At 42.4% G+C, this 71,992-nt stretch overlaps 1 protein-coding gene and 1 long non-coding RNA gene across 3 annotated transcripts; both read right to left on the bottom strand.

The window, feature by feature from the left end:
- Positions 1–101: 101 nt before the first annotated feature.
- On the bottom strand, positions 102–8,671 carry lrrc24 (leucine rich repeat containing 24). Its single transcript, XM_024003584.2, has 5 exons — positions 8,208–8,671; positions 5,268–5,441; positions 4,822–5,100; positions 4,458–4,626; positions 102–4,253 (listed from the first exon to the last, which is right to left on the bottom strand). Exons 2-5 carry the CDS (start codon positions 5,418–5,420, stop codon positions 3,115–3,117), a joined length of 1,740 nt encoding a protein of 579 aa, XP_023859352.1. The 5' UTR covers positions 5,421–5,441; positions 8,208–8,671; the 3' UTR covers positions 102–3,114.
- Positions 8,672–11,300: 2,629 nt separating this feature from the next.
- Positions 11,301–29,607, bottom strand: LOC139028935 (uncharacterized). 2 transcript variants are annotated; one of them, XR_011481161.1, is made up of 4 exons: positions 29,314–29,607; positions 22,814–22,931; positions 22,675–22,711; positions 11,301–12,074 (listed from the first exon to the last, which is right to left on the bottom strand). It is a non-coding gene; the product is annotated as an uncharacterized lncRNA (long non-coding RNA). The 2 variants fall into 2 exon arrangements; XR_011481160.1 differs by lacking the exon at positions 11,301–12,074 and having other exon boundaries at positions 21,469–22,711.
- Positions 29,608–71,992: the final 42,385 nt, after the last annotated feature.

The raw sequence follows: 71,992 nt of genomic DNA, 5'->3' as shown, positions 1-71,992 counted from the left end.
TAATCATGAATAATATATGGATAATTTACAAGATTACCTAATTTAACTATCTCTCTGTGTGTTGTTTAGAAATATAGTTTCATCTGAAACTGCAACAGAGAGAGAGACAACAGTAACCGTATTTATTTGGACATGGAATAGAACATTCAGTTGAAGTCGGAAGTTAACATACACCTTAGCCAAATACATTTAAACTCAGTTTTTCACATTTCCTGACATTTAAATTCCCTGTCTTAGGTCAGTTAGGATCACCACTTTATTTTAAGAATGTGACATTTCTGAATAATAGTAGAGCGAATGATTTATTTCAGCTTTTATTTCTTTCATCACATTCCCAGTGGGTCAGAAGTTTACATACACTCAATTAGTAGCATTGCCTTTAAATTGTTTAACTTGGGTCAAATGTTTCGGGTAGCCTTCCACAAGCTTCCCACAATAAGTTGGGTGAATCTCGGCCCATTCCTCCTGACAGAGCTGGTGTAACTGAGTCAGGTTTATAGGCCTCCTTGCTCGCACATGCTTTTTCAGTTCTGCCAACACATTTTCTATAGGATTGAGGTCAGGGCTTTGTGATGGCCACTCCAATACCTTGACTTTGTTGTCCTTAMGCCATTTTGCCACAACTTTGGAAGTATSCTTGRGGTCATTGTGCATTTGGAAGACCCATTTGCGACCAAGCTTTAACTTCCTGACTGATGTCTTGAGATGTTGCTTCAATATATCCACATAATTTTCCTGCCTCATGATGCCATCTATTTTGTGAAGTGCACCAGTCCCTCCTGCAGCAAAGCAACCCCACAACATGATGCTGCCACCCCCGTGCTTCACGGTTGGAATGGTGTTCTTTGGCTTGCAAGCCTCCCCCTTTTCCTCCAAACATAACAATGGTCATTATGCCCAAAAGGTCCTAATTTTGTTTCATCAGACCAGAGGACATTTCTCCAAAAAGTACGATGTTTGTCCCCATGTGCAGTTGCAAACCGTAGTCTGGCTTTTTATGGCGGTTTTGGAGCAGTGGCTTCTTCCTTGCTGAGCAGCCTTTCAGGTTATGTTGATATAGGACTCGTTTTACTGTGGATATAGATACTTTTGTACCTGTTTCCTCCAGCATCTTCACAAGGTCCTTTGCTGTTGTTCTGGGATTGATTTGCACTTTTCGCACCAAAGTACGTTCATCTCTAGGAGACAAAATGCGTCTCTTTCCTGAGTGGTATGACGGCTGCGTGGTCCCATGGTGTTTATACTTGCGTACTCTTGTTTGTACAGATTAACGTGGTACCTTCAGGTGTTTGGAAATTGCTCCCAAGGATGAACCAGACTTTTTTTCTGAGGTCTTGGCTGATTTATCTTGATTTTCCCATGATGTCAAGCAAAGAGGCAATGAGTTTCGAAGGTAGGCCTTGCAATATATCCACAGGTACACCTCTATTTGACTCGAATGATGTYAATTAGCCTATCAGAAGCTTCTAAAGCCATGACATCCTTTTCTGGAATTTTCCAAGCTGTTTAAAGGCACAGTCAACTTAGTGTATGTAAACTTCTGACCCACTGGAATTGTGATACAGTGAATTATAAGTGAAATAATCTGTAAACAATTGTTGAAAAAACGACTTGTGTCATGCACAAAGTAGATGTCCTCACTGACTTGCCAAAACTATAGTTTGTTAACAAGAAATTTGTGGAGTGGTTGAAAAACAAGTTTTAATGACTCCAACCTAAATGTATGTAATCTTCCGACTTCAACTGTATGTCAATACAAACCACAAATAAATCATTTTCAAATAAAAGTATTCAAAATATCTGATATTAAACTAAAAGCTTGAAATGCAGTTTTACAGTGACAATCTGGGTAGGACAATACAGTGTTTTAATTCTAGACTGTATTGCTTTTATCACTGCTCCGCCTCAAACACACCAATGTCCAGCATGCAATGGGATACCAGACTCTTTCCCTGTAACCTACAGCTGTTGGGGGAAGCTTGCGCTGGGGTCCACTGCACTTCCTCTTTCAAACAAATACTTTTCAACATCTGAATGGCAAAAACACAGTTTGAATGAAAGCTAATATTGTTGTGGATTTGGTAGTTCCTGGTGGAATTTCAGAAAATAGTTCCAACTGAGTGCCATACAGCAATGCACTGCAAATATGTATGCAGCATATGTCACACACCAAAACCTACTGTAATCTTGTGCTGGACCACAGACATTTTACCAGATTCCATTGAAACCAATACATATGCTGAGGTATACTGCAAACACAGTAAGCTAAATGCTATTGAAACACTTGATCATGAGAAAAACACACACATTGAATCACATTAGGTTTACCTTGTTTGGTCAACTAAAAAACATGTTGAGGTACAAGCGACAAAAATACTTTCATAAAGCTAAGCCCTACAGTACTTTCATATATTTCAAAAATTATTATTTTAAAGTTAAAGGAGATGACTGATTTATGGTACTGCCTGAAAATGTAATACATCTCCTTATCTTCAGTTCATTCATGTGTGCATATAGTCACCAACGTAAGGAAATTAACAGAACTTGAAGGAGAGAGAGCCTGTTTTACTGACTGTATACCGTTGTTTGATTGATGAAATCTTTGGAAGTAACTTGCTGTAGGATGGAGGGATCCGGGTTGGTCAGCAGTATTCTGCCACAAAGTACTCCTTTCTTATATACTTATGATGCACCTTCCTCTTACATTTCTAAACCTCTCAGAGTCCAACTAGGTGAGCCTGTTTAGGCCCCTATTACAGTTTACTTTATATAAACAGCAGAAGTGTCACAATAAGGGTCTCTCCACCACACATTACTCAGTCCACTGTAATGGTTCTCCATACTTACTATAGTAGCTACAGTATATGTTCAAGCTGGACAAAGGACAAATTTTCTCATATCACAGTAAGGTACAGTACAGTGAGGGTTTTGGTTGAGGGAGGCATGTCTCCTGCCATGTCTTTATATCATACTGCTGCGCAAACTTGTCACTTTGGAGCCAGAGCAATCAGGATTTATGATTCATCTGAACCCTCATTGCAGTCTGGAGGTTTTGTCACCAAGTGACATTAAGCACTCTGGACTAGCTCATTGTGAACGTCGTCCTAGGGGCCTTCAGCAGTGGATCTCATATGCAATTTGTGAGTCGAGGAACAAGCCTGTGTGATTCAGAAACAAGCCCTCCGACTCGGCTGTCACCGGCTCTGCCTCCCCGCCCTCCCCTGCCATCCTTCTCATTGTCCGTATATCCGGCTCTATCTGGGGCTTTGTGGGAGACAGCGCTTCCTGCTGTTGGTACCCCAGGGTGGTGGTAGTGGCTGTGGTGGAAGGTGGGAGGACGGGTTTAGCCCGGTTCAGAACATACATCTCGTGCCCGCGCTCATCCCGATACTCCTCCAGCTGGGCAAAGGTTGTTGGTCCGTCCGAGTAATCATTGACATACAGGATGCTTTCCTCCTTGTCATCTGTGTCCTTCTGCCGATGGCGTTGTCGGCTGTAGATCATGGCCACCAGGAGAAGAGCTGTGAGGGCCAGCAGGGAGATCCCTATGGCGATGGCAGTCTGAGTAGCAGCTCCCAGTGCGCTGAAGGCCATGCTGCCAAGGGCGTACAAGGGCTCTCGACTCACGTCTGACGACGTCGGCCGATTGGAGCGCAGACGAGGCCAGGATGGAGCGTAGGAGGCAGGGGACCAACTGGACGAGGACGAAGAGTTGATTGCGAGCTGAAAGGTCACACGGGCCACCCCTCCAGCGTTCCAAGCTTCGCACTCATACAGCCCGGCGTGAGCCACTGTCACGTTGCTAAGGAACAGCATCCCACTGCCTGTGTCTGGATCGAAGCGCTCCCCATCCTCCTTCTGGAGTCTCACCCGTCCTGCAGCTGGATGTATTGCATCCTCAGCCCCCACAGTCCCTACACCGCCCAGGTCCTGCACCAGCCCTCGGGGGGAGAGCTGCACCTTACCCTGGGAAGCCTTCCTCCAGGTGACCTGCGGCCGGGGGTAACCAGATGCATGGCAGGAGACGCGCAGGCTCTCCCCCAGGCGCACGGCCAGGCGGCGGGGTTCCAGCTGCACCAGAGGGGGGATGCACACCAGGCTGTTAAGAGGCACCTGCACCAGACTGAGGTGGGAGAGGCGGGGTGGCTCAGAACAGACAAGGCGTCGCTCGGCCGAGCTCAGCAGGCGCTGGCCCTCCTCATCGATCCAGCTGCGTAGCCAGTGCAGGGCACAGTCGCAACGCCACGGATTGTCTACAGTAGGAAATTATAATTTGAGGGGGGAGGTGTGGCAAAGTCAACAAAGGGTAATGGAAAGGATGCAACACAACATTGAGACAATTAAGACAAAACATTTGAAAGAGGTAATTCTATTTGAAGAACAAGGTCAATATATTTACTGTAGGCTTCTTTTTTGGTCCCACAGCCCTAGCCCAAATCCTGTCCTTTGGCCCTCACCTGTGACACGCAGCACCTGCAGGCTGACGAGGGGCCGCAGGGTGGCAGGGCCGATGGTGTGCAGGTTATTCCGGCTGAGGTCAAGCAGGGCCAGAGAGGACAGACCAACTAGAGCTTGGTCTCCCAGCATCTCAATGCTATTCTGCTGCAGGTGAAGCTCTTGAAGACGCTATGGAAGCAGGGATTGTAATCATTATTAGTAATGAATATAATGTAGAGGAAGTGGTTTAAGTTGAAGCGTTGATTGTTGTGGTGGAACTCTAGATAATTATCAGGACAAACAGTCTGTTTACAAGGGAGGAGGGGAACACTAGCATTGGTTTGACAAAACATTAACTGAGTTATTGATAATATGGGGACTGACCTGTAGGCCTCTGAAGGTATAGTCCTGTAGGCGAGTGATGTCATTTCCTGCCAGGTAGAGGATGCGGAGGTGATCCAGGCCCCTGAACATGTCTGCTGTGACCAGGTGGATGCGGTTCCCGTTGAGGGCCAGCTCCAGAAGCTGACCCTGGCTCTGGAAGGCCCCGGGCTCCAGTGCTGAGATACTGTTGTTCTGCAGATACAGGTAGTGCAGACGGCGCAGCTGGGAGAGGTCTGACCGACGGATCTGCCCGATAGCATTGTCCTGAAGGAAGATGGTCTAAATGGAATAGATGAGCATAAGTAACAATGGGCATAACTCCTTATGTAAACTCTAAGAAGAGTAGGTACGTCTGAGTGAGTGTATGGATGATTTAAGCATGGCTATATTGTGTGGTGGGTGGTATCTGGGAAACAGACATATAGACATATTGAGTCAGTGCTAACCTGTGTAGAAGCTGGGACATGTGGGGGGATGTCCCGGAGGCCTGTAGAGCCACACTCCACAGTCAGGCTGTAGCAGCGACATCCCACTGGACAGCAAATGGATGGGAGAGCGTGGAGAGATAATATCAGGATAGCCAGAAGAGAGAAGGCCATCGCATCAATAGGACAGAGATCCTAGAAAGAGAGACAGACAGATTGAGGAAAGAGAAATGGAGGTTTAAGCAGTGTTTCCCAACTCCAGTCCTCCAGTATCCCTAACAGTACACATTTTTGTTAAAGCCCCAGACAAACACACCTGATTCAACTCATAAAGGGCTTGATGATAAGTTGACAAGTTGAATCAGGTGTGTTTGTCCAGGGCTTCAATAAAAATTGGTACTGTTGGGGGACTGGAGTTGGGACATTGGTTTAGAGAGGGCAGGGTAAAACTGGTTAAAGTAACAAAGAAATATATMATTTTGTTGACAATATCCCAATCTGGTCATTTGTATATGTTATTGTGAACTCAAAGGGGCCATACTTGCGAACATAAGCAACCATTTAAATGTAAACAGTTTCTCCGACTCAAAATATGTATCAGCCAATTAAAATCGTTGATTTACTTGCACGTGGCAGAATGCGAAATTGTAGCCGGTCCAGTCAGATAAAATGGCACGTTAGCCCTATGCTATGTGGTTACACTTACATTTAGCCTTACAACATTTTATAGGCTATGCATTATGATAATCATCCACTTTGTCACATGCGTTCTGAATTGAGCATCAAGGACCGGCAGTAAAAAAAAAGAATCCTCAACAAAAAAGCTTGATGCAAGGGGGGCCTCAAACCCATGGTTAAAGTGCACTATTGATTTAGAGTCAACCGAAATGTGTGCCACCTAAAAGCGATGTTGATAATAGTAGCCTACATGACTGCTATTTGACAAATACATAAGGCTCTTCGTTTTTTTTAACGATATATGATAAACTTACATAAAAGTATTTATATTTTTTACATAAAAGCACATGTTCTTTTGCACCCCAGTATCTCTACCTGCACATCATCATCTGCACACCTATCACTCCAGTATTAATGCTAAATTGTAATTATTTCGCCTCTAGGGCCTATTTATTGCCTACCTCCCTACTCTTCTACATTTGAACACACTGTACATAGATCTTTCTATTTTTCTTTTCTATTGTGTTATTGACTGCATGTTTGTTTATGTGTAACTCTGTGTTGTTGTTTTTGTCGCACTGCTTTGCTTTATCTTGGCCAGGTCGCAGTTGTAAATGAGAACTTGTTCTCAACTGGCCTACCTGGTTAAATAAAGGTTAAATAAAAAATTAAATAAATAAATAAACATGGATGTGTGTGAAACAGATAAACGAAAATGTTGGATTTTGTCGTATATAAAAATGTTGTCTAATGCTGGTAGTAGTTAGTAGCCTCGTCAAGGATGCATCAATGCAATATTTGCATACAACATTTTGTTACAGACCAATGGAACAAGAGTAATCCTTGAATTTGTTAGCTTAAAATGTCCCTCTAGTGCCCCGGGTTGACCTATTTTAAGAAATGCCATTGGTTGGTGGATATAAAGTCTAAGATCTTTGATAGGCTGATGGAGAATTTGTTCCAGGATATAATCACTGCCACCCGGTGAGGTTAGCAAAGGGCTAACTTGTGCCATGTTATCTGATGGGACCAGCTACAATTTAGTGTTCCGTCACGTGCAAGTAAATCAACGATTTCAATTAGCTGATACACATTTTGAGCGGAAAAACTGGGCCCCAAAATGTTCTGCCCTAGCGCATAAACAAAATGCAAGTGTCAGTACTCATGTTACATGCTGACAGAATACAGTGTCACGTAGAATCAGATCAGAAAAAAGGGCAGCTTATTACATGGCTGTTGCTTTCTATGATATTAATCCAGGTTGCTTCTGGGCTGACTTCACCAGACTGTCAAAAATAATAGTTGGTCTTTTTCAAATGACTACTCTATCAATTAATGTATTTTCTATGCATCTTACATGTAAGGCATGCTATACTTGTATGTGGCTTCGGATGATGACTGTAAAAAAAAAATGTCACAGAAACAAATTGGATGGAAATGGACTTTGTGTCACTTCAGTAGGCTAATGAAGGGTCACTTAATTTTCACAAACTGATTAGGCACGCTAAAACAATATTGAGGAGTCTTTATTAGGAAGATTCCATTGCCTGCCCTCCAAACATAAGCTGCTGCTGCAGGCAGCTGTGGAAGTACAGGCTTGTGTTGACAGATAAGCACAACATTTCCTTGGAGAAGATGAGGTCAATTCCAGACAGTGAGCATCTTCCTCTAATAAGCCTGACATCTAGCAAGGGCCTGGAGGCATTCAGCTGCGATGTAGCTCCAGGGGAATAGGCTATGCAGCATCCATGGTGGTATTGATATGTTTTGTAAAAGAAGCCTATCATGGCCATGCCTCTAAGATCTGATGCTCCTGACTTCATAGCACTGATTGCATATGAGAGGCCTTTTGGGGTTTGTAGCCTATTGTAACTGCAATAAGTCAGAGGATGAGAATATGCCAAAAATGAATCATAGCAAATATTCAGCAGATGATAATGATTTATATCTAGGCCTAGACAGATGGCTACACAACCACCGCTTACAACTAATTTCTGAAAATATGAACACTAATAATGTTATTACTAGGCCTACTACTAATAAGTAATACCATATAATGAATAATAGTCATGCGTTGTTATATCATAATTACTCACACGATTCCTCTTATGTATATTGTGTAGGCTGATAATGTAGCCTACAACAATACACTACCACAATAAAGCAATATCTGATACAACCTACACTGTGATAAAAACGACTAAACATTAGAATACACACTGCCCAGTCCACAATATATCACCGTTTTTTAAAGAAAAAGAGGCACCATCGGTGGGCACATACCAGATAAGGATGTAGAGATGCGCTATACAATTACAATCGCCCAGATTTCGAATAGATCCGCACGGAAGAGCGCGTTATTATTTTGATGGGAATCACATATATACCGTATATATTGGTACGTTAAAATCATATTCTAACGGGATCTGCTCGGTAAAAGACACATCCGACGTTTTGAACACATTGTCCAAGGCTACTGTCGAGCCATTATTATGGCAGAGGGCCCCGCAAATAAATAGGCTAAAGAATAATAACCGATACGTGAAGGCTACAGTATACGGCCACACTCCAAAATAGAAGCTTCAAGCCGATAGACTTGTATTCCAAAAAAATGAAAAAATATTTTGATGAATCAGGATTTCTCCTTTTTCTTTAACATCCTATGTTATCTTGTCAACCTTCTTGCGCTCGTACGGTGTCATCCAATTCACTACGTTCCTCGTCTCTAGCCCCTCCCTTTCTCTCTCAAATGGATCACATAACAGCGTTACAGTTGAATTGTTACACTTGCTTTGTTTCCTTCTTGCCTTTTGTTTTCTGTGATCTATTCCAGACTTTCCTATCAAATAAATAGCTTGGATACCACTTTCTATGCCTTGTTTCTAAATCACACACAAACGCGCGCAGGCATACAGCGTTTCTCAAACTCAGTACTCAGGACCCCAAGGGGTGCATGTTTTTTTTTCTTCCCCTAACACTACACAGCTGATTCAAATTATCAAAGACTGATGATTAGTTGATTATTTGAATCAGCTGTGTAGTGCTARGGCAAAAACCAAAACGTGCACCCCTTGGGGTCCCGAGGACCGAGTTTGGGAAACCCTGCACCATCCTTTCCCTTAGTCCTATGTTTCTTTCATTATGGTAACAGTGTCTTCATCACTAAAAGCTTAATCCACATTATTGCAATATAATAACAATATTACTATCTAATCCATTTTAAYGAGGAGGGGAAGGAGGAGAAGGAGGATTGTAACCATTAGGATTTAGGATAGTAGGTGGTAATCCATGACTGGATCCTTATATTCCTTCATGAGAGACAAATACAATGAGTGAGTAATGTGATCAGTGATATTAAAATGCATGAGGTGTTTCTCAATATAGACCCATTTTGGGCCACAATGGGCTTATGTGACAAACACTGTGAGTTGGGATAAACACAACACAAATATCCCTGGATCCAAAGGCAAATTAGGTGGTGTCTTAGAGTTTCATGATATTGAGACAAAAAGCAATTTTTAGGCATACGAAAAATGTCCACTACTGTATAGGGGACTGGGGTCGCCTGCTGATAAGACTGAGGAAGCTACCCAGATCAATAAAGGTGGTTGTGTTCTAGACAGGAGCGGGGCATCATGCAATGGAACACTGTGTTACTAGGACCTCTGCTGGCAGCTTCTTGCTTGTTCAGGGATGAACACTATTATATGATTTATAGTATATAATGTTCAATGTTTAATCCTAAAATTCTGACAAATTATTTGAGAAATCACATTAAAGATACACATCTCGTCCATGAGTGTGCAAAGCTGTCCTCAAGGCAAATGGTGGCTACTTTGAAGAATCTCAAATATAAAATATATTTAGATTTTTTAACACTTTTTTGGTTACTACATGATTCCATATGTGTTATTTCATAGTTTTGAAGTCTTCATTATTATTCTACAATGTAGAAAATAATAGAAATAAAGAAAAACGCTTGAATGAGTAGGTGTGTACAAACTTTTGACTGGTACTGTATATCGGAAGCGTCTATTACAAGTGGCGTATGTAATATAATCAATACACTGTAATATAATTAATATTAATTAATAAATTATTTGGTTGAAATGATGGGGAAATAATTTTGATTCAACCAGTTTTTGCCCAGTGGGATAGGCCTGCTGCCGTATAGCAGCCTGAGATGGAGGAGGTAGAGGAATGCGTTGTTGACAGGGAGATGGACAAAGTGAAAAGTGAGAGAAAAATAAAACCTAAATACAAATTTCTGAAGTGTTTGAGAAGATTCACAAATCAAGTCTTTCCAGTCTTCTTTGACTGATTCCGATCTATGTCACCCGTGTGTAACTAGTGCATTTTTTGTTATTTCAAACTGAGGATTGAGATAGGCAAAGAGAAAACAGATGCACTTACATTCTGAATTGCCACTTCAAGAAATGCATCAGTTGAATGGGATGGAGCAAGAATGGATACCTTCAAACTACCAATCAAAGTCTGAATATCTAAAAGATATGCCATAAGTAGCTTTGCACGAGCGAACTGGAAAAGCTCAGAGGATCATGAGCCTATCACCTGTTTCTGTAGAGTGAGGCAGGCAGCTTGATGTACAAATACACCACCTGGACAGGACGCTAGTCTATCACAGGGCCTTACCTCCAATCTATCTCCTTAATGTTGAGTGTCAMGCATCAGGTCCCATTTTTACAGTCTTTAGTATGATTTGGTCGATTATCAAACCCAGTTTCCAACCTTCCAATCGCAGGGTGGGCACTCTAATCCCAAGGCCACTGAGTTGGTATGACATACTTTGAGTTAATCGCAGACATTTTTTTCTATTTCACCCACTCCGCTTTGATGTTGGTGTCCTGTGATTTTAAGACACTTGACATTGAAACTCAGGCGTTTTTGGTGTTACCCAAGATAGGTATAAAACAAAATACTATGAATCACGTCATGTACACTGTAACTGTAATCAATGATTTCAAAAATAGGTATCAAGGGTTCTGACCTTCTGTGCAGGTATCTGCATAGTCGGGACAGCAGTCATTTTGAGTCTGACAAGACTCGTCACAGAAGCACCCTTTGAAGCAGTTCACGTTAGTGCCTTTACAGCACAGGGCCGACTGCGCAGAACAATTTCCTTTAGGGAGATTGGAAAAACACATTTTATTGGAACAGGAAGGTTAAATGTAAAGCCTTGATGAAATGTAGAAAAAGGAGGAAGGGAAATGCTGTTAAGGTACACAATAGTAGATTTTGGTAGACAGAAGCTGCTCTTGGTAAAAGGGGTAAATCGGTCATCAAAAAGAAAGGAGGACCAAGACACTTCATATAATTAATTAAAATGTATTTATTTGTATGGCATGTTCAATGGAAACAAAGTTTAAAAACTCTGACGTGTTTCGGTTGCATGGCCTTCGTCAGGGAGTACAAAGAAATTATAATACAATGTCCTCATTAGAACAGCTTTTTCCAATCATCCCTGATTTGAAGAGGGAGTGGTTACAGCATTAATTTGACAACACCTAGTAAGCAATACTATACACATTAAAAAGTTACATACAGTAAATATGTCATAAAAAATGCAACTCCAAGCTCGAGGCATCAGAACCCCTAGAAAGGTAGTTCCAACCTTGAATATAACTGGGCAAAGTGCCAAGAATCAGAGAGCCATCTATAACATAGTACCCTAAAGCACAGCAAACATGTACAACAAGTCTAAACATAGCTGAGGGGAATAGAGCAAAAATGGCCACTAGATGACAGCAAATGGACCTATCACGACACTACAGGAAAGGTGAGAAATTCATATCTTCATTTAAACCAGGGTACTTAGTGCCCTGTAGTTTGTAAATCCATATCTTCATTTAAACCAGGGTACTTAGTGCCCTGTAGTTTGTAAATCCCCAAACTTTCCCTTTGGTTTAGCTGTTTAAAAGACGGTCCCCTTTTCTAATTGTGGCCGGAACATGATCAATACCCATAGCTTGTAGGGAGGCAGGGTTGCCATGGTGTTAGGACTTGTAGTGCCTTGCCATGGGGTAGTCTTCATTGCCTACCTATATGGCGTACTTGTGTTCTACTAAGCGGTCTTGAAGGCGTCTCTTTGTCCGTCCAATGTAGAACACCTTGCACTGTGGACATTCCAATCTGTAGATGATATGAGTGGTTTTGCAGTTAATGAAATTCTTGATGTGATACTCCATTTTAGAAGCAGTGATAACAAAAAACATTTTCTGTGCAATATTTCTGCAATGGTTGCATTTAAAAGAACCCTTGGGTTTGTGGTCTAGCCAAGTTCTTTGAGAGTAACCAGGAAGATAGCTGTGAACTAATTTGTCATTTAGGGTAGGACATCTCTTAAAGCGTATGACTGGTGGCTCTGGGAAGACTTGGCGTAGTAGCGTATCACTTTTGATTATTCCCCAATTCTTTTTAATGATTATTTTAATGTTCTCTGCTTCAGTGCTATATTTTGTAACAAAGTACACTCTCTCTGATGCACCACGTGGCATTCCCCTTTGCAACAAGTTCTCTCTGTCAAGTCATCCAGCTCTTATACCTGCATCTTTCAGGACCTGARCGCTSTAGCCCCGATTCAAGAAGCAATTTTCCAATTCAGCAGATTTGACACTGTAGTCTGTTTCCTGATCGCAAATTCTGCGGACTCTTTGGAATTGGCCATATGGAATGTTCTCTTTAAGCCTTTTGGGGTGAAAACTGTCTTCCTTCAGAATGGTATTCCCATCTGTAGGCTTCCTAAAGATTAATGTGTGCAAACTACCTTTGTCATTTTTACTGATGTCAATGTCCAAAAAATGTATGTTATCATTTCTGTACTCCATAGTTAGTTTGATGTTAGGGTTAATGCTGTTAAGGTATTGGTGGAAGGAAATACGTTCATCTTCTGAGCCAGATCAGAACAGGCAAACATCATCAATATAGCGTCCTCACCATATAATCCAGTCAAAGATCTGGTTTTTAGAAGGATCCAAAATGAAGTCATTTTCCCATTTACCTAAGTACAAACCAGCGTAGGAAGGGCTTGTAGCAAGCTTCCATGGCACATCCTTTGACTTGTTTAAATATACAGTCCTGACAAAGATGTTAATATTAAGAGTCCATTCAGTCAGTGAGACAATGAATTCTGTAGGAGGCATCTCAGTCTCAGGCCAGGTACTCAAGAAATGGTGCATAGCTGCCAATCCTTCTTCATGTTCAATGGTGGTGTATAGAGACTCCACATCCATGGTGACCAAAAAAGAAGCTGTACCTATATTGTTGAATTCCTTAATTTTGTTCAACACATCTGTGGTATCTTGAAGATAGATTGGGAGTGACGTCAGAAAAGGCTAAATAAAGTAATCAATGTACTTAGAGATGGGTTCTGTCAGACTTTCATTACCACTAATGACTGGTCTGCCTGGGGGATTTTCAAGATTTTTGTGGACTTTTGGAAGAAGGTAAAAAGAAGCAATACGCGGACTGTCATTGAAAATAAATGTTAACYCATTGTCTGAAATGTAGCCATTCTCCTTAGCTTCTGTGAGGATCCCTTTTAATTCAGTTTTTAGGTCCTCTGTAGGGTTGAAGGTAAGAGACTGGTAGAATTCATCATTGTCTAATTGACGGTAGGCTTCTGTCACATATTTGTCTTTACTCCACACTACTGTAGCGCCACCTTTGTCTGCTTTTGTAACCACAATCCGTTCATTTTTGGACAACGATTCAACTGCATCCCTCTCTGTCTTAGAAAGTTACGTTGTGTTTGGTTAGAGTCAATTTTACCCTTAAACAGATTCTCCATATCAAAATTCACCTTGACAAGTGTATTTAGTGTGGCATTCTGGACAATGGGACAAAAGGTAGACTTGGGCATAGAAGGTGTTTTTGAGGGCACAGAAACTGCCTGACATGAAACACTGGTTTCTGTAGTTGGAGAGATGTTTTGCTTGTACCAAGCCTTCAGATGTAGATTCCTATAGAAACTCAATAGGTCAATCTTTGTGTTGAGTATGTGGGGGCAAAGSACAGTCCTTTAGACAAGACCCTTACACAATCATCAGAAAGGGGTTCTCCATAAATGTTGATCACAGCCTTGTTCTGGTCCTGCTCCATGTGGTTGGAGAGTCTTGATTTCTACCTCTCCCTTCCGCGTTGGCCTCTTCCGCGTCCTCTCCCTCTCCTATTGGGGAACCTGCATGGCTCCTCTTCCTGATCTAAAAATTATTGGGAGGAGCCTGCCTCCTACTGTCTGGGGTGACCCTCATTGTCACTGCTCGTAAAGTTGAAAGAAACAGATCTAGGCTTCCTCCTCTGCGGATGTGATTCTGAATTCTTGTGGGTTGATTTTCTCCAGGCAAAGACCTTACCATCTCTATAGTCTTCTTCATCTCTTCAAAATTTCCTTAGCTTGTCTTGCTCCAATGTCAGAGTGAATGTGTCTATTTTCTCTTTCAAAATCTCATCAAATTGTGCTTTGTTAGAATTGTCACTGTGTTCTGTGATTTTCCTTTTCACTTCTTAAATTTCGGTTTGGACTACATGTCTGTCCTTTTTAGCTTCCTCTATTTGAAGTAGCATTAGGTCAAAGGACCACTTGTTGAGAATAGCCTCCCATGTACTGTATCTCTAAATTCAGTTTTACCTTGTGCTCCATTAGCTGGAAACTTCCTAATATGGAGTCCTCTGGGGTTTAGGCCTTTCCTCCAATAGTCAGACAAGGTGATAGAATTGAGGTCAAGTTTGGTGTCTTTCTCCATAAGGTGTTGCAAGTCTCTGTAAGCCTTGTTCAAGTCCGTTCCAGTATTCTCTGTGGCTGTCATCTCATCTAGCAATGAGGTACTGGTAATAATCCTTTGATCCTCTTCATGGGAATAGGAACATCTTGTAGCCTCTTGGGTAAAATCCATAGTATGAGTTGTAAAATACTGTGGAGCTGCTTCCTCTAAGCACTACCCATGTGCTGTGATTAACTTGTAGAAAAAGGGAAGCGCTGTTAAGGTACACAATAGTAGATTTTGGTAGATAGAAGCTGCTCTTTGGTAAAAGGGGTAAATCGGTCACCAAAAAGAAAGGAGGACCAAGGCACTTCATATAATTAATTAAAATGTATTTATTTGTATAGCATGTTCAATGGAAACAAATTTAAAACTCTGACGTGTTTCGGCTGCTTGGCCTTCGTCAGGGAATACAAAGAAATGATAATACAATGTCCTCTTTTGAACAGCTTTTTCCAATCATCCCTGATTAGAAGAGGGAGTGGTTACAGTATTCATTGGACAACATCTAGTAACCAATACTATACACATTAAAAAGTTAAATACTGTAAATATGTTATAAAAAATGCAACTCCAAGCTTGATGAAATGTGTTTAAAAAGTTAGCTTTCCGATGCACAGGGACTATGGTGATCAGCTAGAAACGTAGGCATTACAGATTCAGTCAGGAAGAGGTTGAAAATGTCAGCGAAGACACTTGCCAGTTGGTCCGCGCATGCTCTGAGTACACATCCTGGTAATCCATCTGGCCCCGCGGCCTTGTGAATATTGACCTGTTTAAAGGTCTTGCTTACATCGGCTACGGAGAGCATGATCAAACAGTCATCTGGAACAGCTGGTGCTCTCATGCATACTTCAGTGTTGCTTGCCTCGAAGTGAGTATAAAAGGTATTTAGGCCGTCTGGTAGGCTCGCATCACTAGCCAGCTCGCGGCTGGGTGTCCCTTTGTAGTTTGCAAGCCCTGCCACATCCGACGAGTGTCAGAGCCGTTGTAGTAGGATTCAATCTTAGTCCTGTATTGACGCTTTGCCTGTTTGACGGTTCGTCTGAGGGCATAGCGGGATTTCTTATAACTGTCTGGATTAGTGTCCCCAGCTCTTGCCTTTAGCTTGGTGAGGATGTTGCCTGTAATCCATGGCTTCTGGTTGAGATATGTACGTACGGTCACTGTGGGGACGACGTCGTTGATGCACTTATTGATGAAGCCAGGGACTGAGGTGGTATACCCCTCAATGCCATTGGATGAATCCCGGAACATATTCCAGTCTGTGCTAGCAAAACAGTCCTGTAGCATGGCATCTGCGTCATCTGACCAGTTCCGATGCAGCCGACCACCCTGCATCATTACATCAATTTAAATCACTTCACTRMAACGTTAAGTCACATTTATCCAGCTCGACTGCTTCACAGACAAGGCAAAAAAATTGCAAAAATTTTCTAGAGCAGGTGGATCTAAATACATAACTTTCATAGTTCTATGATAAATAATGCGACCTACACACTTACTTAAATCTAAAATAAGTAAAGAAGTAATTTTGTGTGGAAGTCAAACATTTGTTTTACGTCGGAGGCAGACACATTTCATATGCTCAGAATTACAAAATCGAGCCCTTACATAGACAGCCCTTCTCCCCTTGTCTATAGGAGGGACGCATGCTGTTTAAATGTCACAAATGTTGATTTAAACATTCACGAATTTAACAGATTTGGACTATTTCTAATGTCATGATATCTTTGGTAAAGTAGTAAAGAAGGTGAAATATTTTGGGTAGATGTTCCTAAAAAGATGATAACTGCAGTATATATGGACCTATTATAAAATATGAAAAGGCTTATTCATTCCATTTCATTAAAAAAAAATCATATCATCATATTTGTATATGTTTTATTATACTTTTATTGTGTACTAGATCATATGGGTTGAAAAGTTAATTTTCTTCTCGGACATATTCCAGGTTTAAGCCAAAGGCCATAGTTTTCCAGGGGGGGTGACACTACCATCTCAATAAAATATTGCCCTCTTGCTAGATTGATTACTAAAGCCTTAGTGAAACAGTGCAAAACGGCTATCAGCTCCACTTTAATATTATAATTTTTTTTTAAGATTATGTAAAAAAGACGATAAACATTTATCTTTTCGTTAGTTTATCATACTGCCGTCATCAAAATGTAATGAATTGTAAACACTTTTAAAATGGACATCCATCCATAAATGATTCACACATAATTTAAAAGACCATTTCATAGAACAGTCGTTCCCAACCTTTTTCGGTTACTGTACCACCAACTGAATTTTGCTCTGTCCAGAGTACCCCTGAAGTGCCCCCTCATGTACATTTTACCAGTAGGCCTATGATCTCATGAGTCTTCTCAAGTACCCCCTGTGGATAGGCCAAGTACACCCAGGGGTCCTAGTACCCCTGGCTGGGAACCACTGTCATAGAGAATGTTACAAACTAGACTATATGTAGTAACCTCCTTTGAAGAGATGGTGATTGGGTCTAAATAGGTGTTTGGCGTTTGGTAATCTCAATTCAGTGTCATTGTCTTTAAAACGTCTTGACACTAGGGGTCAGATTTWWAAAATTGTTTTAAAATAACGTTCCCAAGGTAAACAGACTATTTCTCAGGTCCAGATCGTAGAATATGCATATCATTTACAGATTAGGATAGAAAATTCTCCAAAGTTTCCAAAACTGTCAAAATATTGTCAGTGAGTATAACAAAACTTATTTTGCAGGCGAAAACCTGAAGAAATCTAACCCGGAAGTGATTTAAAAATAAATAAATCTGTGTTTCATTTCCCGTCTTTCTTCCATTTAAAGGGGTATCAACCAGATTCCTTTTCCAATGGCTTCCTCAGGCTGTGACCAGGCTTTAGACATAGTGTCAGGCTCTTATTTTGAAAAATGAGCGAGATTTTTCAAAACTAGTCAGGTGTCCTTTGATTAGTTCCTGCGCGCGAGAGGGGTAGCTCTCCATTTTCTTTCTCTCTTTTATTGAATAGGTTACGGTCCGGTTGAAATATTATCGATTATGTATGTTAAAAACAACCTGAGGATTGATTATAAAAAACATTTGACATGTTTCTACGAACATTACGGATACTTTTTGGAATTTTCGTCAAACGGAACGAGGCTGTAGTTTTCTGAACATAACGCGCAACCCAAATGGCGTTTTTTTTGTTATAAAAGTAATATTTATCTAACAAAAATAACATTTATTGTGTAACTGGGAATTTCGTGAGTGCAAACATTCCGAAGATTATCAAAGGTAAGCGATTAATTTTATTGCTTTTCTGACTTTCGTGACCATGCTAATTTGGGGCTAGCTGTTCTAGCATTGATTGATACACTCACAAAAGCTTGGATTGCTTTCGCTGTAAAGCATATTTTCAAAATCTGACACGATAGGTGGATTAACAACAAGCTAAGCTGTGTTTTGGTATATTTCACTTGTGATTGCATGATTATAAATATTTGTAGTAATATTTTGCGCCCTGCAATTCAGAGGTTAACTGTCATTTCCCACACGCCAACTCATTTTCTCAGCCTTAGAAGCATCTGCATTCACCAAATGTTGTGGGGTTATCTTTAGACATATTCTTCATACTTATAAATAGGGAATTGTTGATATGTTGTAAAAWTTTTCTTGATGACATGTTCTTCAAAAGAATTCACCAAAAATGCATTTAACTTTCTTTAGTATTTTACAGATAGAAAGATGAAAAAAGTATTAATCTACAATTGGCTATGTGTAAATCTGGTCCTGGAGTGTCTTACAAAATTAAAACTAAATATTTAGGCTGACTTCATCCAGTGTCCAGAAAAATATGTGCATATTAATGAGACATCAAATAATTTTTTGTGATATGATTAAGGGGAAAAAATACCCCATGTCACACCCTGATCTTTTTCACCAGTCTTGTGCTTGTCTCCACCCCCCTCCATGTGTCGCCCATTTTCCCATTATCCCATGTGCATTTATACCTGTGTTTTCTGTTTGTCTGTTGCCAGTTCGTCTTATCTCCTCAAGCCTACCAGCGTTTTTCCCCCTGTACTCCTGTTCTCTCTAGTCCCTGTTTTATAGTTCTTCCGGTTTTGACCATTCTGCCTGCCCTGACCCTGAGCCTGCCTGCCGTTCTGTACCTTTCTGACTCTGGCCTAGATTACTGACCTCTGCCTGCCCTTGACCTGCCTTTTGCCTGCCCCCTGTTTGGTCAATAAACATCCATGATTCGAACGGTCTGCATCTGGGTTTTATCCTGAGTCGTGATAGTATGAACTGGCTCTGACTGACCCAGCAGACTCGGAACAGCTCCATAACGTTGTCTCCTCCCAAGGAGCCACCATTGGGAGACACAAGGAGTTTCTTCAAGGTTTTCTGGAAGGATTCCAGAACTTGGCGGAATGCCACGACTATGCTTTCCATACATTACTGGAGCAAGTCCATTAGAAAGCCAACCACTACCGTAACCTCCCAGCCTCTCAGCAACCCAGCTGTCAGCAGCAAATCCCCCAGCCCATCCCGGCTTCCCGAGATCCCCGCTTACCTCCTCCGGAATGCTTCGCTGGAGATTCAGGGACCTGTCGGACGTTTTTCTCCAAGTGCTCCCTCATCTTTGAGCTACAGTCCTCTTCTTTCCCTCGAACCACTCGAAGTTAGCATACCTTATAACACTGATGTCCGAGAGGGCTCTCGCCAAGGCTACAGCAGTGTGGGAGCAACAAGCCACCTTGTGTTTCAATCTGGAGGAGTTCATGGGGAGTGTTTGATTCTCTGTTGTCAGAGAGAGACTGCTCGGAAGCTACTCCCGCTACGCCAAGACTCCCGTAGTGTGGCAGACTATGCAGTCAATTTCGGCACGTTGGCAGCCGAGAGTGCCAGGAACCCGGAAGCCCTGTTCGACACGTTCCTTCACGGGTTATCAGAAGAGGTGAAAGATGAGCTCGCAGCCCGGAGCTGCCCATCGATCTTGACTCTTTCATCGCCTTGACCATTTAGATCGTTGGGCAACTACGGGAACATTGGAGGGAGAGGAGGTCTGTTCTCACTCCCCCTTGCTCGTCAATGGATCCCACCTCGCCTCCGAGGAATCCTGGAAGTGCTTGGCATCTACATTGACGAGACAATCCGAGATTACCCGAGTTCCCCCGGGAATCACAGAGATCTGCCGACTCACCCACTACGGAGCCTATGCAACTTGGCAGAGGTAGATTGTCTCCTGCCGAACAGTTACACAGACTGAACACCAAGAGCTGTCTGTATTGTGGGACTGCAGGTCACTACATTTCTACCTGTCCTGTAAAATGACCCGGCTCATCAGGAAGTGTGAGTATGCTGATGGGCATTACGAATGTCCAGTCTCCCCTTATTCGTACCTCACTCCATGCCATCCTGCTGTGGGGAGACGGATACCAAAAGGGGATGAGTGGAAGACTGCCTTTAGCCCAGCTAGCGGGCACTACCAATACCTGGTGATGCCATTCGGACTGACCAACACTCCTGCTGTGTTCCAGGCCCTGGTTAACGACGTTCTCCGTGACATGTTGAGCCGGTTTAAGAACTTGTCCTCCATGTCTGACAAGCCCTCCAGCTTCTTCTGGAGAACCAGCTGTTTGTCAAAGCAGAGAAATGCGAATTTCATCACTCCACCATCTCCTTCTTTGGATACATCATAGCTGTAGGCAACATACAGATGGATCCTGGAAAGGTGAGAGCAGTGGTGGATTGTCCACAACCCACCTCCTGATTGCAGCTGTAAAGCTTCCTGGGGTTTCCAGCTGTAAAGCTTCCTGGACTTCGTCACTGGTCTCCCTCCATCTGAAGGCAACACCACTATCCTTACGGTGGTGGACAGGTTTTCCAAACCCGCCCATTTCATTCCCCTCCCCAAGCTACTCTCATCCCAGCTCGTGGCGCAGCACGTCTTCCGGATCCATGGACTTCCGGKGGACATGGTCTCTGACCGTGGTCCTCAGTTCTCGTCCTGGTTCTGGAAGGCGTTCTGCACACTCATTGGGTCGTCGGTCAGTCTGTCCTCCAGGTTTCACCCCCAGTCTATTGGCCAGTCAGAGCGAACCAATCAGGACCTGGAGACAACTCTTCGCTGCCTCGTCTCTGCCAACCCTACCACATGGAGCCAGCAACTCGTGTGGGTGGAATACGCCCGCAACAGCCTCCCCTGCTCAACCACTGGTCTCTCGCCTTTCGAGTGTTCGATGGATTATCAGCCCCTGCTCTTTCCTGAGCAAGAGGTCAGCATCCCCCTGCCCAGATGCCGCTGTCGCCGTATCTGGAAGAGAGCCCGGTCTGCTCTTCTCAATACCACCTCCAGGTATCAATGACAGTCGGCTCACCACCGGACCCCGGCTCCCCGTTATCATCTCGGGCAGAGGGTATGGCTGTCCACTCGGGATCTGCCCCTCCTGGTGGAGGCCCGCAAACTTTCCCCCCGTTTTATCGGACCTTTCCCCATCTCTAAGATCCTTAGCCCCTATGCTGTTCATCTTCTGTTGCCCCGCACCCTCCATATACATCTTACTTTTCATGTATCAAGAATTAACTTTGATACATGAAAGAGACGGTTAGGAAATCATTACTCTAGTCTAGAGCACAAATCCTTAATGTTGTATTTGCTCCAAGCATTGTGTAAGTTGTGCATTCAAGTCTCATATATAAAGTATTACTCACTAGTCATTATTCTGAATAATTTATTCATTTTGAATCCTAAACATTTATAGAATTCTGAGTTCATAGAAAATGTATTATTAAAGAGAGGTTATTTATTATTAAAGAGAGAAATGAACAAACAATTGTGTACATGATTAAAATATAAGCATGACATTACATACAGACACTGCGAGAGTCCATCAAGCATTAGGTTTTAGACATTAATTTACACTGTATTGTAGCATAGCATGAAGCTTCATTATTGACTGCATATTTGGCAAAAGACTTTGAGGTATATATTAGAGAAAGATTTAGATGTCTTAAAGATTTTTTATTTTTTTTGCTCCGTTCCCAAACTCAACTTGAATCAATGAGGGCTATACTATACACCAGGAGTGTCAAACTCATTCCATGGAGGGCCTAGTGTGTAACGCATGTCGTCGGGAGAAGGAGAAGAGGACCAAGGTGCAGCGTGGTAAGTGGTCATATTATTTAATAAAATACGCAACACTTGACAAAACAACAAACACGACAAACGAACAGTCCTGAAAGGTGAAACAAACACTAAACAGGAAACAACCACCCACAAACACAGGTGGGAACAGGCTACCTAAGTATGATTCTCAATCAGAGACAACGATAGACAGCTGCCTCTGATTGAGAACCATACCAGGCCAAACACACAGAAATACAAAACAAGGACAACATAGAACACCAGACATAGAATGCCCACCCAAACTCACGCCYTGACCAACCAAAATAGAGACATAAAAAGGATCTCTACGGTCAGGGCGTGRCATAGTGTCTGCACATTTTTGTTTTTTCCTTTCTATTAAGCCCTAGACAACCAGGTGTGGGGAGTTCCTTACTAATTAGTGCCCTTAATTAATCAATCAAGTACAAGGGAGGAGCGAAAACCCGCAGACACTAGGTTCTCCGTGGAATGACTTTGACACCTGTGCTGTGCTGCTTGAGGCTCTCATTCACACCACTGTGCACTCTGTTTGCTACAAAAAACGTAACTTGTCAATGATCTTAAAAGCGTGTCCTGGCACGCATTTCTTCCACATGCTTTTGTGTTCATGTAGTTCATAGTAATCTGATAACATTGACTGTAAATATGACCTGATCTGAACTTGATGAACTGTAAAATAATATGCACAGGGTTCTCAAACTGTAGCACAAGCTTACTGTCTACCAAATGTGGCATTATAGCAGGCAGTGTTCGGGTTTTCATAGTGCTTGTAAGGGTTATTTTTGTCCAGGATAATAAGGCATACACCCAGCAGAAGTACTGACCACTGAAACAGGCCATCTTGTTGCAGCCACCATTCTTCTGTAATGAGAGGATACACACTGGTCAAGAGGATGAATTCAAGCCATGGAATGCCAAACAATGTCAAAGTTACAATAGGCTGGTTATAGGGCTCAGGCTTACCTGTATGTTGGCACAGCAGGATGATTTTTTTTTGCTGTTCTGGCCCAAAAGCGTTTTTCCAGGAACTTTCTCTCCTGACTGCCTGAGGCATAATCTTCCCATAGGCCCTGGAGCCCAGCTATAAGCACAGACAAAAACAGACACAAATGCAGAAAATGAACCACAAGCTGGGATAAGAGTTTGATTGAGCCAAAGTCATCTGAGATGACTGCGATGACTGAACAGTGGTTACTGAGTATTGGCATTCCAGACTACAGACAGAGTTAAACATTTGAGATGTTAAATGYCATGACAAAGCTTAGAAGCACAGCAACTCAAATACAGTAATTCTGTTTATAATTTCTTTAAGACGTATTGAAAAATTATCTTCTAAGTTACCTTCCACAATCATATACTTTCATTGTAGATTTTCACTCAGCACCACGGCTCTGAGAGTGTTCAACAGACGTCCATGTGGTTCATTTGGTTGTATATAATTTACACTGAATGGTTTTCTCTTACACTCTGCCTGAGGTACGGATGACTCAGCAGCTGAGTTAGAGCCTGAGGTACGGATGACTCAGCAGCTGAGTTAGAGCCTGAGGTACGGATGACTCAGCAGCTGAGTTAGAGCCTGAGGTCAGGAGTGCCCTCAGCCGACAGTTGGAGGAGCCGTGGTAGGTCCTACGACAGATAGTGCAGAAGGCATACAGTAGCGGCAGGAGGGGCAAAGGTCAGCGGTGTTGTCCGATTCTAACACCACTGGGGCAGCACAGGTCTTGCGAGGGCAGTACGTCACATCAGCCATGCAGTCCAGAGTGGACTGGAGCAGGAGGCGGTCAAAACGGGTGAACAGCTGCTCCCCAACCAACTGCTTCACCTTAAACAACAGTTCATTCTCTGGGTTTAGTTTCCACATAGTGTAGAATAGCAGTTTCACACAGGTTAACTTCAGATATTCACTGAGGAAACTGTATTTCTACTTTCAGCTCTAGAATAAACATCTGTTCACTGCAGTTTTTCATTACCTGTGAGGGTGTATCTCCCGGGTGGCGCAGTGGTCTAGGGCACTGCATCGCAGTGCTAGCTGCGCCACCAGAGTCTCTGGGTTCACGCCCAGGCTCTGTCGCAGCCGGCCGCAACCGGGAGGTCCGTGGGGCGACGCACAATTGGCATAGCGTCGTCCGGGTTAGGGAGGGTTTGGCCRGTAGGGATATCCTTGTCTCAGTATGTAAAATGTAATAAAATGTATGCACTCTACTGTAAGTCGCTCTGGATAAGAGCGTCTGCTAAATGACTAAAATGTAAAAATGTAAAATGTGTAGCTGTGGTGCTGCGCTCAGGCTTTGGAAAGGTAAGACCACGGACTTTCCCGTCTCTGATCTGGACCGTGAAGAGTATACTCCAACATGCATTAGTTGCAGTAAACATGGCCCCAGTCTCTGAACTGACTACAGCCTTACTTACTCATGAAGCAGATCCCACAATCATGTAAGCCTGTCCCTCAAACTCTCTCTGCCTCTGTCTGTCATCATAGTCCAGCAGATGCACCAGGATGTCCATGTCTGTGGCCAGCTTTGAGAGGGCCCTGGGGTCACTGCCCTCTGTAGCCCTCTGGGAGTCTCCAGCCTCACTGCCCTCTGCAGGCCCCTCTGCGTCTCTGGCCTCAGAAAAGCAGTGAAAGTTACTGAACCCMGTAGAAAAGGACCACGCTGACCACTATGTCCTGCCATATCTAATCCAAACACCTGCACACTGCTGTGAGCTGAGATACATTGGTCAATGATTACTATACATACAATGATGTCTAAAACTCAATACACTTCACAGTATTGAATACATTATTGATCATTTACTCACAAAAGGCTCTAATACACATACACTATATATACAAAAGTAAGTGGACAACCCTTCAAATGAGTGGATTTGTCTATTTCAGCCACACCCATTGCTGACTGGTGTATAAAATCGAGCACACAGCCATGGAATCTCCATAGACAAACATTGGCGGTAAAATGGCCTTACTGAAGAGCATACTGTAGTGACTTTCAACATAAAGTAAGTGTGGAAGAGGTTAAAAAAWATATTGTTGTCTATCAACAATGACAAGCCACCCATGTCTGACAACTTGGATGGAAAATTAGTGAGGATAATAGCAGACGATATTGCCACTCCTATTTGCCATATATTAAATTTAAGCCTACTAGAAAGTGTGTGCCCTCAGGCCTGGAAGGAAGCAAAAGTTATTTTCCTACCTAAGGATAGTAAAGCCCTCTTTACTGGCTAAAATAGCCGACCAATCAGCCTGTTACCAACCCTTTGTAAAGTTTTGGAAAAAATAGTGTTTGACCAGATACAATGCTATTTTACAGTAAACAAATTAACAGACTTTCAGCACGCTTATAGGGAAGGACATTCAACAAGCATAGCACTTACACAAATGACTGATGATTGGCTGAGAGAAATTGATTATAAAAGATTGTGGGGGCTGTTTTGTTAGACTTCAGTGTGGCTTTTGACATTATCGATAATAGTCTGTTGCTGGAAAACATATGTGTTATTGCTTTACACCCCCTGCTATATTGTGGATAAAGAGTTATCTGTCTAACACAGAACACAGAGGGTGTTCGTTAATGGAAGCCTCTCCAACAAAATCCAGGTAGAATCAGGAATTCCCCAGGGCAGCTGTCTAGGGCGCCTTCCTTTTTTCAATCTTTACCAATGACAATTCACTAGCTTTGAGTAAAGCCAGTGTATCTATGTATACGGATGACTCAACACTATACTCGTCGGCTACCACAGTGACTGAAATGACTGCATCACTTAACAAAMAGCTGCAGTTAGTTTCAGAATGGGTAGCAAGGAATAAGTTAGTCCTAAATATTTCAAAACTAAAAGCATTGTATTTGGGGAAAATCATTCACTAAACCCTAAACCTCAACTAAATCTTGCAATGAATAATGTGGTAATTGAGCAAGTTGAGTTGACTAAACTGCATGGAGTAACCCTTGATTGTAAACTGTCATGGTCAAAACATATTGATACAACAGTAGCTAAGATGGGGAGAAGTCTGTCAATAATAAAGTGCTGCTCTGCATTCTTAACAGCACTATCAACAAGGCAGGTTCTACAGGCCCTAGGTTTGTCGCACCTGGACTACTGTTCAGTCGTGTGGTCAGGTGCCACAAAGAGGGACTTAGGAAAATTGCAATTGACTCAGAACAGGGCAGCATGGCCGGCCCTTGGATGTACACAGAGAGCTAACATTAATAATATGCATGACAATCTCTCCTGGCTCAAAGTGATTTCATCACTACTTGTATTTGTGAGAGGTGTTGACATGTTGAATGCACCAAGCTGTCTGTTTRAACKACTRGSRCACAGCTCGGACTCCCATACATACCCCACAAGACATGCCACCAGTGGTCTCTTCACAGTCCCCAAGTCCAGAACAGACTATGGGAGGTGCACAGTACTACATAGAACCATGACTACATGGAAGTCTATTCCACATCAAGTAACTCATGCAAGCAGTAAAATTAGATTAACAAACCAAACAAAAATATACCTTATGGAACAGCGGGGACTGTGAAGCACCACAAACATAGGCACAGACACATGCATACAAACACACTATAACATACGCAGTTTACACATACGTACACATGGATTTTGTGTTGTGGATTTGTGGTAGTAGAGTAAGGGCCTGAGGGAACACACTTAATATGTTGTGAAATCTGTTGTGAATGTATTGTAATGTTACATTTTTTTTTATAACTGCCTTAATTTTGCTGGACCCCAGGAAGAGTAGCTGCTGCATTGGCAGTAGCTAAAGGGGAGCCATAATAAATACAAAAACAAACATGACACCGTTATAGGATGCCACCTTTCCAACAAGTCAGTCTGTCAAATTTCTGTTCTGCTAGAGCTGCGCCAGTCAACTGTAAGTGCTGTTATTGTGAAGTGGAAATATCTAGGAGCAACAACGGCTCAGACGCGAAGTGGTAGGCCACACAAGCTCACAGAAGGGGACCACCGAGTGCTGAAGCGCGTAGCGTGTAAAAATCATCTGTCCTCGGTTGCAACACTCACTACCGAGTTCCAAACTGCCTCTGGAAGTAACTTCAGCAAAACAACAGTGTTGGGAGCTTCATGAAATGGGTTTCCATGACCGAGCAGTCACACTCAAGCTTAAGTTCACCATGCGCAATGCCAAGCGTCGGCTGGAGTGGTGTAAAGCTCGCTGCCATTGGACTATGGAGCAGTGGATACTGTTCTTTGGAGTGATGAATCATACTTCACCATCTGGCAGTACGATGGATGAATCTGGGTTTTGCGGATGCCAGGAGAACGATAACATTTATCTGCTTTACCAGAACACCCTGAAATGTCACACTTGATATAGATCATATGTTTTGTAAATTTCTATTGTAGCATACAATTAAAGGCTATGATAAAACTGGCAGTGAGATCAAAATAATTCAACATCATTGTTCATAACAGTCCTGTGTCACTTCACAAAATCTTCTAAACGTATTATTAAATGTTTATGAGAAGAATAGGCCTACACTAGATAGAATATTTCAGTCACTTTGGTTTAGCTCCTGTACTACTGTAAATGTACTTCTGCTCTCTATTGCCTCCCAATGCTGTTGTGCCCTGCCCATAGGAAACTTTGTTTATTGGAGTGGGAATCCTGGGGTGCTTCACTTCTAAGATGCGCAGCCAATGCTATTGGTCGGAAGTTATAGAGTAGACTGATGCAAGAGTGAACAAGAGCAAGTATTGTCGAGGCAAATTTAGCTAATATTGCCTGCATGAGTCACTGCAAGTGACTTTCCCGTTGGATTGTGTTACAGTCATGTTACAAGAAGAGGATCAAAAGTAGGCTACCCCATCCCATCACTGCAACCTGGTCTCAGAGCATTTYGTATTATTCTGTATATAAATCCAAAACACTCCATTTAATATGACATGTTACATTTCGTATGGTATATGTTATTTTGTGGATGTCCATCACCCATTTCATAATTACAATTTGTATTATATATATTACGAATTTGCAAAACGTAGAATACATTACGAATTTGCTAAACGTACTATATGTTACGCATTTGCCAAACGTATGTAATGTTATGAATTCTAGCTGGCTAACGTTAGCTAGGCTAGGGGTTAGGGTTAAGGTTACATTTAGGAGTTGGGTTAAAGGATTAGGATTATGGTTAGGGGAAGGGTTCACTAAAAGGGTTAAGGTTAGGGTTAGGGAAAGGGTTAGCTAAAAGGGTTAAGGTTAGGGTTAGCGAACATGCTAAGTAGTTGCAAAGTAGCTAAAACGTAGTAAGTAGTTGAAACGTTGCTAATTAGCTAAAATGCTAAAGTTGTCTGTGATGAGTTTCAAACTCATAACCTTTGTGTTGCTAGACCGTCACATTATACAACTACCCATCCGCTACGACCAACCACCCTACTTTCATTTTGCCCAACCTGGTGTCAAAGCATTTCGTATTATTCTGTACGTAAATCAGGGACAATCCAAGTAGTATGATATGTTACATTTCATATGTTTACATAAAACAGATCGTTATTTAAGACAAAAAACGAAAGTTGGGTACAAAAACGCGAACGTCTAGCAACAAAAATGTTTCAACTACTAACTACTTTTGAGCTACTTTGCAACTACTTAGCATGTTAGCTAACCCTTCCCCTAACCCAGTGCTTCTCAATTATTTTCTGTTATGCCCCCCCTAGGAAGAAGTAAACATTTCGCGCCCCCCAACTCTCTGCCGCGACTGTAAATAGTATCATTTGTCTATAAAATTGTTATAAGTACACCTCTGCATAACATTGTATCCGTATTAACATTAAAGAAAACAAAAAAASAAAAAAGAAAGAAATATAGATCAATTTACAACAAAGAATAACTTTATTAACATTGTTTTTTAGTCTGTAACAGAAAAGACTTAAAGTGCATCGATTTGCCTGGAAAAAAAATACATTTCAAGCCTTATTTAAACTGTAATTTTTTAAAAACTATTTGATACTGAAAAATAAAATATAATCAATAAATAATAATACATTCAAATTGATCAGCAAATTTAACTCAGGAGCACAATATATGAAACACTTTGACCTATAAAACAAAAATGAATAAAACAATTTGTGCTGATTTTTTAAAATCAAAATGAGGAAGTCATAGTTTTTATTTTTGCAGCACTTGCGTCATCCAGCATGACAGAGACCATGTCTAATGCTGCAGGCAGTATCAGCTCCTCTGCTATGGAGTGTTTTTTTTTTCACTGAGCAATTTAGTACGCCACCTTATATGATGCTAACAGTGCTCGCTGGTTTACTGAAGTAGCATTCACAAAGCGGGACGATTGTTGGCAATATTCGGCACGTTTTCGCTGAAAAAACTCAAGCGGCTTATCAGCGTGATTGGGGTGTAATGTCTTTAAGTGACGCCTTAATTTATTTGGCTTCATGCTGTCCGCTGCCAACATTTTTAGACACAGTAAACATACCGGTCTTTCCTCGTCTCCCACCGTAGTCACAGTGAAGCCAAGCGCTCCATATACGCGTCGTCATATTTCCTCGTTTTAGCTTTCGGGAGACTTACGTTGGTCTCATTATCTCCGTCTCTCCGCCTTTCTTTTCATCCCTGTTAAATATTTCCATGGTGTCTCTTAAGGGTTTGTTATCTGCACTTCATATCTCCTGCTCTGTGCTGTGTGCTCTTGTTCGGTGCAAAAAAAAACTACTCCCTGCGGCAAAAAAAAAGCATGTTCCCCGGGGTCACACGCGCCCCCCCCCTGGCATCGCTCCGAGCCCCCCCCCCCCAGGGGGGCGCGCCCCACTATTTGAGAAGGACTGCCCTAACCTAACCTTAACCCTTTAACCTAACTCCTAAACTTAACCCTAACCCCTAGCCTAGCTAACATTAGCGCGCTAGCTATCGTTAGCCACATAGCTAGAATTCGTGACATATCATACGTTTTGAAAATTCGTGACATATCATACATTTAGAAAATTTGTAACATATTGTACGTTTGCAATTTGTAACTAACACATTTTGCAAATTCGTAACATATTGTATGTTTCGCAAATTTCGTAACAAATACTACGAATTGTAATTCCTAATATATTATACAAAATGGGTGATGGACATTCACAAATTAATACATACCATACCAAACGTAACATATCATACTAAATGGAGTGTCTCGGATTTACATACAGAATAATATGAAATGCTCTGAGACCAGGCTGTTTTGGTCTATCTTATGTAACCATACCACAAATAACATATCATACTAATTTGAGTGTCCTGGATTTACATTTACTATGTTATGTCTGGTCTATGAGACCAGGCCGATCAGTCAGTGACGTCACTCCATGTATGTGTCCCGTCATGTGTTTTCAAAGTTTTATCAGGCATAGCCTTGTGGAATTAAAACATTAACACCTTACATTATAGTCTAATTATAGTATAAAAAGGGGGTTATAAATACAGATGACAGTTGACAGTTTATAAATCTGTACAAACAAGAACGCCTAAAGATATAGGCCTAGCTGAAATTGTTTGATTGCACTGCTTAAATGGCCACTAAAACTGGATACATAGTAGCTCCTATCATAGGCGCGGGAAGTAGGGGTGCTTGATAAATTGAAATAATTTTGCCTACACAGGATCAACAGCTTCTAAAAAATAGCTGTGGAGTAAAAACACTTTCAGTCGGGAAGGCTGCAATTTGGGCAGCACGCAGCCAAATATAGAACAGCTTGTTGCGTTGTGGCAATTCTAACCCTGACACTTTGACTGTTAAAGCATCTCAGCTCAAATCTGGGTAAAATATTGAAAGGAATGTGAGTCTTATTCAGTACATTTAGTTATTGSTTGTTTTTCTAAAGTCTACCAACCTTGCCAGGAGGCATGCCAGCTAAGATAGTTAGACAAGCTAGCTACTTTAACTAGATTGATAGCCTGCAATTGCTTTTTGGTAGCTGGTTATGATAAAATTGCTAAGTGGCTAATATTACAGACAAAAAAACAACAMATTTTTAGTTATTTTTAGAAGACAAATCTGAGGGATCACGTGCTCCTGTGCCTCCTATAGGCATGATTGGCGCCTCTGTCAATGATGCAAGAACCCACCAAATTATTATTATTTATTAATTATAACAGTGTGGCACTGTAGATGCCCTTTTATCCATGGGCAGTTTCACTTTTACTGCACGACACCTAACATTAATGCTGTTGCTGATATGTGTATGCACCGGTAATGTTGTGGGAAATGCATAGATTAGACAACGTCATTGTATATATCCATGGATGGAATATAGATTTGTGTGGACGTGTAGCCTATAATGAATTGCCAAATGTTTAGGGGCAAATGCACTTTGAAGACGATGGAGGCCAGAAAATGCAGGGTAGTCAGAATGTTTGGGTTAATTGCATTCTGTAAACAGCTCTGACCTTATAGTGATTCCTATTAACACAGGAGAACACATTTGGAAACACCCGAAAAGTACAATACTTGTCCTAAGTACATGTATGTATTTAAACCATATATTATATGTTCTTGTAGATTGGATTTTCAAATTACTTATAGACTTTTCCATTAGAATTTCACAGTATGTGATTAGAATAGTTTTTGTAATATTTATTACAGATTAACTACTTTTACAAATCAATCCCAGAAACACTTGGAAAGGTATAGTATGCTACTGCTTTACTTCACTTCTGAAAAAGGTGTCCTAACCTGTAGTAGTTCTGGTTAGGTGAAATATTTGAGGCATTAGCACTGTTAAAAGGTGCTGCATGTGGTGTATGAGAATAGCACATTCCTCCTGAATTCCCCTGGCCAAAAAATTATCCTTATTCCCCCTCCCCACAGAGAGAGTTGTGTATCTGCATTGTAGTCAGTGTTCCTTCCCGCCACGGCAGAGAGAGATTGCTCTCGGAGGAGAAATGTAAGGTGTCTGTTTGAGGGTAACACCTGAGCAGAGAGGAAGGCTGGTGTCCCACGGGGTTAGGCAACACAAAGCCTTGCTGATTAATGACAGCAGACGCACTGACGGCTCTGCTTTGATGTACACATTCTCCACAGGAAATGTATTCAGTCCCCTGCAACTGTTCCTCCACCTCCTCCTCCTCTGAGACGACAGCAGACAGTACACTGAATGACTCATCTGGAATGGTACTAGAGAGGGCTGCCTCTACAGTGGTAGTATCACCTATGCCCACTAGATGACAGTGTGGCCCCTTCACATGAGACTAGACTAGACAATTGGACCTGTGAGATATTACAACCAAATCAAATCCATTTATTTCACAAACAGTAAAATACAGTGATGGGTGCTTGAAATGATCAAAAGCTAAATTCAGAAGGTCTGCCAGTTTTCCGCTATGCGTTACCATTACTGCAGTGAGTTCTAAAATCCTCATGATATGCTGACTCACACATCAAAGCGTTAAGCACAGAGCCATAGAGGAGCAAACAGCCACTCAGGACAAATGGACACAAGCTGGTGTCAACAGTCTGAAGTATCATGCTTTTCTTCTCACATTAAACCTGAAACCCACACAAATGTTGGAGCGTTTTATGGACCCTGATAAGAGGCAGAGCTTTGCCTGCAAAGAGCTGTATTGCTTGTCTAATGTTTACCAATTATTTTGCATGTCTGTTCCTTGCCAAGTCAAAAGAGAGATTGCAGTGAGTTGGAAACCATTCATTCAACCTGGTTATGCCAAAACACATTCCATCTGTAATAAACACAGTTGAAAAATAAAATCATAACAAAAAAAAGTCCATGCTGACTGTGGTGTACTGTATGTTGCTGCAGCCAAGTGATGTATTTGCAGCAGGGTCTGGTCGGGAGAGATAAGGGTGTCAGAATGCTCTGAGGGGCTTGCTCAGTAGAGGAAGAGACAAAAGTTTAAAGACCTCCTTTGATGTGATTTAAAAGTAATCTGCTTCGCTCTAAAGATGTCTCTTTAGTGATGTTGACGATACAGTAAAAACTGTTTTGGAGTCACTGCCTACTCTCGCCTTTTACTTTGAAGTGCTTGTTGTTAAATGCTGCGTCTAGAACTAGGGGTTAGCTTGAGAACTTCAGATTTCAGCTTCCTTGTCCCCTTCATCCTATATCCTCCTTCCTCCTCACAGGAAGCCTGCGAATTAGTTCCAGGCTAATTGTTATCCAATTTCATTACTTCGCCCATCACTGGACAGCTCACCACATATCGATTGTGCTATGTGCTGCAACAATGACAGAGAACAGGGGATGGAGAAAAAGAAAGAAAGAGAGGGAAGGAGAGGGGGAAGGGGAGAGAATTGCTCATTTACAGTGGAACAGTTTTTACCAGGGTGATTCCGCTCCCAGGGGTCATAGAGTATTCCCTTTGACTTGCACAGTGGAGGAAATGRCATTTCCAATATCTGTCTCCCTTACTGTATTCTCTTTTCCTCTCTCATCCCTTATTATTCTCTCGTCTCTCAGTACACAGGAGTAAAGGAGTATTGCACATTGCCATTTTGGAATCTTGGAGTCTCCTGTACAACATTMTAACAGACTGTACAATAGTTGGTCAWATCTACATTCTATTCTTATTCTTGTCTTATTTTCCCAGTGAGTGTACGGAGGCTGACATCTTGTTTTCAGTTAGTGAAGGAAGACTGATAGCTCCGTATTGAGTGGTCTTGATGAATTAAGCAGTGGTCAATTACAGTAACTTAGCAGGTCAACTTGATTAATTAGTCTACCCCCTTAAGTCGTAAAAAGAAACAGTCTTCTCTGAGCTGCAGTCCTTGGTCCTTCAGTCCTTCAATCTCCCCAATAAAATGTTGGGTTGGGAGACAGCTGTCAAAGGGAAAAGTGGTGTATAGGTCATACTGCGGGCAACATAGTATGATATTAGCCAACTATCACATCTCCAGAGCGTCTCCAAAATGTGTGATCCCCAATGCATAGTAGGAGTGAGATATATAGCCCAGAAAGACAGAGGGGGAAGGGGTGTACTAGTGGGGCAGAGCATTGACGACAGTCTCAGACAATCCATGACCTTGCCCAGAGAGACAAACTCTGGAAACTTTACTTTTTTACCCCAAAGGCTATTTTTAAAAGCCTCTTTGAAGTTGGCACTTAAAAACTCTAATATAGACACTGAAGGAAGAGTCTAGTGTGGAAGGGATGTTCAGACTTTCAAACTGTGTGTGTGTGTATGTCTGTCTGTGTGTGCGTGTGTGTGCGTACGTGCGCGTGCGTGTGCATACGTGCGCGTGCTAGTGTGCATGCTGCAGTGGTGGTGTGTGGTTATGTGTGTGCCCATATTAATTGTGAATATCTTAATGTMTTTGCGCCATTACCATTTCCTGCATGCAGAAATACTATATTAGACGTTGACAGACAGCAATAATGTGATGCTTGCTAAAACAGTAAGCATCTTCTTGCTTCCAGCTCACAATGCACCAACACTGTTGGCACTAATCAATAATTTACTGAGTTAACGTTTTAACAAAGTGGTATGGTAATTCTGCTAAAGATTTGACCTCCACCCACTTCCGGGCCTCTCACCTACCAGATGAGTATTTATTGCCCAGGAGTGGGACACTGGCACCCAGGCGGGCATAATTGATTGTATAAGAGAGAGGTCAAACCAAACATTACAATGCAAGGAAAGCAGGGATGCCACTGCCCAAAAGTAATGCATTATTCAAGCAATGAATAATAATGCTACTGTTCTACAATTGACATTTTACCTTCATTTTATACTCTGTTTTACAGAGAAATAATAATACATAGAATGTATGTAACCATATCTTGCATGCAGTACTTGTAATGTGGTGTGTCAGGGRGTTTGCAAGGCAGGTGTGATACATAATCACAGCAACTACAATGGGGATTATGTAATTCATGTACTCATATATAAATATCTGACAATCATAAACCTTTCTCTTTTTTACCGGGTGAACTGAAAGGTCTCTCCACAAAGTTCTCMATTTGGTAAGGTTATACTGCTACGTCCTCTATCAGCTCTGTGGGTGCAYCCCTACAATGCTGCCTCACAGTGGACAGTTGGCATGAAAATGTTATGTGGAAATGGAATAGAAATAATGAGACTGGCTGTTCTGTTCCGAGCTCTCTGTTGGCTTGGCTGAGGATGCAGGACATGAGAGGTTGGGGTGTTGATGAAAGGAGCTGTAGTAAGATAGCTGCAGCTCACTTTGAGGGTGCATTCATTATTTCATCCTTATTGATGTCTATTTGACTCAGTTTGACACAAACTCAGATACCAATTGTCTTCCTTGTCATTTGTTGATAGTATTAATAACATTCAAAGGAAATTGTAACTAGGCCTACAAAGAAAGMCAGTTTTGAGTTATGTCAGTATGAAACAAGTGTGCTCAGATTGACTAGGGAGCAGGAACTTTGAAAAACACCTAATAAATGAACAATATCATCTAGCAAATAAATGCTTTCAGTTGTCATTTCATTGCTCTTTGTGACATTTATTGGGGCGATTCCACACCAGCGGGAGCGGAAAATATTTTTGGTATCTCACATTGTTCTGGTAAATCCGACGTTAGGAACTTATTTGGAAGAAAGGATTGTTTTTTAACATGCTTTTTACATTTGTATCACAAACCCTATTTTTGAAAATCAGGATGAAATTGAACATTGCAGGACCTTTTTAGACCTGTACATGCCTCCTGTAAGACCTTATGATCCGGACAACATCTTGGTGTTGTTATACTCCTTATAGTCTGGAGTATGTCTAGATCATGAAATACACATTTATTTAACATAAAAAATATTAATTTCTCTAAACTACCCTTTTAGATTTGGTTCATTTTAAGATATTTTTTGGGGGAACAGTATACTCTCCAAACACTTCAATKTTTTTGTATTGAATAAATTATTGTGAACATTTTTTATTTTAGAATCTAGACATAATCCATATGTTAGAGCACACTGTAAGATGTTGTCTTAATCATGTACGGTTCACAGATCATAAGGTCTTACAGGAGGCATGTATACGTCTTCATGATTTTCACATAAATGGTGATACAAAAATAAAAAGCATTTTAAACATCCTTCCTTCCAATGAAGTTTGTGAGAATTACCAGAACAATCTGAGATACTCCAAATATTTTGCGCTCCCGCTGGCATGTAATCGTCCATTGATTGTGATATGGTGAGTTTGGAMCCAGCTGCAGAGAAGAGACCAGACGAGGAATCAGAGGATAAGGATAAACATAATACTTTACTGAGAAACGGTAACGGAAGGATCACAGTAACATTGGGAAAACAACAAACACTAAGTCTCAAACTCACTCAGGAGACAAACACGCACTGCACACAAATCAAGCTTCTGCAAAGAACAAAAGAAAACAACTATTTTAACAGGGAAATCATAATGAGTGAATAGGACACACCTGAGTGTTGTTCATGTCTCTAGGAGGGTCTCTGCCGCCCTCTGGTGACAGGTGGAACCATGACCGTGACTCAGGATCTTGAATGGTCCTATGTAGCGTGGAGCTAGCTTCCGTGAGCCCACCTTTAAGGGAAGATCACGGGCGGACAGCCACACTCGTTGCCCCGGTCGGAGGAGCCAAAGAGGTGGTGGTGTTGGTGTCAGGCAGAGGAGCGGAGCAAGGAGGATCGCGCTCTGATCCAGGTGTGGCGACATCCTCGGCTGATGGCACACCCACTTCGGCCTCTTGTTCAGGATACATGGGATGGGGGGGGGGGGGGGAACCCGAACTGACACTCGAATGGTGACAATTCGGCAGTATGTTTTGAGCATTCGCCGCTCAGAAGAGGAACTTGCTCCAGTTGCAGGCCTGGTTGGAGACGAAACAGCAAAATAACTTCTCCAGCTCCTGGTTGGCCTGCTCCGTTTGCCCATTAGACTGTGGGTGGAACCCCGAGGAGAGACTCACCAACGTGCCCAACAGGGAGCAGAAGGCTTTCCAATACCGAGCGAAGAACTGGGGCCCACGATCTGAGACAATGTCCTGGGGAAGTCTGTGTAGTCGAAAGACATAGGTAATCATGAGATCAGTGGTCTCCTTCGCTGAGTGCAACTTGGGTAAGGTAATGAAATTGGCTGCCTTGGAGAACTGATCAATGACCACCAGGATAGTGGTAAGCCCTTGGGATGGAGGTAACCCTGCAATAAAGTCTACGGACAGGTGGGACCAGGGCTGGCTGGGGATGGGCAGAGGTTGGAGCAACCCAGCCGGTCACTGTCATGAGGACTTGCTTTGGGCATAGGTGGAACAGGCCGCAACAAAGGATCTCACATCCTCAATCATGTTGGGCCACTAGAATTTCCGCCTCAGAAACTCCAGTGTCCGATTAACCCCTGGATGCCCATTTAATTTAGAGGAGTGTTCCCATTGTAGCATTCGAGAACGGGCTGATCGCCGAACATAAAGTCTGTTAGTGAGACCCCCGCCGGGGTCARGATCTCGGGTCTGGGCTTGTCGTACCGTGGTCTCTATACTTCATAACACAAGAGCCGCAGTGCGGGAGCTGGGGATGATGGGCTCAGAGTCCCTCTCCTCGTTAGAGACATCGTGTTGGCGGGACAGGGCATCTGCTTTCTGATTCTTGGATCCCGGGCGATAAGCTAGAGTGAAGTTGAACCTGTTAAAAAACAGAGCCCACCTAGCCTGGCGAGCGTTCAACCTCTTGGATTTTTGAATGGAGACCAAGTTCTTATGGTCTGTCCAGATCACGAAAGAATGAGGTTCTCCCCCCAACCAGTGTCTCCACCCCTCAAGGGCCCACTTGACTGCCAAGACATCCCGGTTGCMTACATCGTAGTTGCATTACGCTGGCAAGAAAGAAAGGCACATGGGTGCAGTTTTCTGTCCCCCTCATTCCACTGTGACAGACCGCCCCTGCTCCACTGTCTGAGGCGTCCACCTCTACCACGAAGGGACGAGTAGGATCAGGATGAACAATGGGTCCGGAAACTTCCCTTGAGCTACATGAATGCCCTGTCAGCCTTTGGGTCCAGCCAAAACGGGTCTGGGACTTGTGAGAGGGCCGTGAGAGGCACTGCCACCGCATCAAAGTTGCATATAAAAAACCTGTAAAAATTGACAAACCCGAGGAACCGCTGGACTTGTTTGAGTGAGGCGGAACAGGGGCCAGTCAGTGACCGCACTAACCTTAACAGAGTCTGTTTGGATGCCGGCGGTAGAGAAAATGTGGTCCAGGAAAGAGACTTGGGATACATTGAACTCACACTTTTCAACCTTGACGTAGAGTTGACTCTGCAGAAGGCGTCTTAGGACTTGGTGGACGTGCAGGATGTGTTCTGGAAGGGTCTTGGAGAATATCAGGATGTTGTCGAGGTAAACAAATGTGAAATGATTCAACATATTCCTAAGAGTGTCATTGACCAATGCTTGGAAGACTGCCGGTGAGTTCGATAATCCAAATTGCATGGCTAAACACTCAGTGGCCACTAGGGGTGTTAAAGGCAGTTTTCCATTCTTCTCCCTCCCTGATTCTCACCAGATTGTAAGCATTGCGGAGGTCCAATTTGGTGAAGAATTTGGTCCCCTGGGCCAGATCCAAGGCGGCGGACATCAGGGGGAGGGGATTCTTAATCGTGATCCTGTTCAGCCCTCGGTAATYGATGCAGACCTCCGTCCTTCTTTCCCACGAAGAAGAAACCTGTACCAGCTGGGGATGTTGAGGAGTGAATGAAACCTGCCTGCAGTGACTCCCAAATGTAATTGTCCATGACTGCAGCTTCAGGGATCGAGAGGGAGTAAAGATGGCCCCGGGGAGGGGTGGAGCCGGGTAGGAGTTCTATTGCGCAGTCATATGGACRATGAGGTTGGAGGGTGGCGGCTTGCCTCTTATTGAAGGCCTCCCGGAGGTCGAAGTATTGGGGAGGGAGAGCAAAGAAGTATTGGTCTTCAATGGATRCAGGGGGATGTGGTGAGGCTCTCGGTGGGGGTCTTAGACATTTTGTCTGGCAGTTCTTAACCCAGTCTAGTAGGTGTCCCATGGACCAGGATAGTAGTGGGTTATGTAGCGCTAGCCAGGGGTGCCCTAGGATAAGGGGGTTCTCAGGAGCTGTGATCAAAAGAAAACTAAGAGTCTGAGTGATTCACCCCAAGCTGCAGTAGAATGGGCTTGGTCTGATATTCCACCTGGCTGGAGCCAATGGGGCGTCCATTGAGGCCTTGAATCTCCATTGAGGGACATTTCACGCAGGGAATTTGTATTCTCTGGTGAAGTCTTGATCAATTAAATTATCTGCCGGCCTCCGGAGTCCACAAAGGCTTAARTCTGGTGCTGATGGTTGTCCCAGTGGAGAGTTACAGGTAGTGACAGAYGGTGACTGGGTAGCCGGGGGGTAACTGCACAGCTCGTCAGGGTCTCCCCTTGTCCTGGCAAGCCCTGGCGTTTTCCGTCAGCTCTGGGCATGTAGCACGGAGGTGGCCTGGACCGCCGCAGTAGAGGCTCAGCCTTCRTGCATAAGCTGGTCACGCTCTGGTGGGCTCAGACGTGCGRGTCCCAGCTGCATGGGCTCCTCAATGCTGGATTCGGGGGGCTTGGGGTGCTCAGGAAACCGGGATATTTGGTTGGTGTCAAAAAAAGCACTGTCTCATGCGTTCTTGGTGGCGGTTGTCGATCCTGATTGTCAGGGACTCGAGGTCCTCTTCCAGTTCCCGAGAGGCCAGGTCATCCTTGATGGAGTTAGACAACCCCTGGTGGAAAGTGGTGACCAGTGCCTCCGTATTCCACCTACTCTCGGCGGTGACGGTGCAGAACTCAATAGCGAAGTCAGCCACTTGTCTGGCCCCTTGGCGGATGTTGAACAGTCGGCTGGCCGCTTCTCGTCCCCCGACTGGGTGGTCGAAGACTCGTCGCTGCTCGGCAGTGAAGGCTAATACGGAGCTGCAGGATGGTGGCTGCTGTTCCCACACCGCCGTTRCCCAYGCCAGGGCCTTGCACGAGAGCAGAGATTTCCCGGGTGGCCGTCATACYACTCAGGGGCTGGGATCTTGGGTTCCCGGTGCAGGTTCCCTGGAGGAACTATGGTGACGCTTGTAGCACTGGGTGATGAGACTTGGATATTGGCTCCTCTTGGTTTGGGTTTGGACTGTGGTTGGAGGGAGTCGGTAAGGGCCCGGAGGGTCTCTGTTATATGGAAGAGTTGTTCTTGATGCCGCTCCCGCAGTGCTCCTTGGTGGGTTCCACATTCTTGATCTGGATGATCTCTGCTGGGTTCATGTCGTTGGCAGAAGCTTGCTGTGACATGGTGAGGTTGGACCCAGGTGCAGAGATGAGACGAGACAAGGAATCATTAGTTATGGATAAACATAATACTTTACTGAGAAACGGTAACGGAAGGATCACAGTAACACTGGGGGGAAAACCACTACGTCTCAAAAACTCACTCAGGAGACAACCGCACACGGCACACAATTCAAGCTTCTGCAAAGGACAACAGAAATCACACCTCTTTTAACAGGGAAATCATAATGAGTGAATAGGACACACCTGAGTGTCGTTAATGTCTCTAGGATGGTCTCTGCCACCCTCTGGTGACAGGTGGAACCATGACATTGATGTGTTGTCTGACACACAATCTCAAACAATCCATCACATACGGTATTCATTAGATGTACAGGTTCTTCATGCAGTAGTGTTCCCATGCAGTAGTGTTCTAATTTAGTCCCCATTGGGCTTTATGTAATGGTCTTTACCAGTTCAATCTGTTCGGCACCCACACAAATATTTTATAAAGCAGTAGTAATATAAGTTATGATCTCTAGACAATGAGGGTCCMCAACTCGATTACTTAGTGGATGTGTATTACAGGTAGCCTATATGACTTCAATTCAAATGCTGACCCTCTTCATAATCAGATAGGTGTGCTCTTTCTCTCTCTTGTGTGCAGACACACAGTTAAATAAGCCAGGAAAAATATCATCAAGCTCTCCTAAAACAATACACTCTGCTAGTGTATACACCCTTATGTTATACTAGGGACATTGTGTTTCCATAGCTATGGCTGACAGTGAGGACTTGTGAAGAGCAGAATCAACAACCTCAGCATCATCAACAGTTGCTTTGTGAGAAGATGTTAAAGTTCAGTTGTTAAAGTTCCCAGTGATTGTTATGTAAAAAAACAACTGAAAAGTACCAATGCCCTGGCTTTGGCCCTAGGTGAGAGCAGGTCTGCGAGAGCCATGGCCCAGTGAGAYACGGGTACCAGCCTGTGTAGATGGAAACAAAAAAGTCTGAGCCTTTTGGGTAAAACACCGAGGTAAATCCTCAGTGGAAATGCGCCATTATCCACTCAATGGATATTCTGTATCTGGTTCTATGGTTGAAGGTGCATGATATTTCCCTGTTGTATTCTGTACCTGATTCTCACTGCTGCGCTGATGATCAAAAACGTCCTTCAATCTCTCCACCTTCTACAGACAGTCCTCTGTAGAATCCTCTCCATCCTCCTGACAGGATCAACGGACCTAGAGGGCCACTCATTCATACTTGAGACTTCATAACTTTTTCAGTCCCACATATCTGTCTTCATCTAGTCTGTATCCTAACCATTAGACCACACCAACATCTGAAAGTTGAGGTGAGATGTTTCTTAATCTTGTGAATCATGTTTTTCTCTGATATTCTTCCTGCCAATCATCCCCGCTAACCGATGACCTAGTAACTCTTACCTGAAACAGGGTGAGGGATACATTCAGTGCTGTATCAGGGGAATATAACCTTACCTTTCTTCCTCTGACCATTGCAAAGGGTGATCCATAATATCAGTGTTTTGACTATGCATGTAATAAAATATGTATAAAAAGCCATGCAACCGCAACAAAAGCTCTTTCCGAGTTGTAGAGAATAAATAAGAGCGAGGTTCCCGTCAGCGTGAAATGCATGGGCATGTGTGATCGAGAAGCATGGAGTTAATGGTGAAGGCAGGCTTCAAAGCGATGTTAGAATCCATTATCCCCTGACTTCCTTTTTTCCAACTGTCATTTCCACTCAAACCTGTGAGGATGAAATGGGGAAAGTGAGAATGTGGAGATGAAGGGACATTGACTTGACAGCACTTCTGTGCATTGCCTGCATTGTATAAAACATGGAGCATTAGAACCCTGTCTTATTGAAATAGCTAAGTGCAAAAAAAATATCCTTCTCTAACATTGGCACACACACATACACACAGGTACTGCATCTACATAKACTTTACTACCACTTTCAYCTGCAAGGTCTGTCTTTCTGTGTCCAGGCAAAGACATTGTAATGCATGGTATTAGCTTACATTAATTCAAGAAGTTGCATGAAGTGGTATAAAGAGTAGAAAACAAGCATCAGTCTTAGTATCACAGCCTCTACTTGATTTGTTTGCATAAAATTTGTCTATCCATGAGCTGTTGCCCATTCTACTGTTGTCTCTATTTTACTTTGGGGCTATGATAAACCTTTACTGATGAACTCGTTCCGATGAACTCGACTGGAACAGTTGAAATAATTCACCATGCTCGGTGCATTGACAACAATTGAAAAATTCACCATGCTCTGCTAGTGCATTGAAGAGGTGCACTTTCAAGTGAAATATTTATTCMTTTTTACGTACATCTAGCTTAAATTATGTTTTTGTTTCCTGCATCATGGCATGGTACTCTACATCCCTGCGAGGGCTTTCTGCATAACTAATCAAAAGCATTAGCATCTGGATGCACATTTTGGCAGCTTTGATGTAGCAGGTGTGTCATCCATTACAGCGTGGGCGGATGTTCCCACATACAAACCTAGGTATGGGGGATAGAACAAAGAAAACACAACAAAATAATCAGTTTGGTGTGCATGGGCTTGGTTTTTACAACTTAGCATAATCATAACCAATTTCATTACAAGACAGAGTTGTGCTTTGATGTATAAATGAATGAGTGAAGTATCTTATTTTGGCTATAATCCATCAATTTTCCATCTGTTACTGACACACAAGAGGTTCTCGAGGGGCGGACAGAAATGATCGTCCTCTGAACCAGAGATCATTACAGCAGAGGCGTTATTTGACAGAACCAACATCCATGCACGCAATCATACAAACATGATGGAGCATCTATTTTAGGAACAATGTACGATCAAAAGCTAGAAGAAAGACACTGTTACCACTACATAGAATATTGTGACAGAGAGTAATTTTGCTCCTTGGGAATAAATGTAGGTTTTAGTCACAAAATAACATSCAGCTCTTTTCATGTCAATACATTATTCCCAAGATAGTAATCAATTTCTTAAACAGATGACTTTTTGATATAGCACCAGTTCATTTTCAATAGTTCACCATGGAGAAAAAGAAAAGAGGGCACAAAACACAGCCAGTTCTGTCTTTTCATCCTCATTCACCGAAAAAGCAGACAATGAAAACCACTTGAATGTAGAGAAGTAAGAGATGAGGATAATAAGGAGACAAAGAGGTTTATTCGGGGTCTTCTGTCTGTGACATGTGGTTGTGTGAAAGGAAAAGCTGAGTGTGTTAAATGGATAGTTCACCCAAATTACAAAATTACATATTGGTTTCCTTACACTGTAAGCAGTACAGTGCATTCAGAAAGTAATCAGACCCATTGACTTTTTCCACATTTTGTTACATTACAGCCTTATTCTAAAATGGATTAAATTGTTTATTTCTCTCACCAATCTACACACAATACTCCATAATGACGAAGCACGTCTGCTTTGTTGAAGCACGTTTGGCAGCGATTACAKCCTTGAGTCTTCTTGGGTATGACGCTACATACTTGGCACACCTGTATTTGGGGAGTTTCTCCCATTCTTCTCTGCAGATCCTCTCAAGCTCTGTCAGGTTGGATGTGGAGCGTCGCTGCACAGCTATTTTCAGGTCTCTCCAGAGATGTTCGATTGGGTTTTAKTCCGGGCTCTGGCTGGGCCACTCAAGGGTGCAGGCCAGGCAGCAGGCTGTTAGCCAGCCTGCCAGCTTAGTGGAGTCTGCCACTAGCACAGTCAGTGTAGTCAGCTCAGCTATCCCCACTGAGACCGTGTCTGTGCCTCGATCTAGGTTTGGGCAAAACTAAACATGGTGGTGTTCGCCTTAGCAATCTCACTGGAATAAAGACCTCCTCCATTCCTGTCATTATTGAAAGAGATTGTGATACCAACACATCTCAAAATAGGGCTACTTAATGTTAGATCCCTCACTCCCAAGGCAGTTATAGTCAATGAACTAATCACTGATCCTAATCTTGATGTGATTGGCCTGATTGAAACATGGCTTAAGCCTGATGAATTTACTGTGTTAAATTAGGCCTCTTCTCCTGGTTACACTAGTGACTATATCCCCCGCGCATCCCGCAATGGCGGAGGTGTTGCTAACATTTACGATAGCAAATTTCAATTTGCAAAATAAACGACTGCGTTTTCGTCTTTTGAGCTTCTAGGTCATGAAATCTGTGCAGCCTACTCAATCACTTTTTATACCTACTGTTTACAGGCCTCCTGGGCCGCATACAGCGTGCCTCACTGAGTTCCCTGAATTCCTATCGGATCTTGTAGTCATGGCAGATTKTCACTCCCTGATCTGTTTCACCTTTCATCGTCGGACGGGGCCACAGTGTCTCCCGACCCCTCCTGTCTCAGCCTCCAGTATTTATGCTGCAATAGTTTGTGTCGGGGGGCTAGGGTCAGTCTGTTACGTCTGGAGTATTTCTCCTGTCTTATCCGGTGTCCTGTGTGATTTTAAGTATTCTCTCTCTCGAAGGAGGAGGAGGAGGAGGACCTGAGCCCTAGGACCATGCTTCAGGACTACCTGGCCTGATGACTCCTTGCTGTCCCCAGTCCACCTGGTCGTGCTGCTGCTCCAGTTTCAACTGTTCTGCCTGCGGCTATGGAACCCTGACCTGTTCACAAGACGTGCTACCTTGTCCCCGACCTGCTGTTTTCAACTCTCTAGTGACAGCAGGTACAGTAGAGATACTCTGAATGATCGGCTATGAAAAGCCAACTGAGATTCACTCCTGAGGTGCTGACCACCCTCTACAACCACTGTGATTATTATTATCTGACCCTGCTGCTCAYCTATGAAGATTTCAACATCTTGGCCATGTTCTGTTATAATCTTCACCCGGCACAGCCAGAAGAGGACTGGCCACCCCTCATAGGCTGGTTCCTCTCTAGGTTTCTTCCTAGGTTCCGGCCTTTCTAGGGAGTTTTTCCTAGCCACCGTGCTTCTACATTTGCATTGCTTGCTGTTTGGGGTTTTAGGCTGGATTTCTGTACAGCACTTTGTGACATCAACTGATGTAAGAAGGGATTTATAAATACATTTGATTGATTGATTCAGAGACTTGTCCCGAAGCCACTTCTGCGTTGTCTTGGCTGTGTGCTTAGCGTCATTGTCCTGTTGTAAGTTAAAACTGCCCCAGTCTGCGGTCCTGAGCACTCTGGAGCAGGTTTTCATTAAGGATCTCTGTACTTTTCTCAGCTCATCTTTCCCTCGATCCTGACTAGTCTCCCAGTCCCTGCCCCTGAAAAATATCCCCATAGCATGATGCTGCCACCACCATGCTTCACCATAGGGATGGTGCAAGGGTTCCTCCAGACGTGACGCTTGGCATTCAGGCCAGAGTATCTTGTTTCATCAGACCAGAGTATCTTGTTTCTCATGGTCAGAGTCCTGTAGGTGCCTTTTGGCAAACTCTAAGAGGGCTATTAAGTGCCTTTTACTGAGGAGTGGCTTCGGTCTGGCCACTCTACCATAAAGACCTGATTGGGGGAGTGCTGCAGAGATGGATGTCTTTCTGGAAGGTTCTCCCATCTCCACAGAGGAATACTAGAGCTCTGTCAGAGTGACCATCGGGTTCTTGGTCACCTCCCTGACCAAGGCCCTTCTCCCCTGTCTGCTCAGTTTGGCCGGGCGGCCAGCTCTAGGAAGAGTCTTGGTGGTTCCAAACTTCTTCCATTTAAGAATGATAGAGTCCACTATGTTCTTGATGACCTTCAATGCTGCAGAAATGTTTTTGTACACTTCCCAGATCTGTGCCTCGACTCAATCCTGTCTCAGAGCTCTACGGTCAACCTGATAGTTTGGTTTTTGCTCTGACATGCACTGTCAACTGTTGGACCTTATATAGACAGGTGTGTGCCTTTCCAAATCATGTCCAATCAATTGAATTTACCACAGGTGKACTCCAATCAAGTTGTAGAAACGGCTCAAGGATGATCAATAGAAACAGGATGCACCTGAGCTCAATTTTGTCTGTATACTCATGTAAATAAGATATTTCTATAAAAATAAATAAATAAATGTGCATAAATGTCTAAACTTGTTTTTGCTTTGTCATTATGGGGTATTGTGTGTAGATTGATGAGGACATTTTTTTTCATCCACTTTAGAATAAGGCTGTAACGTAACAACAAAATGTGGAAAAAGTCAAGGAGTCTGAATATTTTCTGAATGCACTGTATGAACAAGGAATGACAGCAATCCATGCTTTGATTTAGCTTCCCTGGCACTGTTTCCAAATGCATATATTTTTGCATATGTGGCACAAATCCCATTCAAGTCATGGGACCCATATTAGCATTGTTTGCGTATCATCTATGTGACTTTGCTGAGCTTCACAAAACATTTTAGATACTTTCAGATTATTTGGTATGATCTAGGAAAAATATGACTATCGGTCCCATAACTTAAATGGGATTTCTACCACAAATGCTAAAATATTAGCATTTGCAAACAGTGCCAGGGAAGCTAATCCAAAGCATGAATTGCTTTGTAATTTGTGTGAACTATCCCTTTAAGCAGATAAAAACAATTGGTGGCCAACCAAAGGGAAAGGACTAAATGCATTCTGCCAATGTGGCGTTCTGTTACTACATATAAAAACCCAGCCGCTGTAGCAAAGTAAAAATGATTATTACTACTCTCACGCTTCGAGTAAGAACTTTGAGGATAAATAGTGTAAAGTATTGAGTGAGACTGACTGAAAGCACTACTATTCAGGAAATGTATTTTGGTCCCCAAGTATTCTAGGTAGGGTTGCAAAGGGAGGGTATATTACTGGAAACTTTCTAAATGTACCAGTAAACTACCAGAATTGGTATCTTTCAAGGATTTAAAGTAATCTATGGCAAGACATCTAGTGGACCTTTTAGGGTACTTCAGATTGTCACAGGTGTCTGTAGTCTCTGTCCCTCTGTGTTGCCGTATCACATGTAAAATATATGAAGTAATTGAATAAGATTTTAAAATAAAACAATGAATTACAAATCTGTTAGAATATTATCCTAAATACAAACCATCAATTTAGTGAATACTATTGTGTTTAATATGGAGGTCAGGCATGAAATATCCCTTTTATAATACATTTTTTTACAAACTTGTATTATTTTACTATGTCAATATGAATTTTGTTGTCAATGCCAAACTGTTGGCAGTTTTGAAAAAATGTCAACAGCTGGAAGATTTCAGAGTTAATTGAAAATAATGCCATAGTTGATTAGATGCTTATTTCAATAAATATTATTTCTCCTGTTCTTATCCGGTGTCCTGTGTGATTTTAAGTATTCTCTCTCTCTCTCGAAGGAGGACCTGAGCCCTAGGACCATGCTTCAGGACTACCTGGCCTGATGACTCCTTGCTGTCCCCAGTCCACCTGGTCGTGCTGCTGCTCCAGTTTCAACTGTTCTGCCTGCGGCTATGGAACCCTGACTCTGTTCACAAAACGTGCTACCTTGTCCCCGACCTGCTGTTTTCAACTCTCTAGTGACAGCAGTGTATTTTGGTCCCCAAGTATTCTAGTAGGTTGCAAGGGAGGGTATATTACTGGAAACTTTCTAAATGTACCAGTAAACTACCAGAATTCTGGATCGTTTCAAGGATTTAAAGTAAATCTATGGCAAGACATCTAGTGGACCTTTTAGGTACTTCAGATTGTCACAGGTGTCTGTAGTCTCTGTCCCTCTGTGTKGCCGTATCACATGTAAAATATATGAAGTAATTGAATAAGATTTTAAAATAAAACAATGAATTACAAATCTGTAGAATATTATCCTAAATACAAACCATCAATTTAGTGAATACTATTGGTGTTTAATATGAAGGTTTCAGCATGAAATATCCTTTATATATACATTTTTTTACAAACTTGTATTTATTTTACTATGTCAATATGAATTTGTTGTCAATGCCAAACTKTTGGCAGTTTTGAAAAATGTCAATAGCTGGAAGATTTGCAGAGTTAATTGAAAATAATGCCATTGTTGATTAGATGCTTATTTCAATAAATATTATTTTTTCTCTTTAACCATTGGTCTATCTACTAGACACTCATAGACAATATGGACAAAGATATAATTACATTAACACTACAGTTAGCTACAAAGTATTGGGACAGTGACCCATTTTTGGTGTTTCTGCTATGTACTCCAGCACTTTGGATTTTAAGTGATACAATGACTATGAGGTTAGTGCAGACTTCCAGCTTTCATTTGAGGTTATTTTCATCAATATTGGGTGAACCGTTTAGAAATTACAGCACTTTTAATACCTTTTAGGGGACCGAAAGTATCTGTACAAATTCACTTATATCTGTATTAAACTTCTCTGATCTACGGATCCCGGATACGGGTTTGAATTMGACAACATACGGTTATCGCCACAAATAGTCATATTAAACATTCCTGAAAATACAAGTGTCTCACATGCTTCAAAAGCCTAGAACCTTGCTAATCCAACTGCGTTGTCAGATTTAAAAAAGGATTTACTGCGAAAGAATACGATACGATTATCTGAGCACAGAGCCCCATACCAAACTACTTTTTCCAACCAAGCACCAGGCGTAACAAAATCACAGATAGCAATGAAATAAATTGTTATACCTTTGAAGATCTTGCTCTGTTTGCAATCCCAAGGCTCATTGTTACACAATGGTCTTTTGTTCGGTTAAATCCATTTTTATAGCCTAACACAAAACATTTTGTGAACGCTATCTCGTTGAATTTCGTGTCATTCAATTTTCGACGAAACATTCGATGGAAATACACAGACTAAACCTGACTTTATCCAGTCATGTTTGGTTTCCTTGCAATCAACTGTTTGTTGTAACACAACCAAACTTGATGGGTCATTTCGCGGGACGTATTGACCCGAAAAAACGATTGGTAGACAACAAGTAAGACCTCATTGTGCACCAATTATATGACCGCTGTTTCGTTGATGACTGTATTTTAACCCAATGACCACTGATCGTCTTGAAATCTAGCTGGGTAGCCAATGAGCAGAGGTAAACGGCAATATCTAATGTTTGTGTTTTTGGAAGACCAACCCATGTAGTAAACTCCAGCGTAAAATCGTCATTCGCCATTGAAGTTTCATACTGGAAGTAGCAAACTCATTACGCACAGCACTGTTTCGTAACAAGCATTTTCAGATGTTTTATACACTGCTCAAAAAAATAAAGGGAACACTTAAACAACACAATGTAACTCCAAGTCAATCACACTTCTGTGAAATCAAAACTTTCCACTTAGAAGCAACACTGATTGAACAATAAATTTCACATGCTGTTGTGCAAATGGAATAGACAACAGGTGGAAATTATAGGCAATTAGCAAGACACCCCCAATAAAGGAGTGGTTCTGCAGGTGGTGACCACAGACCACTTCTCAGTTCCTATGCTTCCTGGCTGATGTTTTGGTCACTTTGAATGCTGGCGGTGCTTTCACTCTAGTGGTAGCATGAGACGGAGTCTACAACCCACACAAGTGGCTCAGGTAGTGCAGCTCATCCAGGATGGCACATCAATGCGAGCTGTGGCAAGAAGGTTTGCTGTGTCTGTCAGCGTAGTGTCCAGAGCATGGAGGCGCTTACCAGGAGACAGGCCAGTACATCAGGAGGACGTGTGGGAGGCCGTAGGGAGGCAACAACCCAGCAGCAGGACCGCTACCTCCGCCTTTGTGCAAGGAGGAGCAGGAGGAGCCACGCCAGAGCCCTGCAAAATGACCTCCAGCAGGCCACAAATGTGCATGTGTCTGCTCAAACGGTCAGAAAAACAGACTCCATGAGGGTGGGATGAGGGCCCGACGTCCACAGGTGGGGTTGCTTACAGCCCAACAACCGTGCAGGACGTTTGGCATTTGCCAGAGAACACCAAGATTGGCAAATTCTTCACTGGCGCCCTGTGCTCTTCACAGATGAAAGCAGGTTCACACTGAGCACGTGACAGATGTGGACAGAGTCTGGAGACGCCGTGGAGAACGTTCTGCTGCCTGCAACATCCTCCAGCATGACCGGTTTGGCGGTGGTCAGTCATGGTGTGGGTGGCATTTTCTTTGGGGGCCGCACAAGCCCTCCATGTGCTCGCCAGAGGTAGCCTGACTGCCATTAGGTACCGAGATGAGATCCTCAGACCCCTTGTGAGACCATATGCTGTGCGGGTTGGCCCTGGGTTCCTCCTAATGCAAGACAATGCTAGACCTCATGTGGGCTGGAGTGTGTCAGCAGTTCCTGCAAGAGGAAGGCATTGATGCTATGGACTGGCCCGCCCGTTCCCCAGACCTGAATCCAATTGGGCACATCTGGGACATCATGTCTCGCTCCATCCACCAACCCACGTTGCACCACAGACTGTCCAGGAGTTGGCGGGATTGCTTTAGGTCCAGTCTGGGAGGAGATCCCTCAGGAGACCATCCGCCACCTCATCAGGAGCATGCCCAGGCGTTGTAGGGAGGTCATACAGGCACGTGGAGGCCACACACACTACTGAGCCTMATTTTGACTTGTTTTAAGGACATTACATCAAAGTTGGATCAGCCTGTAGTGTGGTTTTCCACTTTAATTTTGAGTGTGACTCCAAATCCAGACCTCCATGGGTTGATAAATTTGATTTCCATTGATAATTTCTGTGTGATTTTGTTGTCAGCACATGTAAAGAAAAAAGTATTTAATAAGAATATTTCATTCATTCAGATCTAGGATGTGTTATTTTAGTGTTCCCTTTATTTTTTTGAGCAGTGCATATCGAAAATCATAGCGAATAAGTCAGGGAAAGCTAAATCTAAGACTAGATATACGAATGTAGACAAAATTATAGAGGAAATTGATCGTGAAAGTGAAACATATGCTTTTGGAAGACGACTCAGTTAGCGACCATGACTCAAATGGAAGCATATTTTTTGAACGGAGAGGACATTGTTTTGGACTGGTAAGTTCTTCTCATGCTAATGCCGTTGTTTGAAATTAATAWTATAAAATATTATTTGTGATTGTTTTTACAATTTTATTTGCAATATATAAAAATGTAATGAAATGTGTAAAGTACACATTGGCTATACTTCCTCCAGCGCATGCTTCCTCAACTCAGTCTACATATTATGGATTAGAGGGAGCATGGTCGAGATGCGTGTGTCTGCCGCCAACGTGTCCATCCCCAACGTGTGTCCATCCCCCTCTGAAGCTGGTTCATCCAGCTGGACCCCTGCTGTCTCTGGCTCCACACCTCCCGGGCCATCTAGAGGTAAACTGTTCATATTTACTCTTGAGGGCTATATAAATTGATTTGATTTGATAGAGGACTGAGGGTCTTCCAAATATTAAAAGTGTGTAAATAGTTACCCATGTTATTTTGTAAATGTATATATATTTTTTCTTTATATTTTTTTCCCCATTTCCCCCCCCCCATTTTCCCCCACCATTTTTTGGGGGGGTGTGTTAGAATACCATTTTGGTATTTTGTATATAGTTATTTGTTTCAAAATGTATACCTTCACCAACTTGGCCACTTGGGTACATTTGGGCTACTTGTGTGGGACACCTGGGTGACTTCATGATAAATGAAGCTTTGCACAAGTACTGTTGCCCTCTTATGTTTTTCACTGAAATTGTCCCCATATTCATATCTGAATGTTTGTTTTATCTTGTTCATTTTAAAGATGATGATACAACAATTAAAAAGAAAAAACGTACGTTTTTTTCATTGTATTATCTAAACCAGATCTATTGTGTTATATTGTCCTACATTCAATTCACATTTACACAAACTTCAGAGTGTTTCCTTTCAAATGGTACCAAGAATATGCATATCCTTGCTCCTGGGCCTGAGCTAGAGGCAGATAGATTTGGGTATGTCTTCAGGCGGAAATTGAAAGAAGGGGGGGGGGTAGCTGTACGAGGAGACAAAAGTTTAGTATTTGGCCCATATTCCTAACACGCGATGATTACATCAAGCTTGTGACTCTATAAACTTATTGGATGCATTCATTCTTTGTTTTGGTTCTGTTTCAGATTATTTTGTGCCCAACAGGAATGAATGGTAAATAATGTAGTGACATTTTGGAGTCACTTTTACATTAATGTGGATACTACCATGATTACAGATAATCCTTAAGGAATCATGAAAAATGATGAGTGAGAAAGTTACAGTCGCACAAGAATCATAGCCCCCAAAAATGCAAACCTCCCCTGTTATTGTAATGGTGAGAGGTTAGCATGTCTTGGGGGTAGGATATTTGTGCGTCTGTAACTTTCTCACTCATTATTATTAATGATTATTCATTGTATCATTCAAATTTAAAGTGCTGGAGTACAGAGCCAAAACAAAAACATAAATGTTCACTGGCCCAATATTTTTGGAGCTCACTGGATATATACACACTACCAGTCAAACGTTTTAGAACACCTACTCATTCAAGGGTTTTTCTTTATTTTTTTATTTTTTTCTACATTGTAGAATAATACTGAAGACATCAAAACTATAACAAAACACATATGGAATGATGTAGTAACCAAAAAAGAGTTAAACAAATTAAAATATATTTTATATTTGAGATTCTTCAAATAGCCACCCTTTGCCTTGATGACAGCTTTGCACACTCTTGGCATTCTCTCAACCAGCTTCATGAGGTAGTCACCTGGAATGCATTTCATTAACAGATGTGCCTTCTTAAAAGTTAATTTGTGGAATTTCTTTCCTTCTTAATGGATTTGAGCCAATCAGTTGTGTTGTGACAAGGTAGGGAGGAGGGGGGGGTGGTATAAAGAAGATAGTCCTATTTGGTAAAAGACCAAGTCCATATTATGGCAAGAACAGCTCAAATATGCAAAGATAAATGACAGTCCATCTATACTTTAAGACATGATGGTCAGTTAATACGGAACATTTAAAGTACTTTGCACGTTTCTTCAAGTGCAGAAGCAAAAAACATTAAGCACTATGATGAAACTGACTCTCACGAGGACCGCCACAGGAATGGAAGACCCAGAGTTACCTGTGCTGCAGAGGATACGTTCATTAGAGTTACCAGCCTCAGAAATTGCAGCCCAAATAAATGATTCACAGAGTTCAAGTAACAGACACATCTCAACATCAACTGTTCAAAGGAGACTGTGTGAATCAGACCATCATGGTCGAATTGCTGCAAAGAAATCACTACTAAAGGACACAAATAATAAGAAGAGACTTCCTTGGGCCAAGAAACACGAGCAATGGACATTCGACCGGCGGAAATTTGTCCTTTGCTCTGGAGTCCAAATTGGAAATTTTTGGTTCCATCCGGTGGGTCTTCGTGAGATGTGGTGTGGGGGAACGGATGATCTCTGCATGTGTATTTCCCACCGTAAAGCATGAAGGAGGAGGTGTTATGGTGTGTGGGTGCTTTGCTGGTGACACTATCTGTGATTTATTTACAATTCAAGGCACACTTAACCAGCATGGCTACCACAGCATTCTGCAGCGATACGCCATCCCATCTGGTTTGGACTTGGGACTGGGACTATCATTTGTTTTTCAACAGGACAATGACCCATCACACCTCCAGGCTGAGGAAAGGCTATTTTACCAAGAAGGAGAGTGATGGAGTGCTGCATCAGATGACCTGGCCTACACAATCCCCCGACCTCAACCAAATTGAGATGGATTGGGATTAGTCGGACCGCAGAGTGAAGGAAAAGCAGCCAACAAGTGCTCAGCATATGTGAGAACTTCATCAAGACTGTTGGGAAAGCATTCCAGGGTGAAGTTGGTTGAGAGTGCCAAGAGTGTGCAAAGCTGTCATCAAGACAAAGGGTGGCTATTTGAAGAATATCAAATATCTCAGGCTGTGTATGAAGGCGAAGTCAGGTGCAGGAGAGCAGAGTATGATTAAATAAAGCTCACTTTATTATAGTTCCAAACCGGGAGCACAACAAAAACAAATGCGCTCAAAAAAACGGAACAATAAAGTAAAGCGCTTAACAACCACAACATAACATGAAAATAATTACACACAAAACATGATGGGAAACAAGTAAATTGATTGGGGAAATGAAAACCAGGTGTGTATGAAAACAAGACAAATGGATATATGAAAAATGGAGCGGTGATGGCTAGAAAGCCGGTGACGTCGATCAACGAACGCCGCCCGAACAAGGAGAGGGGCCGACATCGGCGGAAGTCGTGACAATATCAAATATTTTTGGATTTGTTTAACACTTTTTTGGTTACTACATGATTCCATATGTGTTATTTCATAGTTTTGATGTCTTCACTATTATTCTACAAAGTAGAAAAAGGTCAAAATAAAGAAAAACCCTTGAATGAGTAGGTGTTCCAAAACTTTTGACCGGTAGTGCGTAGATATATATACAGTTGAAGTCGGAAGTTTACATACACCTTAGCCAAATACTTTTAAACTCAGTTTTCACAATTCCTGACATTTAATCCTAGTAAAAATTCCCTGTCTTAGGTCAGTTAGGAGCACCACTTTATTTTAAGAATGTGAAATGTCAGAATAATAGTAGAGAGAATGATTTATTTCAGCTTTTATTTCTTTCCTCACATTCCCAGTGGGTCAGAAGTTTACATGCTACCAAATACTCATTGAGTGTATTGCCTTTAAATTGTTTAACTAGGGTCAAACGTTTCGGGTAGCCTTCCACAAGCTTCCCACAATAAGTTGGGGGAATTTTGGCCCATTCCTCCTGACAGAGCTGGTGTAACGGAGTCAGGTTTGTAGGCCTCCTTGCTCGCACACACTTTTTCAGTTCTGCCCACACATTTTCTATAGGATTGAGGTCAGGGTTTTGTGATGGCCACTCCAATACCTTGACTTTGTTGTCCTTAAGCCATTTTGCCACAACTTTGGAAGTATGCTTGGGGTCATTGTCCATTTGAAAGACTCATTTGCGACCAAGCTTTAATTTCCTGACTGATGTCTTGAGATGTTGCTTCAATATATCCACATAATTTTCCTGCCTCATGATGCCATCTATTTTGTGAAGAGCACCAGTCCCTCCTGCAGCAAAGGACCCCCACAACATGATGCTGGCACCCCCGTGTTTCACGGTTGGGATGGTGTTCTTTGTCTTGCAAGCATCCCCCTTTTTCCTCCAAACATAACGATGGTCATTATGGCCAAACAGTTCTATTTTTGTTTCATCAGACCAGAGGATATTTCTCCAAAAAGTACGATCTTTGTCCCCATGTGCAGTTGCAAACCGTAGTCTTGCTTTTTATGGAGGATTTGGAGCAGTGGCTTCTTCCTTGCTGAGCGGCCTTTCAGGTTACCTTGATATAGGACTCGTTTTACTGTGGATATTGATACTTTAGTACCCGTTTCCTCCAGCATCTTCACAAGTTCCTTTACTGTTGTTCTGGGATTGATTTGCACTTTTCGCACCAAAGTACATGCATACCTGAGCGGTATGACGGCTGTGGGGTCCCAAGGAGTTTATACTTGCGTACTCTTGTTTGTACAGATGAACGTTTGGAAATTGCTCCCAAGTATGAACCAGACTTGTGGAGGTCTACAATTTTTTTCTGAGGTCTTGGCCGATTTCTTTTGATTTTCCCATGATGTCAAGCAAAGAGGCCCTGAGTTTGAAGGTAGGCCTTGAAATACATCCACAGGTACACTTCCAATTGACTCAAATAATGTCAATTAGCCTATCAGAAGCTTCTAAAGCCATGACATCATTTTTCTGGACTTTTCCCAAGCTGTTTAAAGCCACAGTCAACTTAGTGTATGTAAACTTCTGGCCCACTGGAATTGTGATACAGTGAATTATAAGTGAAATAATCTTTCTGTAAACAATTGTTGGATAAATTACCTGTGTCATGCACAAAGTAGATGTCCTCACCGACTTGCCAAAACTATAGTTTATGAACAAGAAGTATGTGGAGTGCTTGAAAAACACGTTTTAATGACTCCAACCTAAGTGTATGTAATCTTCCGACTTCAACTGTATATTTATTTTGTACAATTATCCAAGTAGAAATTACCAAAGTTACATTATATTGCTATAGATTGTCTGTTATTTACCTAAATACCTGAAGATTTTGGTAACTTAAATTACCGGTAGCTTTTCAACCCTAATTCTAAGTCAGTTTAGGTAGAATGGCTTGATACTGCCTCTTTGTCCCTAACCTAACATAGCAGCTGTAGAAAGACGCCTGATCAGAGTCTCCACTTTTGTTTTTCAGGGGAAATGGAAGTTAGGTTGAAAATACTGTATCCCTGAAAACCAGAAGCATCTGCTTTCTGCCAGTTTGGAACTACCGAGTTCCAAACTGCATCTGGAAGCAACGTTAGCACAATAACTGTTCGTCGGGAGCTTCATGAAATGGGTTTCCATGGCCGAGCAGTTGCCCACAAGCCTAAGCTCACCATGCGCAATGCCAAGTGCCGGCTGGAGTGGTGTAAAGCTTGCCGCTATTGGACTCTGGAGCAGTGGAAGCCCGTTCTCTAGAGTGATGAATCCCGCTTCACCATCTGGCAGTCCGACAGATGAATCTAGGTTTGGCGGATGCCAGGTGAACGCTACCTGCCCGAATGCATTGTGCCAACTGTAAAGTTTGGTGGAGGAGGAATAATGGTCTGGGGCTGTTTTCATGGTTCGGGCTAGGCCCCTTAGTTCCAGTGAAGGGAAATCATAACGCTACAGCATACAATGACATTCTAGACAATTTTGTGCTTCCAACTTTGTGGCAACTGTTTGGGGGAGGCCTTTTCCTGTTTCAGCATGACAAGGACCCTGTGCGCAAAGCGAGGTTCATACACAAATGGTTTGACGATATTGGTGTGGAAGAACTTGACTGGCCTGCACAGAGCCCTGACCTCAACCCCATCAAACACCTTTGGGATGAATTGGAATGCCAATTGCGAGCCAGGCCTAATCGCTCAACATCAGTGCCCGACCTCATTAATGCTGATGTGGCTGAATGGAAGCAATACCCCAACATCTAGCGGAAAGCCTTCCCAGAATAGTGGAGGCTGTTATAGCAGCGAAGGGGTGAACAACTCCATATTAATGACCATCATTTTGGAATGAGATGTTTGACGAGCAGATGTCCACATACTTTTGGTCATGTAGTGTACATGTGGTTATGTGCTGGAGATTTTATGTGTTGGGACCACAAGAGGGCACTGTGTGACTTTGATCTCCCCCTCCCACCATTCTACAGTCTTGGTCTGTTAATCTATCCTCTTACCTCTAAATTTCCTTCCTTGTTCTGTCTTAATAATGTTTACATATCTTGCATTACTTATCTCATATGTATATACTGTATTCTATTATATTCTACTGTATCTTAGTCTATGCTGCTCTGACATTGCTCGTCCATATATTTATGTATTCTTAATTCATCATTCCTTTACTTAGATTTGTGTGTATTGGGTATATGTTGTGACATTTTTTTATATTATTTGTTAGATTTTACTGCACTGTCTGAGCTAGAAACACAAGCATTTCGCTATACCCGCAATAACATCTGCTAAACATATGTATGCGACCAATAAAATTTGATTTGGTAGGACAACATGTCAGTTCATGCTGCAAGAGCTCTGATAGGCTGGAGGACATCCTCCGGAAGTTGTCATAATTACTGTGTAAGTCTATGGAATGGGGTGAGAACAATGAGCTTTCTCGGTTTTCTATTGAAGTCATAGTAACCAGAGGAGGATGGAAGCTAACTGTCCTCTGGCTACACGATTGTGCTAACCTGCAGAGTGCTGTTGAGGCTACTGTAGACCTTCTTTGCTAAATAGTGTGTGTTAATCAGTTATTTGGTGAAGTGATTATATGTAGTGTAGTTTTATCTATAAAGGATACATTTTTTAAATGTTTGACAATTAAACATTTTATGAAATTCACTGAAGAGGATGGTCCTCCCCTTCCTCCTCCGAGGAGCCTCCACTGATGATTAGGCTATAGTTTACTACATTGCCTAGAAATAGACCTAAATATTGATAACCCATATTTCGCCTTCTGAAAATCTTCCCACTCCTAAATGGTAGGCTATAAAAATAGCTCAAGAGAAAGTGCAAGTCTCTCCAACTCTGCTCTCTTCAAACTACATCTAGCATATTGGTTGATTTAGCCCAGTAATACAATATAAGGGCCATGTGAGAATCTCTGGTAATTTAAGATTTCTTAAAATATTTTTGCGCCTTTTTTGCGTTTATAGGGTGCAAAATTGCTGGGGCCATGGCTGGCAAGAGAACTGTGTCACAAACGCCCAAAATAACATTGCGGGACTGCGGTTGGGTTTGGGAACAGTTCTTGCGGTAGCGGATGGGAGTCGGACAGAAAGCCAGCAGGTGTGGGCGGGAGCTGGATGGAGAAATCAGTCCTGCGCAGACCTCTACTTCACCATGACAGTGAAGCCTGTAACGTTGGATCTGTTTATTACTGTGTCAGTGAGAAAAGTAGAGAATTAGCTCGGGAAATTCACAGATCAATAACGTTACATTGCCATACCGACTAATAAAACCAACATTGCACTGAAAAAACGTTAGAATATCAATCTTCAATGGCCGATGGTTTGATTCAGGTTTAGTGAGATTGAGGGGAAAAGAATAGCTAACGTTGCCAACTTTTGGACAGCTCTCTCTCTAACGTTAGCCAACTTTTGGACAGCTCTCTCTCTAACGGTACATCAACTGGCGAAACCTAGCCTAGTTCATTTACTTCTGAAACGTGACAAAACAAAGGCTAAAAAACATTTCTGTACAAACAACAGCTGTTAGATAGTAATAATAGCCACCTCATAACGCTATCTGACATAACTAGAGGCTAGAGCTGACCTGGCTGTGGTAGCTACTAGCTAGCATAGTTTATTAATTCCCCTCAGTTGAGAGGGGATGAAACATTAGCTAACGTTACATGTCAGTTATAATACTAGCTCAGCACTGCGAATAAACACTAGTTTACTTAAACCTCAGTCACCTTGCCAGCTACATCAGTCAACTAAAGAGTAGCCAGTCTCTGCTCTGCTTGCTATTACAACTTGGTGAAAGAGCGCAACACATATACACTGAACTATGCTTAACTCTCCAAACCTGGTCCATCCAACCTTCCAGAAGCTTTGCATTTCCACAGCCTGTCAGCCCGCTCCAAACACTCCAAACAGCCCACCCGACCACTCGGAGGGACCAACCGGTCTGCCCCTGACAGTAAATGTATGTATTCTGCTGGTTTGAAAATAATCTGCCTATCCTTAATGCATGGTGAAAGAGTCAGGGGCAGGGGAAGAAAATTAGTCCACTTAAGTTTCTGGAATAACAATAAATAATGGAATTCCCCCCCAACTCAGATATCACTCAATCACTAGTAATGAAACTATTATATTCATTCCTTTAGGTTTACATAATAGTAATAATATGTGATGTCAGATAAATGTTTGTCTTATTGACATATTATGACAGTTGTTCACAATTTATGAAAGGGTTATGTTGAAATCGAGTTTTGGCTGAGAAATTATACAGTGTCTACTCAGAAAACCTGGAACATTCCCAGAACATTAGCTAAGATTACCTTTAAATTCTAGTGAGGGTTTTATCTGACATTAGGATGATAACATCCCAAAAATATTCACATAATGTTTTTGACAACAAAATGTTGGAATGTTCTCCTAACATTCTAACATTAGTAAAAAAAAAAACATTCATAAGACTTTCAACACATAATGAGGGAAATAAAACATAAAATACAGTGTTACTAGTACACAGCATATGCAAACTCCACATGTGCAGATTGTCAACGTATGAAGTGTAAAAATATGGTGTGTTTGTATGATTAAATGCCATCTGTGTCTACAGTGCATTCAGAAAGTACTCAGACCCCTTGGCTTTTTTCACATTTTGTTACGTTACAGCCTTCTTCTAATATTGATTCAATAATTTGCTTCCCTTATCAATCTACACACAATACCACATAGTGACAAAGCAAAAACAGTTTTTTTTAAATGTTTGCTAAGTTATAATAATAATAATAATTTACATAATTATTCTGACCATTTGCAATGAGACTCAATATTGAGCTCAACTGGATCCTGTTTCCATTGATCATCCTTAAGATGTTTCTACAACTTGATTGGAGTCTGTGGTAAATTAAATTGATTGGACATGATTTAGAAAGGCACACACCTTTCTATATAAGGTCCAACAGTTGACAGTGCATGTCAGAGCAAAAACCAATCCATGAGGTCATAGGAATTAGCCGTAGAGCTCCGAGACAGGATTGTGTTGAGGCACAATTCTGGGGAAGGTTACAAAAACATTTCTGCAGCATTAAAGGTCCCCAAGAACACAGTGGCCTCCATCATTCTTAAATGGAAGAAGTTTGGAACCACTAAGACTCTTCCTAGACCTGGCTGCTTGGACAATCTGAGCAATCGGGGAAGAAGGGTCTTGGTCAGGGAGGTGACCAAGAACCCGATGGTCACTCTGACAGAGCTCCAGAGTTCATCTGTGGAGATGGGAGAACCTTCCAGAATGACAACTATCTCTGCAGTACTCCACCAATCAGGCCTTTATGGTAAAGTGGCCAGACCGAAGCCACTCCTTAGTAAAAGGCACGAAAGCCCACTTGGAGTTTGCCAAAAGGCACCTACAGAACTCTCAGACCATGAGAAACAAGATTCTCTGGTTTGATGAAACCAAGATTGAACTCTTTGGCCTTAATGCCAAGCATCACGTCTGGAGGAAACCTTGCACCATCCCTACGGTGAAGCATGGTGGTGGCAGCATCATGCTGTGAGGATGTTTTTCAGCTGCATGGACTGGGAGACTAGTCAGGATCGAGGGAACAATGAGCGGAGCAAAGTACAGGGAGATCCTTGATGAAAACATGCTCTAGCGTGCTCAGGACCTCAGACCGGGGCGAAGGTTCACCTTCCAACAGGACAATGACGTTAAGCACACAGTCAAGACAACGCAGGATTGGCTTCAGGACAAGTCTCTGAATGTCCTTGAGTGGCCCAGCCTGAGCCCATCCAACCTGACAGAGCTTGAGAAGATCTCAGAGAAGAATGGGAGAAACTTCCAAGCTTGTAGCGTCATACCCAGGAAGACTCTAGTCTGCAATCGCTGCCAAAGGTGCGAAGTACTGAGTAAAGGGTGTGAATACTTATGTAAATGTGATATTTCAGATTTATTTTGTTATACATTTTTTTTAATTTCTAAAAACCTGTTTTTGCTTTGTCATTATGGGGTATTGTGTGTAGATTGATGAGGGGAAAAAACTATTTATATAGAATAAAGCTGTAACGTAACAAAATGTGGAAAAAGTCAAGGGGTCTGAATACTTTCCGAATGCACTGTATATCACCTTGTAGTGAGAGAAACATAATGGGGATGTATTCCAATCTGCTTTCTTATGCTTTAAGGAACTAGAAATGTGAGTGCTGAGAATGTTGTGGTAATATTAGGTCAAACCTAAATATAACATTTTCTAAATGTTATTGAAATGTTCTAAGGACCTCCAAGACAAAGTAAATATTTTATTGTGTGAACATCAATGGAATATTATGTTAAACCGTAAACAAATATTCTATGAACGTCATAAAAACTGACTCATTTGGAAATTGTGGAACATTGTGGGAATGTTCTGTGCAACCTCTTTAATACAATATGTGAATAGAATAGCAAAATGATATTCTTGCAACATTCTAGACAACTCCCATGACTTAATGGAATGTTCTGGGAATCTTAAAGAACTTAGGCTAGGTTTTCTGTCAACATTCTTACAACATTAAGGGAATGTCCTGTGCAACCTAAATTAAACAACTGAGCATATTTTGTGCTTTTGAAACTTAAGTATTGGTATGTACCCACACTGTTCCCACAACTTAATGACATGTTTTGGGAACCTTTAAAGAACTCAGAAATTCTGTTCTGTCAAAATTCTTGGAACATCCAAGAAATGTTTTGTGCACCCTGCACCCTAAAAACATTATCTGAATGTCAGCACAACTGGACAGTTTTAGTGTTTTTGGAGCCTATCTCTTGTCATATCCCCACAAAGTTCCCACAACCGAAATAAAGATATTAGGAATTGTTAAAAAAACATAAAAATGTGTTCGGGGAGCATTCTTGTAACTTCAGGTATTGTAAGGTGTTTTTTGCACCCTAAAATAAACATTGTATAATTCCTCCGCACACCTGGAGAGTTTATCTTTGTGATGTTCCCACAATGTTTCCACCAGACTGTTCCCACAACCTAATGAAACATTCTGGGAACCTTTAATTAAAGAACATACTAAATGTGTTCTGGAAATGTTCTTGCAACATCAGATGAATGTTTTATACAAACATTGGATAACCAGCATGACTGGACAGTAGTTTTTGTTTTATGAGAACACTTTATGAGAACGAGTGTTCTGGGAACTTTCTGTCAGAGTCTAGGTGATGTGGGTAAGGCGGAGTCAGGCGCAGGACACAGAGATGAGTAATAATAGTAACTTTACTCAAAAATAATCTTCCAACAAGGAGAACGAAAATCCAGAATCACATAAATGAGACAACTGACAACAATAAACACGCACAAAACCATGATGGCTCCAGAGGGTTAAATAGGGAAATAATTCAAACGTAATGGGAACCAGGTGTGTACAATACAGACAAAACAAATGGAAAAATAAATGTAGATCGGTGGAGGCTAGAAAGCCGGTGAAGTCGACCGCCGAACACCGCCCGAACAAGGAGAGGCACCAACTTCGGCGGAAGTCGTGACAGTACCCCCCCTTGACGCACGGCTCCAGCAGCGCGCCGACACCGGCCTCTGGGACGACCCTGAGGACGAGGCGCAGGACGATCCGGGTGGAGACGGTGAAATTCCTGCAGTAAGGAATAGTCCAGGATGTCCTCCACCGGCACCCAGCATCTCTCCTCCGGACCGTACCCCTCCCACTCCACGAGGTACTGAAGGCCCCTCGCCCGACGCCTTAAGTCAATAATGGCTCGCACAGTATACGCCGGGGCCCACTCGATGTCCAGAGAGGGTGGAGGAACCTCCCGCACCTCAGACTGCTGGAGCGGACCAGCCACCACCGGCCTGAGGAGAGACACATGGAACGAGGGGTTAATACGGTAATCAGGAGGGAGCTGTAACCTATAACAAACCTCGTTCAGACTCCTCAGGACTTTAAATGGCCCCACAAACCGCGGACCCAGCTTCCGGCATGGCAGGCGAAGGGGTAGGTTTCGGGTCCAGAGCCAGACCCAATCACCCGGTGCATACAACGGGGCCTCACTGCGGTGGCGGTCGATGGCCCGTTGCAGGCGCACATGGGCTGCGTCCCATGTTTCTTCCGAGCACCGAAACCATTCGTCCACCGCAGGTGCTTCAATCTGGCTCTGACGGAACGGTGCCAGGACCGGCTGATAACCTAGTACACATTGAAAAGGAGATAGGTTAGTGAAGGAGTGGCGGAGGGAGTTTTGGGCCATCTCTGCCCAGGGGATGAAAGCCGCCCACTCCCCCGGCCGGTCCTGGCAATATGACCGCAGAAACCTACCCACATCCTGGTTAACTCTCTCCACCTGCCCGTTACTCTTGGGGTGAAAACCTGAGGTGAGGCTGACCGAGACCCCCAGGCGTTCCATAAACGCCCTCCAGACCCTAGACGTGAACTGGGGGCCCCGATCAGAAACTATATCCTCAGGCACCCCGTAGTGCCGGAAGACGTGGGTGAATAGGCCAAAGGAAGGAGACGGCAGGACTTAGAAAACCGATCCACAACAACCAGGATCGTGGTGTTTCCCTGTGACGGAGGAAGATCCATCACCAAATCCACCAATAGGTGTGACCACGGTCATTGTGGAACGTGTAGGGGTTGTAATTTCCCTCTGGGCAGGTGTCTAGGTGCCTTGCACTGGGTGCACACCGAGCAGGAGGAAACATAAACCCTCACGTCCTTAGCTAAAGTGGGCCACCAGTATTTCCCACTAAGACAGCGCACTGTCCGACCGATGCCAGGATGACCAGAGGAGGGTGACGTGTGAGCCCAACAGATCAAATGGTCGTGGATATCAGACGGAACGTACAGACACCCAACTGGACACTGGTTGAGAGTGGGCTCTGTACGTAACGCCCGCTTGATGTCCGCCTCCACCTCCCATACCACCGGTGCCACCAGGCAAGAAGCTGGAAGTATGGGAGTGGGATCCGTGGACCGCTCCTCTGTGTCATACATCCGGGAAAGTGCGTCTGCCTTAGCGTTCTGGGAACCTGGTCTGTAGGAAAGGGTGAAAACAAAACGGGTGAAAAACATGGTCCACCTTGCCTGACGAGGGTTCAGTCTCCTCGCCGCCCAGATGTACTCCAGATTGTGGTGGTCAGTCCAAATGAGGAAAGGGTGTTTAGCCTCCTCAAGCCAATGCCTCCACGCCTTCAGAGCTTTGACAACAGCCAACAGCTCCCGATCACCCACATCATAGTTTCGCTCTGCCGGGTTGAGCTTCTTCGGGGAAAAAAGCACAGGGGCGGAGCTTTGGTGCGTACCCGAACGCTGAGACAGCACAGCTCCTATCCCAGCCTCGGACGTGTCCACCTCTACTATAAATACCAAAGAGGGATCAGGATGAGCCAGCACGGGAGCCGAGGTAAACAGAGCCTTCAGGTGACCAAAAGCCCTGTCCKCCCCAGCTGACCAACTGACCACTGGCATTGACTAAAATACAGTAGAATAGAATACAGTATATACATATGAAATGAGAAAAGCAGTATGTAAAGATTATTAAAGTGACTAGTGTTATATCATTAAAGTGATCAGTGATTCCATGTCTATGCACAGTATATAGGGCAGCAGCCTCTAAGTTGCAGGGTTGAGTAACTGGGTGGTAGCCGGCTGGTAATGGCTATTTAACAGTCTGATGGCCTTGAGATAGAAGCTGTTTTTCAGTCTCTCGGTCCCAGCTTTGATGCACCTGTACTGACCTCGCCTTCTGGATGGTAGCGAGATGAACAGGCCATGGCTCAGGTGGTTGACGTCCTTGATGATCTTTTTGGCCTTCCTGTGACATCGGGTGCTGTAGGTGCCCTGGAGGGCAGGCAATGTGCCCCAGGTGATGTGCTGGGCAGACCGCACCACCCTCTGGAGAGCAGATGCCGTACCAGGCGGTGATACCGAGATATGAGATACTAGAATTTGCTGTCATTCCATATCTGAGGGAAGTTTAAAGCTCCTCTCTCCCATTGAATGCTATTGGCAACAATAATTTTTTTTTTTTTTTTAAATCTCCCATCTACCCATGCAACTGGCAAGCGGCATATGAGGGCTCTAGAGAAAGGCTGAATAACAGAACACTGTCCCATCATACCCCAGGGCTCTGCAGCAGACAGACAGCCTGGTTGAGTACTGGGCTGAACGACATGGTGAACTCAGTAGGGGCTGCGGGAAGCTAAGGGCTAGCTAGTCACTGTAATTGGCTTAGTGTGCCTCTGCTGCCCTTGGGTAAAATACTCTCATTGGGCAATTGAACAGAAATTGAAATATTAATTGGCTCATAGAGATGAATTGTACATGTAATTAATACGTTAGCATTAGTCCTCATTTTGCTGAAAGTATTTTGCTTTGTTTTGGTCTTCGTGTGTCATTTTTATATTGCATGTAGAAGATCTATGCTATTCTAGTGTGGTACAAATGTAGGATCTTAATTTGAGCCAGTTTACTACAGCAGGGGTTGATACATTTTTCGAAGGGAAAATAAAGTCTGAAATTTCAAAGTGGAAATTACAAACTTCAGAAGCATTTGTAAACCTCATATACACTATAGGTTTAAGGGCTAGCAGGACAACTCCTGCGGGAAACTGGAGGGCGTGCAATTCAAATAAATAATCTGAAAAATTATGGATATTAAAAATGTAGGTACATATAAGTGTTTTATATCGGTTGAAAGCTTAAATTCTTGTTAATCTAACTGCACTGTCCAATTTACAATAGCTATTACAGTGAAAACATGCCATGCGATTGTTTGAGGACGGCGCCCCACATCAAAATATTTTTCCACTGGCACAGGTTTCATAAATTCACAAATAGCGATTACATATTCACTTACTTTTGAAAATCTTACTCTGATTTGTCATCCAAAGGGTCCCAGCTATAACATTTAGTGTCGTTTTGTTAGATAAAATCCTTCTTTATATCCCCAAAAGTCTGTTTAGTTGGCGCCATCGATTTGAGAAATCCACTCGTTCAACATGCAGTGAAAGGAATCCGAAAATCTAACCCTAAACTTTGTTTCAACAAGTCAAAATATGTTTCTATTTACTCCTCAGATACCCTAAAATGTAATCAAACACAAATTTCCAAGACTGTGTCCCTGTACTAAAACTGATATTTGTTATTCGTTTTTGAAGTTACAAGCCTGAAATCTTGAACATAGACTGCTGACACCCTGTGGAAGCCATAGGAATTGCATCCAGGGAGCAAATTTTCAGTATGACCTTATACTTGCCACTGTAAGAGGATGGTCTCTCAAAAAATATATATTTCTGGTTGGTTTTCCTTTGGATTTTCTCCTACCATATCTATTGTGTTATATTCTCCTACATTACTTTAACATTTCTACAAACTTGAAAGTGTTTTCTTTCCAATGGTACTAATTATATGCATATCCTCGCTTCAGGGCCTGAGCAACAGGCAGTTTACTTTGGGCACGTCATTCAGGCGGAAATTGAGAAAAAAAGGGGCCTAGCCCTAAGAAGTTTTAAAATGTACTGGATTGCAGGGAAGTTCTCATGCAACAGGGTGATCAAATTAGCATCATACATCTGTATGTGCTATTGCTCAGAACATGAAGGGTGTATTATTTTTTGATTTACTGTGTGAGTAAGTTCATTATAAATCCACTGGATTGGGTCTCATGATATTATGAAGTAGAGCTGACTGGCTGTTAGTTGCCACCAGACACACTCCATCACATCAAATGGCTTTTTTTATCTGGCTGCTTGTTTATTCTGTGTGATGTTCTGCTTACTGACATTGCTATTGTGCAAATGCAGTACCACGATTATATGTTATGCTCAAACTAATAGGAACCCACAGAAACAAACTAAAACCTTTACCATTCCAACAGATTTTACATTGAACTAGAGTAACAAATAGATCGAGAGAATTTTCCCTGTCTGGTATGTTTGACATTATAAACTGTGAGGAAAAACAAACCCCAACCTCTTACCACCATGCAATTTTGTCCGGAGCATTAGAGTCGAGGTCACATTGTGGGGGATACTCACTCACAGGAAACAACAGTATTTCTCTTGGAGAAACAAGCAAATTCTTAGACAACAACAAAAAAACTAAATAACATGTTATGACATTCGTACCCATCTTTTAGGAAAAATGGCAAAGCCCAGACAATGATATTTTACCAATGTTTTGGCTCAGCAAGGAACAAAGACTTTCCCCTTCAACCATTTGTCCTCCTTGCTACTTTAGCAGTGGCTTAACTTCCCTCTCTTCTCCTCTGTCTTTCCTGAAAGCTATTGTTTATATTTTCTCAAAGCCTCAGCCCCTATGTTTAGAGCATTGTTGTGTATAGAAGACAGCTGACATGCAAGGAAGCTGTTTTCAGTCTTTCTTTGGGAATGTCCCCTCTCTCTCTGTGTGACATTGGAGGTATAAATACCTCAAATTCCTAACAATTTTGGCCATATTTCCTTTGTTACTGAAGAAAAGTTTAGGATATCAGGCAGTGACTTCAGTCTACTTTCAAGTCTATCTCCATGATGTAGTTGAACACACAGCAATAATACAGTAAAATGATTTTCTGGTGTAAGAAAATTCTCTGCTGTCCTTCACCTAATAAGTCAGCCAACTTCCTTCAATTCCACAACACAATTGAAATCTATTCGGTACCTGTGGAATTTGATTGTTTAACATACTGTACTGTACCACATAAGTTAATGTATAAAAAAGGAAAAACACAAATAATTTCCCAGTGTATCATAGTGAAAGTAACTCTCAGTATGCTTTGTGTGAGTCACACTGTTTCTTCCTGGTCTCCTAAGTGTTTCCATCTACGCTGTGATGTGACAGACTTCAAGACACATTGTCTGGCGCTTCCTTCCTCTAGTAACGGCCTTCTCAATTAGCTTTCTCCTTTATCCACATCCCTAGGAGTACTCACAATCCTCCATTTAGCTGACTCCATCAGCCATAATGCCTGTTTATCTCTAGGGCCTATTTAGACATGCAATTGATTGTTTTCTGATGCAAGAAAGGTGGTGTTTCTGTCTTCACCAATGGACCTAGTGCTATTACAGCGCACTTCCTCAGTACATTATGTGCTGTGAAGTACAGACAAAGGGCTGAGCATAGCTGTGCACTAAGAAAAAAAGGTGCTAATGTATCTACAACCTAAAAGAGTCATTTGGCTGTCCCCATAATGTTCAACATAGGATTTTGCCTGGAACCAAAAGGGTTCTACCCAAAACCAAAAAGGGTTATTCAAAGGTGGTTTCAGGTAGAACCCTTTTGGTTCCAGGCAGAACCCTATTGGGTTCCATGTAGAACCCTTTCCACAGAGGGTTATACCTGGACCCAAAAAGGGTTATCCTATGGGGACAGCCGAATATCCCTTTTGGGACCCTTTTTTCTAAGAGTGTTGTTTACCACTACGTCCTACTAGGTAACTGAGTATACTATTCCCAAATAAAATGAGTTTGTTTGTGTCTAACCCTCTAAGCTTTTAAGCATACCATTGAGTTACCGGAGTGACTAAATTATTTATAACTCTGTTGGAGCAGAATATATTGACACTTGACTTGAGAAAGACCGGTCAAACTCACAGCAGCCAAGCAGATAGAAGTTCATTAACCTCCTGAGCTCAGAAGTCATTCTGTGCGGAGACAGAGAGAGAGGTAACAACAGAGGCTTTAATAGTTACATCAATACCAGATGAAGCAATCTGACCAGAGGGGTAAGTGAACTGAGCTCATTAACCATACCTGTTAGTTGGGAGACATGCAGAAGAGACACTAATGGACTTCAACAGGCTCTCTCTGTGCCTAACTCCCTTTGCTCCTCTGATTGTCTTTAACTCTGTAGTGTTCAGTATCTGTTTACCTATCCCCCCGTTTTGAGCACTGTCAGCCATTAAGCGCACCTGCTCAGTATGCAAATTGCATTTTTACTCTGGTGGCAAGGGAAGCTTTCAAGCCAACATTCAAAGGCTCAGGTCTGCATGGAGATTAAATAATGCACAGCTGAGATTCTCTGAAACGGTTCCAGTGTCAGTCATTTCCCTGCTTATCAAAAGGTTCATATACAGGACATTAGACACCCACGCTGCAACCGGTGGTAAAAGTCCTGGGGTAATGCCCCAATTTTATATTTCACATTTCAGCTTGCTTATTAGAATATTAAACCAAAAGGAGGTGGTAAACAAAATGTGGAGGAAGAGAAGAAAAGGGAGGTTGAGTATAATGTACTACTAGACTAGTTTATACACTTCATTCTTGTTGGTGTGCTTGAATCCCTTTATATATATACAGTTGAAGTCGGAAGTTTACATACACCTTAGCCAAATACATTTAAACTCAGTTTTCACAATTCCTGAAATTTAATCCTAGTAAGAATTTCCTGTTTTAGGTCAGTTAGAATCACCACTTTATTTTAAGAATGTGAAATGTCAGAATAATAGTAGAGAGAATGATTTATTTCAGCTTTTATTTCTTTCATCACATTCCCAGTGGGTCAGAAGTATACATACACTCAATGAGTATTTGGTAGCATTGACTTTGAATTGTTTAACTTGGGTCAAACGTTTCGGGTAGCCTTTCACAAGCGTCCCACAATAGGTTGGGTGAATTTTGGCCAGTTTCTCCTGATATAGCTGGTGTAACTGAGTCAGGTTTCCTTGCTCGCACATAGGCCTCCTTGCTCGCACATACTTTTTCAGTTCTGCCATCAAATTTTCTATAGGATTGAGGTCAGGACTTTGTGATTGCCACTCCAATACCTTGACTTTGTTGTCCTTAAGCCATTTTGCCACAACTTTGGAAATATGCTTGGGGTCATTGTCCATTTGGAAGACCCATTTGCGACCAAGCTTTAACTTCCTGACTGATGTCTTGAGAAGTTGCTTCAAAATATCCACGTAATTGTTCTGCTTCATGATGCCATCTATTCTGTGAAGAGCACCAGTCCCTCCTGCAGCACCCCCACAACATGATGCTGCCACCCCAGTGCTTCACGGTTGGGATGGTGTTCTTCGGCTTGCAAGCATCCCCCCTTTTCATCCAAACGTAACGATGATCATTATGGCCAAACAGTTCTATTTTTGTTTCATCAGACCAGAGGACATTTCTCCAAAAATTACGATCTTTGTTCCTATGTGCAGTTGCAAACCATAGTCTGGCTCTTTATGGCGGTTTTGGAGCAGTGGCTTCTTCCTTGCTGCATGGCCTTTCAGGTTATGTCGATATAGGACTCGTTTTACTGTGGATATAGATACTTTGTACCTGTTTCCTCCAGCATCTTCACAAGGTCCTTTGCTGTTGTTCTGGGATTGATTTGCACTTTTCGCACCAAAGTACATGCATCTCTAGGAGACAGAACGCGTCTCCTTCCTGAGCGGTATGATGGCTGTGTGGTCCCATGGTGTTTATACTTGCGTATTATTGTTTGTACAAATGAACGTGGTACCTTCATGCATTTGGAAATTGCTCCCAAGAATGAACCAGACTTGTGGAGGTCTACAATTTTTTTTCTGAGATCTTGGCTGATTTCTTTTGATTTTCTCATGATGTCAAGCAAAGAGGCACTGAGTTTGAAGGTAGGCCTTGAAATACATCCATAGGTACACCTCCAATTGACTCAAATTATGTCAATTAGCCTATCAGAAGCTTCTAAAGCCATGACATCATTTTCTGGACTTTTCAAAGCTGTTTAAAGGCACAGTCAACTTAGTGTATGTAAACTTCTGACCCACTGGAATTGTGATATAGTGAATTATAAGTGAAATAATCTTTCTGTAACAATTTTTTGAAAAATGACTTGTGTCATGCACAAAGTAGATGTCCTCACCGACTTGCCAAAACTATAGTTTGTTAACAAGAAATGTGTGGAGTGGTTGAAAAACAAGTTTTAATGACTCCAACCTAAGTGTATGTAATCTTCCGACTTCAACTGTATGTATATATATATATATATATATATATATTCAATTTTATTTCCACTTGTGATTGATCAAGTGAGACATTGAAACTCAGTGACAGTACTACGTTTAATTGGGTTTAATTTAATTCACTCGCCATATGAATAATTGATATCTAACTCTCTCCTAAGATTATTTATTTATTTATTCCAATAAATGCCCACTTCTATTGAATTCCATTGACTCAGTTTTCAGCATTACATTTTGATTTACACAGTTTTTTATTTTATTTGTAAATTACCATGGTTGTAGAGCATTGGCATTTGTAGTCATGTATCAACAATCTATTCTGCTGTTTCACTCTGCAAATTGTAGTAAGTTGTTGAAGAAAATATCCCACACTGACACAAAAACCACTGCGCAGCAGGAGAAGCTAAGCTTAGTAGACCAAAGATAACAAATATAACCCGCAGTATGTCTTCAAACAAACCTTACATGTTGATATTGCTCAGTACCAGAAACTAGAGAGAGACTGGAATTCTGTCCATGTCACCATGGAAACCAGCCACTGACAAGAAAATCTGTTATCTTCTTTATTATCTTTCAAGAGATATTATGGTTCAGGGCACCAAGCGATGAAGCTTGTTGCAGTGTCTGTGACAAAATTGACCCCAAGCGGCAGAAACAAAAGAAAATGCTTTGTGTTATGTATTTTGCTTCACTAAATGGCTGAGAAGGAGTCTTTTATCAGATGCTGTGTGTTAGCATTTGAAGAGTTTAATTCTAAAACATTAGATATCTATTTCCTGAAATGTTGCTAAATTA

Source organism: Salvelinus sp. IW2-2015, linkage group LG16 (genome assembly GCF_002910315.2).
Source record: "Salvelinus sp. IW2-2015 linkage group LG16, ASM291031v2, whole genome shotgun sequence".
NCBI classification, from domain to species: Eukaryota; Metazoa; Chordata; class Actinopteri; order Salmoniformes; family Salmonidae; genus Salvelinus; species Salvelinus sp. IW2-2015.
This window is presented reverse-complemented; position numbering and strand designations above follow the sequence as displayed.

Excerpts from the sequence above, each read along its gene's own strand:
- lrrc24 (XM_024003584.2), bottom strand. The coding sequence starts at position 5,420 with ATGGCCTTCTCTCTTCTGGCTATCCTGATATTATCTCTCCACGCTCTC. Across the intron at positions 5,101-5,267 it reads ATGTCCCAGCTTCTACACAG|ACCATCTTCCTTCAGGACAA; the intron begins GTTAGCACTGAC and ends TATTCCATTTAG. Across the intron at positions 4,254-4,457 it reads GCAGGTGCTGCGTGTCACAG|ACAATCCGTGGCGTTGCGAC; the intron begins GTGAGGGCCAAA and ends TTCCTACTGTAG.